Below are 72,089 nucleotides of genomic sequence, written 5' to 3'. Positions count from 1 at the left end.
GGACAAGAGTTCTAGATTGGGAGAAGACTTCAGTTTGGGTAAAGATAAGACTCTTAGAGAGTTTATCCTTATCCCACTGGGAGTCCCAGATTAGCAGCAATCCTAAGTCCATAGAAGTCAGACTCCTATTGGGACTAGGATTGTATTGGCTATAAAAAAGAGGCACCCCCATGAGTCTAAGGTATGCTTTTGATACTCAAGCTTGTGAGTTTAGTACTTGATTTATCTTTGAGAGATATATTGACTTGATCGTCGGAGTGCCCCCGGGTGGTCGAAACCACCGCGGGATTCTTATATTTCTGTTGCAGGTCAATCAGGTGCCATCTATTCTGCCGGTGCTCTCCAGCTGGTTACTAAGCGGGCAGTGTGGTCGGAAAATCACCCACACATATATAATGATTTTTTAATGAAAAGTTCACATTAATACAAATTAAAATTTTAACATGAAAAAATGTCATTTTTTTTAATTGAGGAGAATAAAGAGATACTAGTAAATAGGTCAAAAGAATATAGTGTAATTATCTAAACATATGACAAAAAAGTGGGGGCGTCTAATAATCTTCTCTTTTATATTTTTAGTTCTATCTAATTTTTTTTTTTAACACACACTGTAAATTGTAAACATTAAATCTGAGTCGATTTTAATTTTAATTTTTTTAGTGCTTAACTGCTATACAAAGTTTAAACGTTTCAAGCATTTTCAATAGAATGGTAATTTCACATCATCAATGGTACCAAAAATTATTAGGTATTTTTGGAAGATCACGTATTTATATTCTTTTACTAATCATTATTCATCATGTCCTTTCATATTTCTTAATCACTCAATATAAAATTATAATCTCTATTTTCTTCACCAATCATAATATTCAAGAGTATCACATAATTGTACTCCAAAAGTACCAAATAACTTCTCGAGTGATACATAAAATCATCAACCAATGATAAATCTATATGAGAGGAGTGAACCCTCCTTGACACTGTACCACATAGACATAATAATAATAATAATAATAATAATAATAATAATAAACAACTATGGATGTAATACTATGTCATTAATATCACTGTTATATTAAAAAAAAAAAATTCCTCACAAAGTCTTAGTGCACAATGCAACACGACATCTTCCATTTTTTTTAAAAAAAGTTATTTTATTGCAAAACCTCATACTCTATTTCTCTCTTTCTACTTTTCTTTTCTTTTTCTTTTTTTTTTCGTGCAAAATTGCTTCTTTTTTTTATTTCTTTTTTAGGATACGCCCCTTCTTAACTACACCAAAATAGTTTATTACTATCACTACAAAATGCATAATTTTTTTTTTATAATTTTATGACAGAAGTAAGCATATATAGTAACCTTTCTTTTATATTTGACTAGATAAAACTTTGCACGATTTTAGACAAATGACCAAAATTTAATTTAGAAATTAAATTTTAATCAGAGCGTTTGGTTTGAGTTTTCTAAATTAAGTTTTTTGAAAATTGAGTTTTTTATTGTTTGTGTTTTTTTGTCTTTAGTGAATATTTTTTAAATTCTAAGTATTTTTTTTACTTTTTTAAATGCATCTTACTTAGATGTGTCTAAAAAATAAAATATTTGTGAAACAATATTTTAAAAAATTAATAAATACACAAAAATATGAAAAATGTACTAAATTTTTGTATTTTTTGTATTTTTGGTATTTAGTGAAATTTTTAAAGATTTTTTCACAAAAATTTTAATTTTTAAGTAGATTTATGTTAGGTGTATCTAAAAATAAAAATAAAAATTGCTTAAAATATTTTAAAAAATTCAGTAAAAACAAAAAAATACAGAAAACAAGAAAGTAGAATTTTCTAAAAAGTGTTTATAGAAAACTCAAACCAAGCAAAGTGAATAATTTTTTCTTTCAAATTTAGAAATTTAAAAAAAAAAAAAAAAAAAAGGTTTAGCCTTCGTTTGGCATATCACAAAATGAAGTTTTTTGACTAAAATAGCCACAAAAAGATAAAATAGATTTTTTAGTCTAATAAGACAAAATGTCACATCCAAACCATAATCATTTTATTTTTTCTCTTACAAAATTCAAATATATATATATATATATATATCCCAAGCGAGACCTTTTAACCCCAGGTTAAAATAGCCAAAAAATTAAAAAGTTAAAAAATCAATTCACATCCCAAACGAAATCAAATAAACAAAGATAAAAAAAAAATAAAAAAAAAATTTGTGCATAGGACGAGTTTTCTTGGAAAGACTTTTTTATACGCAAATGTTGTTATGGTGCAGATTTTAGTTGTAGAAGGAATTTAGCGTGGTGATAGTGGTGTACTTGGAAAGATAAGTTCAAGTTTTGGAAGTTAATGCGATGTAACCCAAAACATAAAAGAAGTAAAATTTTTTAATTTTTTTTTTAATTTTAAATAAGAATAAAATATGTATATAATGAAAAATATTAGTCATTTTGGTAAAAATTGGTTTATTAATTGACAATTATTTGATAGGGTAAGATAAATTTAAATTCGCCGTAAAGTATAAAGGTGGGTTAAAATTTTCTAAAATAGTAAGAGTCATTATTTGATCAACTTATTTTTAACCTTTTTTTTTTTTTTTTTTTTTATGCTAAACACACATCCACTGGTATTTTTTCATAATAACAATACATATTTATGGATATTAATCAAATTGTTTCAACAGCGGTAAAAAATTAATAAATATATATATAAAAGTACGACATAAATATCAAGGTCGAGTTCAACCATAGATCATATTCTATCCAATAATGTTATAAATTCAGATTTAATTATTGAAAAATTAGTCAAAATTATCGTTTTGTTGTTTAAATTTATTCTACACATAGACTACACATAAACTCCATATTACATAAATTTAATCTTAACCACATTCTCATTCGGGATAAATTCAAGATAGTTAAAGTGAGGTTCATAGACTTACACTACAAAAAATTAAAGTTTTAGGGACTAAAATTTAGAGACAAAATTATTTTTTGGGAATCAAATATTTTTGTTGCGAAAAGTATTGTTATTATATTTTTAGTAACAAAAATTGAACATTAGTGATAAATTATTATTCGTTTGGGACCAATTTTTTTGTCTCGAAAAATAAACCATTTTTAGACTAAATTATTTTGTTCCTAAAAATCTATTTATTAGTGACATTTTCAAAACTTTGTCGCTAAAAGTTTTATTTTTTACTTTTTAAGATGACTTTTTAACGACTATCCTCACGACGATATAAATCGGTCCCTAAATGTCTTTTGTAACAAAATTTTCACTTTTAAAAACTAAAAAATTTAGTCTCTAAAACTTTTATATGTTGTAGTGTTATTCTATTCTAGCTCTAGCCCTAAAGCAAATCAAGAAAATTGATTTGTTAATTAGCTCTAGCCACTGGTTCTGGCGTTGTTCACCCTACTGGTTTAGCTGCTGGAGGAGGTGTTATTCGAGACTGGATGGGTTGTTGGGTTGCAGGTTTTGTTCATAACATAGGTGTAGCCTCGGCTATGGAGGCAGAATTTTGGGCACTGAGAGACGGATTGAAGCTGGCCATGGACTTAGGCTTATCTGGAATTTGTGTTGAAACAGATGCCAAAGCAATAATCAACCTTGTTTTTCAAGAACCTCCTTCAGATCATCACTTTGGTAACCTCATTCTTGATTGCAGGTACCTCATGAGGGAGCTTCGGATCGTGATGGTTGATCATATCTATCAAGAAGCCAACAAGTGTGCGGATATCCAAGCAAATCAAGGCAGTCTTGCCATTAACAGATTTCATGTTTTTAATTCTGCCCCTTCTTTTGTTTTGAAGCAATTGTATGACGATGCTAGAGGGGTTTCATACCCCAGACACTTGTTATCTGTTTAATTTATATTAGTTCTCTGTTTTACCAAAAAAAAAAAAAAAACAATTATATTTTCCCTTATGCATGAGCTAGTTTGAGGCTGTTAAAATCGAGTTTGACACTAAGCTTAGCTTAAAAGTCTGAGTTTGGGTCAGCTTTTATTCGAACGATTTTTGCCCAAGTTTGGTTATTAGAAAAGAGATGGTGGTTTCTCCAGTCTATAGATTGGTTCATACTATTGAGCCTTTGGGTCCTACCATGGGTCTTATTTCAATCATTGGAACCGTTCAATATATATACATTGAGTATTTCATCCTTTAAAAAAAATCATATTGATCGGATATCGATAGCCCTTTGATCGAAACATATTTATGTCAACAATTTACTTTTAAATATTGACAAAAATTTGTTTTGATCAAGGGGCTATTTATATCTGATCAATGTGATTTTTTGTTGGATGAAGTACTCAATGAGCTTTACAGATTCAACAGTTTGGATGATCAAAACAGGACCCGTGGTGACACTACAAGAAATTACACTTTTGGCGACCAAATTTGGCTACTAAAATTAATTTAGTCACCAAAAGTCAGCCCTTTGGCGACTAAAATTTAAATTGGTCGGCAATGTTTCATCTTTTAGCTACTAAATTTTTTTGGTAGCCGTATATTACTTATTGGCGACTAAAACACAATTAGTAGCTAAAAAATGACCCAATCAGTGACTAAAAAGCAGTTGCTAAAAATAGCCCAATAGGTGACTAAAATACAATTAGTAGCTAAAAAGTGACCCAATCAGCGACTAAAAAACAGTTAGTCGTTAAAAATAGCCCAATAGGCGACTAAAATACAATTAGTAGCTAAAAAGTGACCCAATCAGCGACTAAAAAACAATTAGTCGCTAAAAATAGCACAATAGGTGACTAAAATACAATTAGTAGCTAAAAAGTTACTCAATAGGCGACCAAAAATGACTTAGTCGCTAAAAAATTACCCTATAGGCGACTAAAAAAAAATTGGTCCCTAATGTATAATCTTTAGCTACTAAAAATAATTTAGTCGGTATTAATATACTTTTAGCGACTAAATTTTAGTCGGCGATTATAATTGAAAAATTTTAAAATTGGACTTCAAATTTCAGAGGGAAAATTAATTGGCTACTAAAGTCGTTAGTCAGAAAAACATCTTTATTAATTGGCGACTACAAAAATTGGTCGGGAAAGAAAATAAATTACGTTTAAAAAATACACTTCCACACGCTCAGACTCTCATACGTTTGTCTGTCTCTCACTCTATGACTCTCTCTCTCTCTCTTTCCCACTGTCTCGCGCCTCTACCCTCCTCCAACTCTCTCTCTCACCTTTGTCTCCATCGTCATCGGGTACGGGAGCATCACTGCCATCGCACACAAGCACCACCGTCAATCCACCATTGGAGCATTGCCCCAGGTATGTCCTCTCTCTATCTTTCAGTCTCTCTTTCCCTAATTTCAGCTGCTAGGGTTTTCTTTTTCCATTTGCAGCTCTGTTCTGATAGCAGCTCTGTTCTTGACACTGGCGAGCTTGGACGCCCCTTTCATCGTCGCCCACAAGAAGGCCACTCTCACTAGACTCAAGTCCGGTGTCGAACGTGTCTTCGCTTCCATCGACATCTACGACCAAGGATCTGCGTATGCGATTCCACCATTTTCTTTCTCTTTAGTCTTCTTTGATCTCTCTGAAATTATCTCTAGACTCATCATAAATGTAATTTACCCTTTTTCATATTATTATGGTTTCAATGGTAGTACTTGACTTCATATTAATATTAGTCCCATGATGATGGCTATTGTTTAGGTGATTGGTAAGCATGAAAACAGTGGCCCTTTTGTTTGAGTTTGAGAGGAGGAGGGTCTTTAGAGTCGCAATACATGGAACCATTTCAATCTCTCTCTCTGCCGCTACCCAATTCCATTCTTCAAGTTTCAACTTCTCCACCTCCCCCCTCATAATCATTATTCATCTGAGAATGAGACTTCAGTTTCGACCCACGAAGGAAGAAGAGAAGAAGAAGAAGAAGAACCAAAGAGTTTGTGTTGGAGGATTGAGAAGCTCCCAAGAACAGAACCTGTTGGGTCTGCCTTCTAGAGTTGGATGGGTGACGAATTTCCCATTCACAGAGGCCATGTCTTTCACACCATTAACCGCTTAAGGAAGCTCTATTTCAACAAACGCGCTCTCAAGGTCTCATTTTTCTCTTCCTTTATATATGGCGCATATATTTATGGTGGGCAGTGTTTATTTTAGCTTGTTAGGCAATGCAATGGTGTTGGCTCTTTTTATGTTAAAAGAGTGCAAAGAATCTATGCTCACTATCTGTTTGTTTATATGCTACAATGAATTGTTCTAGTTGCATAATAAGGTGAAATGCCGACAATGTTCAACTTGCATATTGTAGACGTCCCCGAATGTCCCGGGAGGATGAATCCCGTTCTGTTCATTTGGGCTCGCTACAGCTCGGACTCAAATTGTCGCGGTTCTAAATCTTGAACCAAAGAGTCCAAATCCGGCAAATCGTTTTTGAAAATAGATTTTTTTGTAAAGAAGTATCAAACATGGACTGCTTTGCCAGATACAGAGTCGCCACCTAAATTTTTTATTTTGGAGAATTTAGGAAACCCTGACTCGTTGCCTAAGGCCACGTGTCCGTCATCACCAAAGTTGCTTCGGCTCAGGAACTTGGGTACGATTGGGGAAGGTCAGCTATGAGCACCCCCGCTCGCCCGATCAAAGATCGGCCTCTACTAAACATGATATCTTGTTTTTGAAAACACATGCGTTCTTATTCCGATTATTAGCCTAGAATTACTATGTTGTGCACACAGCAAACAAGAATAAACTAGACCGTCTAATTTGGAACAAAGCATTGCATATCCGTTTATTTGGAAAATGATTTGAGATTTGCTACTCGCAAGTAGGCTAAAACACGAATTTCAATGAATTGTTCCAATTCAAGCAATCCAACATTCACCCATAGGCATTCAAGCAGTTATATCACATAAGCAAGTAGCCTCATTGTAAGCATGCTGTCATATTAACATTCACACTCATGCGAGATGCTAAAGCATAAACACTTACAATGTACTCTGAGCCAAAACAAGAAACTAGTTAGTAATCATGCATGATCCTAGTTCATGTTAAAATGGCTAATGCAACACATACAGAATGCAACTAGAATAGGCTCGGCTAATTTAAGAATGATATGTGAAATGCGACAACTCGATACACGTATTCAAGTTGGAATGGAAATACTATGAAGTTAGCATGATGCGCCGAGCCCGGTGCATGCAATACAGATGAATGGATGCAAAACATGCGAGCATAAGGATGCTAATTTAAACATGCCCTAATCTAACCACTGAAAGCAGATAAATAAAAGGGAGAAAGACGTGGGGTTGGAAGACATACACATACCCACACACATTTATTACACAATTGCCCTCGCTCGAAGTGTCCGAATAAATATTACACAACAAAATGAATACTACTAAATTAATTATTACAGAACTTCTAATTGATTAACGAATTAAATGCAGAAGGAAGGTGGCCGCAGCCTTGCCTCGGAATGCGTCGATAATGCTTGCTTGACTCGCCTTGCCTGGAAACCCGTACCATGCCACTGTTGCCTCTGTTTACATTGCCTTGCTCCTCTGAAAATTATGAAAGTTTCTAGAACTACTTTGAGCTTCCTTCTGAGTGCTGTGGAGTGCCACCGGCCAGAACAAAAAGCCACCGGCCATGGGAATGGGTATATCGGCCAAAGCTTGTGTCATCGGCTGGACACTGATGGCCAGTCGGCACTAAAGATGGCCAGTCAGCCATTTATTCCTGCAGAATCCTACAGTTGATAGCAGCAGAGGGCAAGCAGTGTATGGCATGGAATTTTCAAGCAAATGTGTGCATGGCCACTCTCCCAATCATGTTATGGACTCAAGGGAGTGCGGCCCTCGATCCTCGGGCCATCAATTGCGCATTTCGATGCATGATGGCCTAAGAGGCCAAGTTTGCCATTCAATGTAAAATGAATGCATAAAAGAGATTAATGCCTCGTGCCCTATCATGTTGAGGTCAAGGGCATTGGCGATCGAGGAGTGAGGCGAGTTACATCAATTCAAGTACGAACGCATCCCATTCCTCAGATTTGGTTTGACAACCCAAACCAAACCTAATGCAATGCATGTATGTCATATATAATGCAAAATGATGCAACTTAATGCAATGCAATATGAGCATGCTAGCCTAATACAATGCAATACTACCAAGACATGCAAGTTAATCTAATGTCACATTAGTATGCCAAGTATGCAACAAGGTCATGTGATGCCATTAGCTAAACAATATGCAAAAATGCAAACAAGATATAATGCAAGCATGCAACTAATGTAATGCAACATACATCATGCCAAGTATGCAATTATGTACAAGGGTGGTTTTAAACTGAAATGGGAGGCCTCAGCCATGCCCCAAAATAGTGGCCAAAGATGGTGCAAAAGAGCACCAATTATGCATGCAAGCATGCACACAACAAGGTTCATCATCTAAGCATGGAAGGGGACAACTCTAGGCGTACTTGAAGGCGATATACATGGACGTTAAACACTCATGTTAAACTCTGAAAAGCACGCGAAGAATGATGCCAAAACATGCTAGGGAATGGGTGCGAAATAGAAGGCATTCAAGGCCACAAAAGAAAGCATCGCTCAACACCTATCCCAAACAAACATGGTATGGACTATGAAACCAAAAACAGAGTTTCTATGCATCAAAATACACCCCAAAACCCACTGATATGGTAGCCCCAAATGCCTAAACATGGTAGCATACACAATGACTCATTTCTAGGTATAAAAGAACAATCCTTCAAGGCATGAAAGGGATGATGAATGCAAGCATACAAGCATGGATTAGGGACTGAAACAGCATAGGAAGTGATTCCAAATCACTGAAATAACCCGACTAAAACATGCTCATGACTCACACCCTCAAGGCTCACAAGCCAAAATACAAAGGGGCTACCCTAAACATGGAAAATATGACCAAAACAGTTCCCAACAGACCTCAAGCATTGTAAGACATGGCTAAGAACTTCACGAAGTTAGGCCAAAACATGAGAGCATGGTAGACTAAATACATGATGCACTTCTAGGCAAAAGAGAGGAATACAAAGCAAGTATATTAAGCATGGAAGGGGGCACTAATCCGACCAGAAACAAAGGCATAATATGACCCAATAACACCCAAAAACCTCTGAAATGAAGCTAAGAACAACTAATCATACATGCTACCCTTATAGGCCAAAAATGCAAACAAAAGAGAGACCAGGGGAGAGGGGTGTCCCTCCCCTATGCAAGACTTCGAAACCCCTTCTTCACCACTGAAAATCCACTGGATTTCAGTGGTGAGAAGGCCAATACACAAAAGTCCCCAAAGCTTATCAAAGAGAGTACAAAAAGGGCCAAACAAGGCCTAAGAGGGGGAGGTCGACCCCTAACACCAAAATGACCCCAATGAAAGATCTTAAGCATGCAAATACAAGAATTTTTTCAGTTATACACAAAGCTTAAATCAGTATGCAAGATAGGTTAAAGACTAGTGCAAGATTGGGAAATATAAAGTAAATAGTGTTACCCTTGAAGAACACTTCAAGAACAGCAAGCTCAGCCCTCTTCTTCTGATCAAAACCGACCCAAAGCTCCAAGAACAAACCCTCAAGACCTCCAAAGTCGAAGTATGGTGTAATAGTAGGTGACTTAGTACAAAACTAAGAACTAAATACACTTTTAGGCCCTCAAACACACACAAATGAAGAGAGAGAGGGAGATATAGAGAGAGAAGATGTATATATCAGAATATATATTGTTTTACGTCTAATTTTGTTGAACCTCTTCAAAGGAGAGGGGAGGTCTCCTTATATAGACAAGGTAATGGCTCCAAGCTTCTTAGAGAAGCTAAAATAAAAGAGTCAAGGGGGTCAAGCTTCCAAGGGAAGCTAACCCAAAGGTCCAAGCTTCTTGAGGAAGCTAAGACAAAGGGTCAAGCTTCCTCAAGAAGCTAGACCAAAAGAGGTCAAGCTTCCATGAGAAGCTTGAGTAAAAGGGTGCAAAGGTTCAAAACAGCCACGCACGTGTATGGAGGGGAGGGTCCATGCACTCCAGCTGGCACAGCTGGCTTGCACCATGCCTGAAAAAGGCAAAAAGAAGGTACCGGCTAGAAAAGGAGACAATCGGCCAAATAAATGGTTGGCCGGTTACTATAAATGGTCGGCCTGCTATTTTGCTGGCCAGCCGGCTAAATTGGTGGCCGGTACATGGCTACCAAGGCCAAAAAGTGGTCGGTGGATGTCCAGATTGAAGCCCCCGAAGTTCGCTTTCCAATGGCACAAACCTTGCATTAAAATTCCTCCTGTGCAAAACGTTATGCCTATTTTGGTGAAGCCGCGCCAATTCGATCCAACCGGATTGATCCCCTACTTCAACCAACCATATCTCCCCCACCCGGACTTGGCTTTTGGAGATTCTTGAGTGAAAAATGAAGCCCCGGAAGTAATATTTCCAATGGTGGTGGCCTTATCGCTAAAATCCAAGTATACAGATGAATAAGCCCGATTCAGCAAGGGCTGCTCGACTCCCTTCTACCCAGATTCATGTCGAACTTCTCCCAAAGTAGTTTTCTTCTCTCCTTTCCTCTTTTCTTCAACTCCAAACCCCTAAACAAAGTGTTTTTGAAAGATTTTTCAAAGATTTCATCTCTCTTTCATTCATCTCCACTTTGTCCTTGCTCGGTTTACCGAAAAGCGCAACATTTAATGAAAAGCGAGCGTCGGAACATCGTAGGAACTTTATTTTCAAAACATTTTGAAAGAGAGGGTTTCAAGTCTAAAATATTTTGATCAAGATTGTTTTGGTCCAAAAGGGGGTATGATGTTGGGACTGGACTCTCCTTTTGCCGAAGAAATTGAACATTTGCCCTGCACACCTTTCTCCACCATGTAAACCATCAGTCGCGTCCAAGTCTTAAGGGCGGTCAAAAATTGGGTGTCTACAGTTGTCTCTCTTTGACAAAACTCGAAAGTCAAAAAGTGACGGGAGTGAATGTCAAAGCCCAGAGACGACCCATTTTTTAGAAGGCTGAAGACTTGGACAAACAAACAAAGTACAGACAAATAAATGGTTGCACCCGCAGGCTGCCTACGTATTCCTCTACAAGGAATCAAACCAGCGTAGTTCAGGGGCAGGATGCAAAATGATATACAGAAAGATTTTGATAATTGGACTTATACGCTACGCGAAGCCGGTTTGATAATTGGGGATTTATGCCATGCAATGCAATGTAAAAATGCAATGTAATAGCTAGAAAGCGAAGGTACCTTACAAGGGGCATTTGGCAATGACCTACCTCATGCTGTCGGGGACCTTCCACTTCTTCTTGGTTAAACTGCAGGTACTACTTTTCTCCCTGGCTGTGGCCGCAGCTTTTCCTATTCTTCAACAGGGTGACAGACTAGGTTGGATCAGTATTCAGAATTGAGGTGCATACAGATGCTATCTCAATCTATGGGGCTGCCATACAGATTTCAAGCTGAGGATATACCCCTGGGTATTTAAACCAGACTTTAGTCTCGAAAATCCTGAACCTTTGTGTTCTAGGCATGAGCCATTCGAACTCTAGTTTCTACCGTCTCAGTTGGTCTCCTAGGAACTCACCGCAAACACAGGCAGGTGGCTATACCAAACCACTGGAAGTCGTTCGGACACGACAAACACCAAAGGAATTGCACCTTTAGAGGATTTAAGGTCTCCTAGACCAGAGAGTGCACAAGAAAGTGCGAGTGAAGAGTGAATGCACAAAATAGTGCTAAGAAGATGCACGAAACGGTGCGATGTAATGCACTAACAAGTACAGGTTAGGTGGGCAAAAAAGTGCGATAAAATGCATGCAAAATACAAGTAAGGTGCACAAAACAGTGCGATGCAATGCTCTGACAAGTACTACAAGCATTTTCTATGCAAGATGAGAGAGAGCGTGTAATGAAATGCACAAGATAGTATGATGCGCAAGAAAGCGTGAGTATAAACTGCAGAAAACAGTGCGATGCGCAAGAGAGCACGAGTGATAAACTGCACAAAATAGTGCGATGCGCAAAGAGCGCGAGTAATAAACTGCACAAAATAGTGGGATGCGCAAGAAAGCGCGAGTGATTTGAAATGCACGAGATAGTGCGATACGCTAAACAGCGCGAGTGATTTGAAATGCACGAGACAGTGCGATACGCTAAACAGTGCGAGTGATTTGAAATGCACGAGACAGTGCCATACGCTAAACAACGCGAGTGATTTGAAATGCACGAGATAGTGCGATACGCTAAACAGCGCGAGTGATTTGAAATGCACAAGACAGTGCAATACGCTAAACAGCGCGAGTGATTAAACTGCACTCTCTAGTGCGATGCGCAAGAGAGCGCGAGTGAAACACAACCACAAGATGCACAAGAGAGTGCAAATAAGATACAAAGTGTGGGTGCACAAGACAGTGCGAGTGAATGCATGTTCTATGCAAATGAGATGCATTTTCTATGCAAGTATGGAAGAGTGCATTTTCTATGGAAAAGATACGAGCATTTTCTATGCAAGTATGGGGGCACTTTCTATGCACGAAGCAAGCATACTCTATGCAACTTTTGAAAGCACGTTCCATGCAATATTGAAAGCATATTCTATGCATGAGACAAACAAAGCATATTCTATGCAAAAATTGAAAACAAGCATATTCTATGCATGAATCATAACAATGCGCGGCACGCATGTAACAGAAGTGTATATGAAAATGCACATTTTATGCAATATAGGGGCATCAAACATGTACCCCGGTGCTTCCAATTTACCTTTTAGAGGACTTTGTAGCACACTCAGCTCAAAAGGGTACACCCTGTCTATATTGGCGAAAGATAACATCTGCAGTTGCTTTAATTGCTATTCTGACTTGAAGCAGGCTTAAGCTTGGAGTAGAGGCACACTCATTCTTTGGAGCACTGACAAGGTCTGAAGAGGTACATCCGGAGTACAATCTCGGAATTTGCCGAAGTTGAAACACACTAAGATGCTCCAAATTTTCCCTTTCTTTCTTTTGCTTTGCAGTCTGAAACCCACATAGCTTCAGATAGGTCCTTGTTTTACTGTTCACACTTATCGGGGGTGGACCCTGCGGTTTTATGAAAAAACAAATACTGTTTTGCACAAATGTGGAGAATGGCACAGCACTCTGAGCACAAGATGATTTTTTTTTTTTTTTTGAAATTGAGAAACGAGTTCTCGACCAAGTATTGAGCCTATAACTGAATACAGCGAAAAACACTCAATAAAGGAAAACAAAAAGGTAAACAACCTAAACACATCGAGACAAACAAAACAAAAGACATGACACACAGACGTGTTACAAAGACGAGAGACCTCTCGGTGCGCGAGTGGCCAGTTTCTTCGGGTATTATTTCCCACCCTTTCTCATTTGTGATTCTCACATCACTCAGCTCTCAGGCTCTGTTTTTCTAAAAAAGCCCTTTTTCTCACTTTTCTCTCAACGCACCTCTCTCTATTCTTTAATCTCTCATTTTAAATCCATCCCCTGGGTGGTTGATGGATAAATAGAAAGTTGTGGGCTCTTGTCCCTGGTATTCTACCAGATTCTTATTCTTGTTCACAATAGTGAGTTTCTCCCACAGAGGGGTTGCACTAAGACTGGGTGTGTAGCAAATCTGCAGCTGACATCGGTTGATGATGCTTTGCTGGGGAGTTTGGACGTAATTAGATCTGTCCAGATGAGGGAGTGGAATATCTTCATCCATTCCAATCCGTGCTTCGCACTTGGCTTGATACCTCGCTGCTTGGAAGATGAGAGAGCTTTTCGGCCTTTTGTTGTTAGCTTCAGTTGTGCCCTCTTTTGGCAGGTAGAGTGCCCTTTTTGGCAAGTATGTTGACAATGAGAGAAAGACAAAATACCTAACTCAACTGTGCCCCTAGTTCATCATTTTGACCATTTTTTGTTTTGGTTTTAAAACAATTTTGACCAACATGAAAGTTAGATAAACATGCTTGTTCAACTTTTTGATTTTGAAAATCATGCAAGTCAGGCTGTGAGCACTAAAAATTTTCCTTTTTGGGGTCCAAGAAATGGTCCAGTTTTAGAAAAATGGAATAATTTTCGAGGGAATTAGTAAACCTCAGTAAAAATTCTCAAAAACAATTTTTACAAACGGCCACTGCTCAACGAGCACAGAACCTACTCTTGAGATGCACGACCTCGGACCCATAAACAATGGAAAATTGCCCCTTGTTTGAACGGCATTGCATGGCAACTGAAAGTTGCCCCTAGTCTGAATAGCACCGCAGCACCTTGTATGGCAACGGAAAGTTGCCCCTTGTCTGAATGGCACCACAGCGTATTGTAGTCAGTCCTCAGAGTGATGATCACAACCGAACTCTTGGATACAGAGAAGGCAAAGATGATCAAAACCATTACATGGACACAATATATTCGGAAGTGTTTGTGGCTGGTCTTCAAAATGAAGTTGCCTACGTATCCCAAACATGGGAATCAAGCCTTACGTAGTTCGGGGTTAAGGTACACTCGGGTATTGACCTCTCCTTTTGCGCTCTAACTTTTGCCAAGGCCGCCCTTCTGGGTTTTTAACCTTACAAGCTCTGTTTTTCTTCTCTTCAATTCTTTTTGTTCTTTTCTTTTCTTTTTCATCTTTTCTTTTCATTTTTTTCATTTTTTCTTCTTTTCTTTTTGCATTTTCTTTTTTTTTTCTTTTTCTTGCTCTAACTTTTGCCTGGGTCGTCCTTCCGGGTTTTCGGCCCAGCGAGCCTCTCAAGGGTAAAAGTGTAGCTTTGTCCATGTTGAATGGTTTGAGATCTTGACGTCATCTAAATCCAGGAGAATGGCTGCTACTCACTGATGATGTAAAAGTCCATCCAATGGAGGGTGAATTTGCCCCTAGTGTTGTGGATAGGAACTCGATTATCCTTCAGCAATGTCTTCTTCTTTCCTTCCTTCTGGGGTTTGGCATTCTTGCCGATCTTCATTGATTTGTGGAATGATCCATCTTCGGCTCTTCGAGCACAATCTGGCATCTTTTGCCCCTAGTTCGAGGGGTGCTTCTGATCTAGCTTTGCAAGCTTCTTTTGATGACATCTGATCTTCTTGATCCAACTTCCCTACCCCTAATCCATGGGCTACTTCAAATCAGGCCACACAGGCCTCACATTGTGGTTGATCATTGAACCTTCTGAATCCAAGTTCAAATTTTGAAAGTGATAGGGGTCGAGTCTCGAGGTTGAGAGCGATCCTAGGCTGCACAATCTTAAGAGCGATTCCACACAGGTCTTCGCAGTACTGCGCAAAACATTTTTTTTGAAATCTTTTAAGAAAGCGACTAGTCGCTCGCACTGAAGACAATGTGGGACCAATCTGGATCAAGCCGAGATGGCTCCCTCCCCACTCTGCCCCATTGCTAGCACCGCAATCTCTACATGGGCAGCTGCCTCAACAAGCACACTATATCTTTTATGCCAAGACCCCGCTATCCTTACACGGATGTCGTCATGCAGCTTACTCTCAAACTCGAAACAACGTAAGTCCTCCGTCTCCACCAATTCTGGAGCAAACCTCGACAGGTTAGCAAACCATCTTTCGAACCGCACCAAAGGTGTAGTACCTTGGCGTAACTCCACAAACTATTTCCGCAACTCTTCCCGAGCGGAAGGAGGGAAATCACAACTTCCTCACCTAGGCATCCTAGTAAAAGTAACAGAGACACGTTAGCACACTCATACATGTGCCGAAGCTAAACACTCACGTCCTAATACATGGACAACTGTAATTCACTCCACGTAAGCACATAAACACATAAGCATTTACGAATTTCATTTCCGGATAATGATAGTCCCGTGGCGTTGCTAGAGTTCTAGTTAGAAACAACATTGATCAAGTGCCTTTCCAACAGGGCTCCCAGAAACCCAAGGATCCCATCAACGTCCAAGAAACTACATTCCATACCCAAATAATCACATAAATATGTTATCACATAAATACATAACATTACATCCAGGTCTCTAACAAGCGAGACAAACCCATTGTGATACTAATCACTTCCCACGTACCCAAAGTATTCGAACCCGGTACGCTCTGATACCAAGTTGTAACGCCCTCAAAAAAATAACATTAAACCCATCCATATAGAGACATGCATTGATACATAAAAGATCCACATTCATCTATTCATCAGAGTATTTCATTACAAAAGTATTACATGTTTGCAACAAAAGCAAATGCCCTACGGGCTTACAGCTTTCCAAGTTAACACTTGGTTACAAAAGAGAGTGCTAACTTAATTACACATTAAGTCCTTGGCTTGAATCTATATGTAATACAATCAAGGAAAAATAAGGCAACAAAAGTATGTCTGCCGCTAGCCTCCCAAGCTATGTCCTCAGAGGTGGCATGCTACCTGTACCTGAAAATGATGTTCCCATATAGGGTGAGCCACAGCCCAGTAGAAATGTACTAAACCGACTATGAACAATGCCTAAAAGATTAGCAACTGATAGATGGTCAATACTTACACTTCCATTTACATCTTATTACAATTCCATGACAGTCAAATCTATGTTACAGTTCACTTTCCATTTCTTATTCAACTTTGAGTTTGAAAACAAGGCTCAGTACTCTGGCCAAAACATTTGATGAGATTATAGTTCATCACTAGAGCACCTTCGAAATTTAAGGTGGATACACATTTTGGTGTTGTACCAATAACACATAGACCACTTCCATACTTCACAAACGATGATGATATACATTTTAATGCTATATCAAATCAAACAAACATTTCAATAGATAAGCATATGAGCCATATCACACTACAACAGATAAGCATATGAGCTATATCAATACTTCAACAGATAAGCATATGAGCTATATCAACATTCCAATAGATAAGCATATGAGCCGTATCATCATTCCAATAGGAGAGCATACGAGCTGCATCCCTAGGTCCATCCCCTATCTTCCCTTAACCATTAGCCGGTTTAGAGGTACATCCCCCATCTTCCCCTAAACCGTGGAGTACATCCCCCATCTCCTCCCATACACAAGCAATGCATATAAACACAGAATCATATACGTAATCAATCAATGCATAAAGTTAATGTATTCTATCAACCGTCTACACATAATGCATATAAACACATTGGTCATATACACAATCAATCAATACATAAAGTTAATGTATTCTATCAACCGTCATACTCTATGACACATCCGATTGATTAGTTTTAGTTTGCCTAATCATCATGCATTGTCTACAACAATCAATTCTACCCTCCTCCGGTAGCCCAAAGCAATTATTTCTAAATAGGACATAAATGCACAAATGGATAATATATCAACATTTCAATTAGGTGAGCAATAAATGATTTAACTACACCCTTTAGTCCCATACATTCCCAATTTCAACATTTCCAATTCAATTCCTCATTTCCTTTAATCAATTATATACATTAATTAATTAAAGCAATTAGAGCAAATTACCTTAATTAACAAAACAACTCTAAGGTTCCATTTTCATCCACAATCCATCATCCAACTCATTTATTTTTTTTTTATATACCAAACTTGCATATAGGTTTATTTCAAACAAAACCCCAACTTTTGTAAAATTACACAAAAGGCCCAAACTTTCTCAAATCTACCCAACAACACCCAACATATCAAAATGCTAAAATTTAAAGACAAAATCCATAAGGAGGAGTAGGATATCCCTACCTCAAAAGATGACACTCAATGGAGAAGACGAAGAAACTTAACGTGCTCCAAAACTCAATATTTTCGGATCAAAAGATAGCCCTTGACGATCAACCCAACTTTTAAAAAGATCAAAGGTAAGGAGAACACCCTAGCTAGATCAAACCCTAGAGAGAAAGGAGATTCTAGAGAGAGGAGCTCTCAAAAATGGGTTTTTTGAAAAAGTAGGAGAGAGAAAGAAAAGTGAAAAGTGATTTAAAATCACCCAGCGGATAACTCATATACGCACGACCCGCTCGAGCTGAGAATAGAACGCTCGAGCGTCAAGCACAAATATCTGGTACCGCTCGAGCGTAAGGATGACCGCTCGAGCGCCAAGAAACAAAAGCAAAACACATCCGCTCGAGCGTGAAGAACCAGTCCGCTCGAGCGCAGATTTTCATCTCCCAGAACTTTTCAGAAAAAGAACTACCCGCTCGAGCGCCAACAATCCTGCTCGAGCGCAACTCGCTCGAGGGCACGAAACCCGCTCGAGCGTAAAAAACACACCTGCAGAAGTTTTGCAAGGCCACGAAATACTGGAAGTGTGTAAACCCCGCTCGAGCTCAAGAGGACCCGCTCGAGCGGACAACAAAAAACCAAACTCCGCTCGAGCGCAAAAAGACCCGCTCAAGCGTAACGCCAAAAATTCTGGGCAACAACGCTAGAGACCAAAACTCAATCTACCTGTTCGAAACATGCCCAACATAACCCAAAACTCTAACACAAAAAGTAAGGGATAGACATGAGGGTAAGACAACAACAAATCTATGGAACCGAGTCCGGATTACAGTTAAACAACAACAGGGAATACCGGGATCGCTATAGTTTGAGATGATTGGGGTCCGGGTGCATCCATCATGCATAAGTCCATGCTGACTAGAATGAACACCTCCGGTTTGGGTAAATGGGTTGGGGTGATGTATACGCTAGGGTCGTAAGGGACGGCCAGTATGTGGATTAGGTTGAGATGTGGATGAGGTACTTGGTCATTAGGGGCTGAAGGTGAAGCTATCGTCCGGTTGTCGATGAGATTTTGGACCTCATGACGAAGGCGGTGGCAACGGTCGGTGCCATGACCGCGCTGCTGATGGTACATACAGTACTTGGAGGGGTTATGTCTGGCTGGGAGTGGGTCAGGCAGAGGTTGAGAATCGAGGGGTTTGAGATACCCTCTTTCCATCAAGACTTTTAGTGCGCTAGTCAGACTCATATAGAGGGAGGTGAAAGTTCTACCTTGAGCTCGGGCTGGGCCAGTGGTTTGTAGGCTTGGATTGGCAAAAAGGTCGGCTGTGGCAACTGTATTGATTTCGGTGGGTTTGGGAACAGCGCTACTACCAACATTGGTACTCTCTGAAATCACCCTCCTTGTCAGCTCACTTGTTCTGGAAATGATCCCACTGTTGAACGCATTCTCGATCTGAACCCCCAGTTCATGCAAACTTTTGAAAGTGAATAGCGGAGCGAATATCAAATTTTGCAACATATCATGCTCGAGGTTTCGCACCATCATCTGCACTTGATCCCTCTCAGAAGGGCGACGATATGTCATCTGTGCTGCGTTTGCTCTCCATCTCGCAACAAATTTCACAAAAGGCTCTGTTGGGTTCTGGCAGGTTGTTTTAAGCTCATGGGTGGTCATTTCAACTTGGGTGTTGTACGAATACTGATCGACAAAGGCCTCAGCCAGTTCTTCCCAGTTTTACTTCACTTTATCTTCCAACTTAGCGTACCAAATGGCTGCTACACCCGATAGGGTTCTTCCATACAGAGAGAGTTTCTGTGGCTTAGTCAGACCCATCGGCTTCAGGACATCCAAGAAAAGTCGGATATGTACCATTAGATCTCCATACCCGTCGAAACGGTCAATATATGGCATTTTGAATCTGTCTGGGAGTCGTACGGCAGCCTCGGTGTGCCCATCCTCAATATTGGGAATGAAGTTAAGGCCCTGTGCCTTTTTGAATTGCTTCTCAAGGTTCGCAATTTTCACTGCAGTCAGATCGAGCTCATTAGCATCAAGGGAATAAAGCCTCTCATTAGGCTGCACCAGGGGTCTGAAAACTCGGGCTTGAGCCAACCCTTCTCGAGGATCTGGACCCTGCAAATCTTCAGCTGGCAGAAGTGGGTCAAAGTTCGGCTGGGGTCTGGAAGCTGGACGTGAGGTAGATGCCCCAGGTGGGCGTTGCGTTTCAGCACTAGTCTCATCCCGCATGGTAGTTTCCTGATTTAACGCTGCTATCACGGCCACAAATTCTTCCGAACCCTGTGCCATCACGGGTCTGCTGATGATGTGACTGGTGACTATCGGATCAGATGAACCAATGAGCCCTGTCTGGCCCTTCTTTGCCTTACCACTGGCGACGGAAAACTGGTAGCCCTTGAACTAAATCTCTGACCTGACAAAGTCTATCAGCACAAGTCCAATGAATCTGGGGGATCTCAGAGCCTTCTGCAGCTATGGTTCTAGGATTACCCTAGCAAAAGAGAAAACAGACAGCATCTCAGCCCAATTTCGCCAAAACAGATTTGACTCATTACTGAATTCTGCCCCAAATTCTGCCTGTAAACCGATACCCTCAGGTAAAACTGATCCCTCCCAAAATACTGATGCTAATGCCCACAAGCCTGATACCCAAACTTGCAAACTGATACATGCATTCCCTGTAGAGGCCAACTCTAAAGCACATAACAAATAAGTGAGAGCCAAAACACCCCTATGTTGGGGTAAGGTTTCCCTGTCCTATTTTGTCAAGAGCTAGGGTTTCGCTATGCACACAGCGGTTTCAAACAACCTATGATCGGGTAAGCAACCTGTCCTAGCTAGGAATGGTCACTATGGATTCCGAATATGCACTAGGTCGAATGGTCAAAAGGGTGCCCCGGTGACAACCGGGGTTTGTGTTCCCATCATGGCTGAGCCCGTAACCGGTCAGCCTTATGGCACGCTTCTTGAAGCGAGCCTCCGACAAACCGTTCAGGAATAGCAGACGGCAAACACTGTGACTTAGGCGCACCAATGCACATGCAATGCAAAGAAACACATTAGTGTAATCAAAACAGGATATCATGAGTTCGAGTTAAGCTCTCTAACTCCCCAGCAGAGTCGCCAGAAACTGTAGACGTCCCCGAACGTCCCGGGAGGATGAATCCCGTTCTGTTCATTTGGACTCGCTACAACTCGGACTCAAATTGTCATGGTTCTAAATCTTGAACCAAAGAATCCAAATCCGGCAAATCGTTTTTGAAAACAGATTTTTTTGTAAAGAAGTGCCAAACATGGACTGCTTTGCCAGATATAGAGTCGCCACACAAATATTTTATTTTGGTGAATTTAGGAAACCCTAACTCGTTGCCTAAGGCCACGTGTCCGTCATCACCAAAGTTGCCTCGGCTCGGGAACTTGGGTACGATTGGGAAAGGTCAGGTATGAGCAACCCCGCTCGCCCGATCAAAGATCGGCCTCTACTAAACATGATATCTTGTTTTTGAAAACACATGCGTTCTTATTCCGATTATTAGCCTAGAATTACTATGTTATGCACACAGCAAACAAGTATAGACTACACCGTCTAATTTGGAACAAAGCATTGCATAATCGTTTATTTGGAAAATGATTTGAGATTTGCTACTCGCAAGTAGGCTAAAACACGGATTTCAACGAATTGTTCCAATTCAAGCAATCCAACCTTCACCCACGCGCATTCAAGCAGTTATATCACATAAGCAAGTAGCCTCATTGTAAGCATGATGTCATATTAACATTCACACTCATGCGAGATGCCAAAGCATAAACACTTACAATGTACTTCGAGCCAAAACAAGAAACTAGTTAGTAATCATGCATGATCCTAGTTCATGTTAAAATGGCTAATGCAACACATACAGAATGCAACTAGAATAGGCTCGACTAATCTAAGAATGACATGTGAAATGAGACAACTCGATACACGTATTCAAGTTGGAATGGAAATACTATGCAGTTAACATGATGCGCCGAGCCCGGTGCATGCAATACAGATGAATGGATGCAAAACATGCGAGCATAAGGATGCTAATTTAAACATGCCCTAATCTAACCACTGAAAGCAGATAAATAAAAGGGAGAAAGACGTGGGGTTGGAAGACATACACACACCCACACACACTTATTACACAATTGCCCTCGCTCGGAGGGTCCGAATAAATATTACATAACAAAATGAATACTACTAAATTAATTATTACAGAACTTCTAATTGATTAACGAATTAAATGCAGAAGGAAGGTGGCCGCAGCCCTACCTCGGAATGCGTGGATAATGCATGCTTGACTCGCCTTGCTCGGAAACCCGTACCATGCCACTGTTGCCTCTGTTTACACTGCCATGCTCCTCTGAAAATTATGAAAGTTTCCAGAACTGCTTTGAGCTTCCTTCTGAGTGATGTGGAGTGCCACCGGCCAGAACAAAAGGCCACCGGCCATGGGAATGGGTATATCGGCCAAAGCTTGTGTCATCGGCTGGACACTGATGGCCGGTCGGCACTAAAGATGGCCGGTAGGCCATTTATTCCTGCAGAATCCTGCAGTTGACAGCAGCAGAGGGCAAGCAGTGTATGGTATGGAATTTTCAAGCAAATGTGTGCATGGCCACTCTCCCAATCATGTTATGGACTCAAGGGAGTGTGGCCCGATCAATTGCGCATTTCGATGCATGATGGCCTAAGAGGCCAAGTTTGCCATTCAATGTAAAATGAATGCATAAAAGAGATGAATGCCTCGTGCCCTATCATGTTGAGGTCAAGGGCATTAGCGACCGAGGAGTGAGGTGCGTTACGTCACTTCAAGCACGAACGCATCCCATTCCTCAGATTTGGTTTGACACCCCAAACCAAACCTAATGCAATGCATGTATGTCATATATAATGCAAAATGATGCAACTTAATGCAATGCAATATGAGCATGCTAGCCTAATACAATGCAATACTACCAAGACATGCAAGCTAATCTAATGTCACATTAGTATGCCAAGTATGCAACAAGGTCATGTGATGCCATTAGTTAAACAATATGCAAAAATACAAACAAGATATAATGCAAGCATGCAACTAATGTAATGCAACATACATCATGCCAAGTATGCAATTATTTACAAGGGTGGTCTTAAACTGAAATGGGAGGTCTCAGCCATGCCCCAAAACAGTGGCCAAAGATGGTGCAAAAAGAGCACCAATTATGCATGCAAGCATGCACACAACAAGGTTCATCATCTAAGCATGGAAGGGGACAACTCTAGGCGTACTTGAAGGCGATATACATGGACGTTAAACACTCATGTTAAACTCTGAAAAGTATGCGAAAAATGATGCCAAAACATGCTAGGGAATGGGTGCGAAATAGAAGGCATTCAAGGCCACAAAAGAGAGCATCGCTCAACACCTATCCCAAGCAAACATGGTATGGACTATGCAACCAAAAACAGAGTTTCTATGCATCAAAATAAACCCCAAAACCCACTAATATGGTAGCCTCAAATGCCTAAACATGGTAGCATACACAATGACTCATTTCTAGGCATAAAAGAACAATCTTTCAAGGCATGAAAGGAATGATGAATGCAAGCATACAAGCATGGATTAGGGACTGAAACAGCATAAGAAGTGATTCTAAATCACTGAAATAACCCGACTAAAGCATGCTCATGACTCACACCCTCAAGGCTCACAAGCCAAAATACAAAGGGGCTACCCTAAACACGGCAAATATGACCAAAACAGTTCCCAACAGACCTCAAGCATGGTAAGACATGGCTAAGAACTTCACAAAGTTAGGCCAAAACATGAGAGCATGGTAGACTAAATACATGATGCACTTCTAGGCAAAAGAGAGGAATACAAAGCAAGTATATTAAGCATGGAAGGGGGCACTAATCCGACCAAAAGCAGAGGCATAATATGACCCAATAACACCCAAAAATCTCTGAAATGAAGCCAAGAACAACTAATCATACATGCTACCCTTATGGGCCAAAAATGCAAACAAAAGAGAGACCAGGGGAGAGGGGTGTCCCTCCCCTATGCAAGACTTCAAAACCCCTTCTTCACCACTGAAAATCCACTAGATTTCAGTGGTGAGAAGGCCAATACACAAAAGTCCCCAAAGCTTATCAAAGAGAGCACAAAAAGGGCCAAACAAGGCCTAAGAGGGGGAGATTGACCCCCAACACCAAAATGACCCAAATGAAAGATCATAAGCATGAAAATACAAGACTTTTTTCAGTTATATACAAAGCTTAAATCAGTATGCAAGATAGGTTAAAGACTAGTGCAAGATTGGGAAATATAAAGTAAATAGTGTTACCCTTGAAGAACACTTCAAGAACAGCAAGCTCAGCCCTCTTCTTCTGATCAAAACCAACCCAAAGCTCCAAGAACAAACCCTCAAGACCTCCAAAGTCGAAGTATGGTATAATAGTGGGTGACTTAGTACAAAACTAAGAACTAAATACACTTTTAGGCCCTCAAACACACACAAATGAAGAGAGAGAGGGAGACATAGAGAGAGAAGATGTATATATCAGAATATATATTGTTTTAGGTCTGATTTTGTTGAACCTCTTCAAAGGAGAGGGGAGGTCTCCTTATATAGACAAGGTAATGGCTCCAAGCTTCTTAGAGAAACTAAAATAAAAGGGTCAAGGGGGTCAAGCTTCCAAGGGAAGCTAACCCAAAGGTCCAAGCTTCTTGAGGAAGCTAAGACAAAGGGTCAAGCTTCCTCAAGAAGCTAGACCAAAAGAGGTCAAGCTTCCATGAGAAGCTTGAGTAAAAGGGTGCAAAGGTTCAAAACAGCCACACACGTGTATGAGGGGGAGGGTCCGTGCAATCCAGCTGGCACAGCTGGCTTGCACCATGCCTGAAAAAGGCAAAAAGGAGGTACCGACCAGAAAAGGAGACAATCGGCCAAATAAATGGTCGGCCGGCTACTATAAATGGTCAGCCTGCTATTTTGCTGGCCGGCCGGCTAAATTGGTGGCTGGTACATGGTTTTCAAGGTCAAAAAGTGGTCAATGGATGTCTAGATTGAAGCCCCAGAAGTTAGCTTTCCAATGGCGCAAACCTTGCATTAAAATTCCGCCTGTGCAAAAAGTTATGCCTATTTTTGTGAAGCCGCGCAGATTCGACCCAACCGGATTGATCCCCTACTTCAACCAACCATATCTCCCCCACCCAGACTTGGCTTTAGGAGATTATTGAGTGCAAAATGAAGCCCCGGAAGTAAAATTTCCAATGGTTGTGGCCTCATAGCTAAAATCCAAGTATACAGATGAATAAGCCCGATTCAACAAGGGCTGCTCGACTCTCTTCTACCCGGATTCATGCCAAACTTCTCCCAAACTAGTTTTCTTCTCTCCTTTCCTCTTTTCTTCAAATCCAAACCCCTAAACAAAGTGTTTTTGAAAGATTTTTTAACGATTTCATCTCTCTTTCATTCATCTCCACTTTGTCCTTGCTCGGTTTACCGAAAAGTGCAACATTTAATGAAAAGCGAGCGTCGGAACATCGTAGGAACTTTATTTTCAAAATATTTTGAAAGAGAGGGTTTCAAGTCTGAAATCTTTTGATCAAGATTGTTTTGGTCCAAAAGGGGGTATGAAGTTGGGACTGGGCTCTCCTCTTGCCGAAGAAATTGAACATTTGCCCTGCACACCTTTCTCCACCATGTAAACCATTAGTCGCATCCAAGTCTTAAGGGCGGTCAAAAATGGGGTGTCTACACATATATGAACCTTACATCTACTGTGGGCAGTGTTAAGTTTAGCTGTTAAGGCAATTGTGTTGGTTCTTTAGCTAAATATGTGTCCAAGGCATATAAGCTCATTATTTGTTTGTATATATGCTTCAAAGAATTGTGACCGTTGCATACTAAGGTGAAATTCAGGGTATGTTCAACTTTATTTAGTCAACACTTGATTTCAATTACTCAATTTTGTTAATCTTTACCCATTATGTTGTTGTGAAATGTATCAACAAACTGCATTGCCACTGTAATCGATTTTGTGTGCCTTCTCCAATAGTTTATTAAGGGAAAACTTGAACATCTTGTTTGCCTTCTGGGGTTATCTTGTGGACTGCCCAAGTTTCTGTACAACTTAGACTCATCATATTCATCATTGTTTTATTTACCGCGAGTGAATTTGTGATGATCTTATATGAGATTAATTATGTGAACTAGAACTTCAATTTTGAATTTGTGAACTATAGCAGATTGCCCTTTAAATCTGATTGGCTAAGAGAAATTGTAGGTAAATGGGAATTAAAAAGATATAAAATATCCCTTATTGAATAATTCAACCATATTTTGATGCATGTTTTATTCAACTCAGCTTAAACTCGACTTGAGAGGTCGATAAGTTACTGGCTGAACTGGAGGGTCATGCGTTGTATCATTTGGGTGTTGTTGTCATTGATTATTACATCCCTTCTTATTTCAAAATACGAAGGACCACGCAAATCGAGACACAGAAATAGAGAATCCCAGGAAGAGCCGGCAGGACTACTGTACGAGGATGAGGTTTGGAAACCGTGTCTAAAAGGAATACATCCTGCTTGGTTGCTGGCATTCTGAGTTGTTGCGCTCTTCGTTCTTTTGTCTCTATTGATTGCAAATGCGACTGTTGATGGTGGTGAAATATTTTACTTCTATACTCAGTAAGTAGTCCCTTTTTATTGGTTTTTATCTCATTCATTACAAAGTCTTGCATATAGTTGAAGGGGAGATTGAAATTGATTGATTGGTTTAACATGATTGTCAAAAGTATAGACATATCTTACTTTTATCAAACTCTCTCTTATACATTTAACCAATAGCATTTCTTGTAAAGGGTATTTTTATTTTAGCATCATTGGAAATGAAATCAACATGTAGATTTTCACATAACAGAGATGGCAGCTTTTGCTAATTAAAGAATTTTATAGAACAATTTTGATATACTACAAAATTGTGCTTTGGATTCACTATGAGTTTGCTTCGGCGAATTAAAGAAAAGAAAAGAAAAAAAAAGGTTAAAAGGAGATTTCTCTCTTTTTCTCTCTCTTTTCTTTTTCTTTATTGAGACAAAGTCAAAAGAATACTTGAGTAGAATGATAGCATAAAATAGGTTAAATATTAGAATATGCATCACATCAAGGTAGTTTTTATTTATTTATTTTTAATGCCAGTATTAAGTTTATTACATGTGGTTCAATTTCATCATTGTTTATCATAGGATTTAATTGGTGAAATCGGATATTGGACAGGTGGACTTTTTCACTGATAACCATTTATTTTGGGGTATGTTATACATCCTTCTATGTGATTCTCTCCCCCCCCCCCCCTCCCCTAAATTTATACGACACATATCACTCTAGATTTATGCTTGAATCGATTTCTTTTTATATGTCATTGCTCATGGACTTCACTTGCATAACTGCACTTGCAGCTTGGATCATTGCTTTCCATGTGCGAATGCTACCAATATCATAATAAAGTTGGTGGCGATAGAACCGAGGATTTTTATGTCGAGCAAGGCATTAATTCAAATGAATCCAATGGGGAAAAGCACTTGGAATCCAATCAAGAACATCGAGTTCGCCAAACTGCAGGATTTTGGGGTTTTATCTTTCAAATAGTTTTCTAGGTAAACCCCTAAAAGCCAGTAATTGCAATTGAAGAGTTGTGAATCACGATTTAATATCCCTTCTTAATCCTTTAGCCTTTTTGTTGCCCAAGGATACTGTTCGGTATTAATGAAGCTTGTATCATAGTTTTTTCCTATTTCAGAATGAAAATATTGATTTACTGAGATTATAATGTGTTAAAAAGAAAAGATGCATCAGCTAGTGATTTAATTCAGAATTGCATGAAATGGAAAAATATGGTTCATCTAGATAATCCCAAGTGGTTGGATAAGGTTCCGTTGAGCTCAGTATTGAAAAAGAAAAATAATAAATTGATTAATTAAGCACAAAATAAGAAACATAATAGCCTTGTTGCACATAGTTATTGACCTTTTATTTTTCTCTTCAATAGATGAATGCAGGTGTGGTGGTGCTCACGGACTGCGTCTTTTGGTTCATAATTGTACCGTTTCTAGCAATCAAAGATTACGATCTGTATTTTGTAAGTAATAAAATCCACACCTAGTCAAACTGTGCAGCTATAACTATACCACAGATTGTATCAAAGCAACATTTTTGCATAATTTAGCATAGGGTTATGTAGTCTCATAGATGCAGGGTATTTTCTGTTTCAATAACATAAAACTTTTAATATCATTAGATATATATATATATATATATATAACTACATGAAATCAACCTCTTATGTGTCAATTTCTAAATCATTTAGCTTCCTAGAGTAAAACCCATATGGTGCAAAGTTGATATCATGCAAATCCATAAGATTCATCATCAAAACTTTTGTTTGTCTTCTAAATAGTTTGCTTAATCTTTGACGTGGCAGTTGATTATAAATTTGCATACCATCAATGCTGTTTTTCTGCTCGGTGACACTACTTTGAATTGCTTGGTATGTTGCAGTTCTTTTATCTTGATTTCAATTCCTATTTTGCTTCACAATTTAATCTTTTAGACTTGTCTTTCTCTTCCAGCGGTTCCCTTGGTTTCAAATTGCATACTTTTTCCTGTGGACTGCTGTTTATGTACATTCTAAAATGGATTGTCCATGCCTGCGTTTCGCTTTGGTAAACTCGTCTCCCTTTTAACACTCTTTTCTTTTTATTACAAAAATCTCACTTCTAATTTCCTATAACTGTAACTATTTGCAACAGGTGGCCATACCCTTTTCAAGATCTTGATTTGTCATCTACATTTGCTCCACTATGGTATGTAATTAATCTTAACAAATCACTCCTTTGATTTATTAAGAAAAAAGTCCTTTAAATTTTATGCTAATGGTTCATGCCATCAATCTCTTTGGCAATGATTTGTTGCAAATAGCAGCGAAATTTACTTATGTTCAACTTGAGAGATATTAGCATTTTTGAAATTAAAATATTATCATCTATATATAAATACATATATACATAAATACATTGTATATGCCCTAATACTACCTTCGAAATTTTTATATTTTTGAAATTTTTTATATTATCATCTATATATTTTTGAAATTTTTTTCGATCAAATCCAGGAAAGAATTCTCATCTATATGTGGTAGAACATGAAATGTCCATGTCGTGGGCAACTATTTTGGTACTACCATCTTAAACTATAGTTTGTTTAACTCTTTCCTTATTAGTTTATGTACGGTTATATTTTGGGAAAATTGTTTACTGCTTTTGTTGACTGTGGCCCCTTTAATTGCCATAAACATAACTTTTGACATTTTTTTTTTATTTGTAGATGGTTTTAGACATACAAATGTGGATATGATTTTTTTTGACAAGTACGGAAGGGCATTGTTTTTATACGTCTACCCGTATATATAGTGGTTTGTACAAATTACTTTTTTAGTGTGGTAAATATAAACTAATTTGGCATGGTAGAAATTAGCATATATGCTAATTTAGGTTGTGGTACATATGTCCTTTTTGTTAATTAATTTGGTTAGTCCTGTATTATGTATGAAATGAAATTATTGACGTTGGATTAAACTTGGTTCGTATGGAATTTGTGTTATATATAGAATTAGACGTTCAGTATTAATGTTTTGGATGGTTGGAGCTAAAATGTGTGCACATTGTTGAATGCTTGAATGGTTGATAATATATTTAGCGTTGATGGATTATATTGGTTATACAGGATACAGGTTGTACTAAAATTGGATACAGGTTGTTTAGAATTTTTTTTTTAAAAAAAAAAAAACAAAAACAAAAAGTATTTGGCCACCAAATATTTTGGTAGCCAAATACGTAATCAAATGTTTTGGCGACTAATAATTTAGTAGCAAAAACATAACTAAAAAAATTTTTGTGACTAAATAGTTAGTAGCTAAAACAATTGAGAATGAGAGAAATAAACTATTGGCCACTAAATTCTTTAGTCACAGAAAAAAAAAGGATATCATTTGGCGGCTAAAACATTTGGTGGCAAAAAGTAATGTATTCTATTGGTGACCAAAATATTTAGTCTCTAATAGTTGGTTAAAATTTTTATGTAGAACTTTTAGTGACTAAAAAATTAGTGGCCGAAATGTCACGTTTGCCGACTAAGTACGGATTCGTAGCCAAATGTTAACATTCGGTGACTAATTCTTTCGTAGCAAAAAGTAATACATTCCCCGACCACACGAATGTTAGTAGCCAAAAGTCACATTCGACGACTACTGATTTTAGTGGCGAAAAGCTAACATTTGCCAACCAAAAGAAGTTTAGTAGGCAAATGTTACACTTTCGGCGACCAAATAAAGTTTAGTCACCAATACTATCGACAGGGTATAGGCCACGAACTTGGCGACAAAACCTTTTAGTCGCTAAATCGTTTTAGCGACCAAATTTTTTACTTTTGGCGACCAATATTTTGGTAGCCAAAAGTGACATTTCTTGTAGTGAGTGTCACGGATCCAACAATACAATCTAATCTACAAAGTGGACAGGAGAGAAACTCATCTCATTACAAAAAAAAAAAATAATAATAATAATAATTGATTTGTGATCAATGAGTTACCGTTATAGTTATTTATTTATTTGAATATTTTTTTAAATCAAAATAAGAAATATGTTTTTTTATTATTATTTATTAATATTTTAAAATTTAGTTAAGAAATTTATATATTTATTATTAAAATATGACTAATATCTATGATGTCAATATTAATGTATATTTACATCTGAAAAACTATTCAAAATTTTGTAAAACTATTAAGGTATAATTTTATTTTTTCCTATTTTGATGAATTGCACGCCAACCGCTAGTTCAATATAAAATAGAAGCTCTTTGCCCAATTTTGTAATTAAACATATTAGAACAATATTACTCAAGTGATAATTGGGGTTATATTTTATTTTAATTTGATAATTTGTATCAGATTGTTTGATATAGTTTTTGCTTATAATTTATTAGGTAAAAATAGTTTAATAAATAAACTAAAAAAAATGATTATTTAGAAATTAAGAAATGAGTACTTTTAACTTTTGTTTTCTTATTATTAGCTTTTTGCTTAAAAAAAAAATCACCAAATGGAGCCATTGTGGTGCAACTAGTTCACAAAAAAAAAAAAAAAAAAAATCATAATATCTCTAAAGTTTTGTTTGTTATTGTTATTTTTTCCCTTATGTAAGACCATTTCCAACCCTTACTCAGATACTTCATCAAATTTAAATTTGATAAAAAACACATACTTTTTAGACATTAACCGTGTCATCAAACTCATATCAAATGAAGACAAAATCAAAATTTTTATTAAATCAAGAGAGCATTTAACTTTTTATCAAATTTCATAGATGACTGTTGATAGATAACTGGATGGATGACCGGATTGAGAAAAAATTGATAAAAATTTATTATAGGTCAGATGACCGGTCATATTCAATGAAATGATTGGAGCGCATCATATTAAATCAAATTTTTACTTAAAATTTTACACAAATTTAATGAATACACAAATTTAATGAAATGTTAGAAATACTCTAAACAGTTAAAATATAAAGCAAACTGTTTGGGGATGAGTCATAGAACAACTTCTCACCGTGGAAAATGGGCAAGAAAATTAGAATAATGGGCCATGGCATTGGACCAATCCAACATATTTGCCGACATGCGTATACGTGTTTGATAAGTTTGTCGACGCGGTTCTTTTATATGAATTTGGAAAAATTATCCCAAAAAAAAAAATCTCAAGATTTGACTTTTATAATAAAATAAAAATTTTAATTTTCTTAATTATAATTTTTAATTTATTTTTAATCTAAATCATCTGTCTATTTGCATTAAGTAAAATTGATAGAAAAATAATATTTTAGTCATTAAAATCAATATAAATGTACATAAAATGTCTAAAATATGTTTTTTGTTGACTTTAATAACTAAAATATTGATTTTTTTACCATTTTAGTTAAAAGAAATAGACTGATTTTTAGATTGAAAATAAATTAAAATATTAGAATTGTCAATTATTCAAAAGGTTTATTTTATTAAATTCTGACATTTTGTTGTTGTAGTAATTTTCCCTTTTATATATTTATTTATTTATTATTGTTATTTTTATTATTTTCCTATGCGCTAGTGTAGTGTAGGTTTTGTTTACCTGATATGTGACAAAAATTATTTAAATATGTTCAAAATTTGATTATTACAGAACTGTGGAAGGTAAGGGTGTGCGTTGATTAATTGGTGTTGATTTTTGAAGTAATTCACAAATCAAATCATTTTTGATGGATTGATAATTTTTCAATCCATGTTATTAGCATCTAAGCCCACTTCACGGTCGGAATCGCATGTAAAGGTAGTTGAGCTTTTATTTATTTCGGTGTAAATATTTTTTTTTTTACCATTTTATATTGACAGAAAATCTCAATCAAAATCAAAAAATAAAATTCGCAAAGCATCCTCACACTCAAACACCTTGAAAATGAATATTTTTTTGTAAATAAAATGGTGAAGAAATAAGAAAGGGGCATATGAAGCACTTAATCACCTTTTTTTTTTTTTTCTTTTTTTTTTTTTTCATCAAACATGTAGAGCCAAGTTAGTGAAAGTGATCAAAATTAAAAATGCCATTTGGTTGAAAACTTGCTCAATCATTGAAGGAATGAAGACCATCAAACCTAATATATAACTCATTGCTTGTTGTTCCCTCTTTTAGTTGGGGCCTCGCCAATCTTGTCTTTTTTTTGGTATGTATATGAAGACCATCAAACCTAATATATAACTCATAAAAAGTCAAAAAGTACACTTATTTTATATTGGAATATGTTCTTCACGCGATAATACAATTCCCACCAAGCTCCCCATGTGATATTCACTTTCATTTCATCAATAAATTTTTCTTTTTTAAAAAAAAAATGTTAATTACTTAAAAGTCATATTTACAAAATGTTATGAGTTTAGTCCATATCTAAAATTTGTGTACCAATAAGTCTTATTTAGTAAAATTAAGAATATTATCAGTTTTTTTTAAAATTTTTAAAACTAAAAACATTATCAATTTTATATAGTAATATTCCAGATAATTGTTTCACTAACTGATGAAAAAAATAGAGCATGAGAGATTAAACGTTTTTTGCCTTCTACGTTTGATTCAATTATCTAATAAAATTGAGAAGATTATCAATTTTTTTCAGTTTTAAAACTGAGAATATTATCGGTTTTTTCATTTTTAATTTTTTTTTTCATATCAATGTTCCATCATCATGCTCCTTTCTAGACACAAAATTTTCAGTTTTGCATAAAAAAATAATTTAGTTTTTTCAATTTTTTCAAAAAAAAATATGAATCAGTGTGTTTGGTTTCAGTTTTCTGAAAACTGAATTTTTTATTTTTCGTATTTTTTTTGTTTTTAGTGAATATTTTTAAAATTTTAAGCATTTTCTTTTAATTTTTTAGATGCATCTTACTTAGATGTAGTTTTTTTTCTTTGGAAAAAAAAAAAAATTGCAAGTTGATATTTTAAAGTTTTGAAAATCAAAATAAATGTCAAAACATCATGTTCCTTTATAGATTATCATAAATCATAAACAATCATTATTTGAAGGACAATTTTGATTATTAAAAATTTAATGGGATTTGAAGGTCTAAAGAGTCATAGTTAAGACTTAATGGAGTATAAGTTCATAAATTACGATTTGTGTGTAAATGCCCAAAAAAAAAAAAAAAAAAAAAAAAAAAAGTATTCAATGGATCATGAAAATTTCAAAGAAACTGGGAAATTTGATATTGAAGAAGGAGAAACTACAACCCAAAAACCATACATTTCATTCCAAAAAATAAGTAATTTTCTGTCAAAATTGAAAAATTGGGATAAAATCATGAAATTTAATATAATCATAATTTTTTGTACAAATTCAAGAAATTGAGAAATTTCTTGGTTTTAAAAACTTGGGAAATTTTGTACATATATAAGTGCGAAATTTCATACCTAAAAACAAGAAATTTCAAATAAAAACTTATAATTTTAATCTCATAAACTGAGAAACCTCAATTTTTGCATAAACCATGAAATTTCATCCAATTTATATTTTGCATAAAATTAAAAAGTGGATAAATTTGCAAGTGTTTTTGAATTTGATAAATTTCTCAATTTCCACAAACTAATAAATTTCACACAAAATTAAAAAAATTCATACAAAAAAAAAAAGGGAAATTTTAATCCCAAAGTAGTAGTTATTTGATGATATAAATTTTGGGATGAACTGTGAAATTTCATCCAATTGACTATTTTGCATAAAACTCAAGAAGCTGAAATTTTCTCTATGATTTTAGAAACATGGAAATTTTATACAACCTTTTAAAGAAAATTGGTATATAAAAATGAGAAATTCTTACCTAAAAATTGTAAATCTCATCATAGTAACCGAGAAATTTCATCTCAAAAATGAAAATTTGGAATTAAATGGTGAAACTTTATTCAAATTTTGGAATTTTTGGAAACTAAAAATTTCTCAGTTAAAATTTGATAAATTTCACTTCTAAGAAGGTAAGAAAATTTGCATTTTAAAATTTCTCAGTTCAATTGAAAATTAAAACAAAGAAAAAAATACTAATAAATCTCAAATAGTGATCTTATGAATTGTTTGGTTCTCTTCTTTTATTCTTCTGGATCCAAAGGTCCCATTTTAGTGTGATTTACATAAATAGCTAAAATGTGGGTTTTCTCATAATATTGAAATTACTAAACATAACACTTCAAAAAAGCTCCTTAATGTACTTTTTTCAAACCTAACACTTTAATGTAATACTCAAAAAACGTAACACTCTAACGTAACATACTAAAAAATTCTTTAATGTATTTTTTACAAACGTAATACTTCAATCAATGTAACACACAAAAACTTCTTAGTTGTATTTTTTCCAAACTTAACACTCTAATATAATACATTAAAAATTCTTTAGTGTAATTTTTTCAAGGGCAAATTACATATACCCTCCTCGAGGTTTAACAAAATTACAGATACCCTCTGAGGTTTGAGAAATTACAGATACCCCCTTGAAGGTACTATTTGCATAACCAATTAAGGGGCAACTTGTTATGAAAATATAAACCTCAGGGGGGTATCTGTAATTTAGCTAAACCTCGAGGGAGGTATATGTAATTTGCCCTTTTTTCAAACATAACAACGTAACATTTCAAAAAAAACTCCTTAATGTACTTTTTTTTTTCCAAACGTAACACTCTAAGGTAACTAAAAAACTCCTTATTGTACTTTTTCTAAACGTAACACTCTAAGGTAACTAAAAAACTCCTTAGTATACTTTTCTCAAACGTAACATTTCAAAAAAAAAAAACTCCTTAGTGTATTTTTTTTAAACGTAACACTTCAATTAATGTAACACAAAAAAACTTCTCAGTGTATTTTTTTGAAACGTAACTCTTTAATATAACACTAAAAAATCACACTAGATAGAAAACTATATTAATAGAAATGTAGAATTTCACACTCAACCACCAACATTTCAACCACCAATCCTTCCAAAAAAAAATCTTCCACACCTTACCTTTTCATTCACATCCCAAAAATGAATTAAAAAATTACAAAAATAAATCATAAAAAAACATTCACTTAAACTTAAATGATCCAAATTAAATTAAAAAAAAAACTAATTGATTCATAAAAAAAAAAACTCTTAAATTTAAATGAATCAACATTTCTCAGATAAAATTTATAGATAAATTTTCCATGACATTATTAGGCATTCAATTTGGACGGTGGGTAGGGCAACCACGTAAACTTCACGTGACACGACTGCTATATTCGCACTTCTCCATTTTACATGACATTGTGGTTGTTTTGAGAATTGTCTATTTTAATTTATTTTTAAATTTTTTATAAAATGATGTATAAAAATATAAAATAAATAGTTGATTTTTTATAATAAATTTTTATTTTTTATGATTATTGTAATGGGTTGTCAAAATAAGTTGATATAGATCTATGTGTTGTGTGAGACACATGATAATGAAAAGCCTGTAAAAATATATTAAAATTTTTGTTATTTGGATAAAATTGGCAAATTTTTAATCTTACAATTAATAATGCAATATATATATATATATATATATGTGTGTGTGTATTTGAGATTATATGTTTTCATATATGTTGAAAGCAAACATGTGGAAGAGAAAATTATTTATCTCACTAATCCGTTGAATTACTAACACTAATTTCATGTATTATTATGCTCATATACTATTTATCATGCAAATCAAATAGACTCTATGTGTTCCAAAAAAACGTGTGCAACGTTGTAATGAATTATGTGGATATATTTATTTTAAATTTACAGGGGTATTTTTTTTATAAAAAAAAAAAAATTCCTCAATTTTTGTGGTTTGTTTTTTGGATTCTCAAACTTTTTGCAATGAAAGTTAAGAGCAACTCCAATCATACTTTTTATTTTTTTACTAGTTAACCTATAAAAAAATGTATATCATTTATTTTATTTAATTCTTTTTTAATCTATGCACTCTAATGTTATTCTTTATTTTACCTATTTATAAACACAAACAGTTTAAAGAGTCTCCCAAGACTTTTCAAATATAGCTAGACTTGAATTTTTTTTTGTTAGTATAATAATTGTAATAACTAGCCTATTAGAAGAACTAAAATATGATGATTCTAACTATAATAACTAAAAAGTTTCATTTATGTTGTGTTTGGTAGGGAGATTTGGGGAGGGATTTGGAAAAGAAAAGGGAAAAGGTGTGTGAAACTAGGTGAAATATAGGTATATTTTATTCACATTTCACCTAACTTTTCCCTTTTCCTTTCCAAATCCCTCCTCAAATCCTCCAACCAAACACAGCGTTAAGAAATTCCTTAGAGATGCTCTAGATTTCATGAACCTTTCATAGAACTTGCTTAATTTAGAATGGTCAAAAATTACCCCTGTGAAGAATTTGTTGCGTGTTCTAATTGTTTTTTGTGTGTTTACATTGCCAAGGCGTCTCTCTTTTTTTAATTAACAATGCTATTAATTCAAAATTTTATTTAGAAAAAAAAAAAAAACCAGCAATTTATAATTATTATGGATATAGTTGATATTTCATTGACATTAAATTTACACTAAACATTCATTTTCGAGGGATACATTTTCATATACATTGCATTTTTATTTTAGTTATAAGGTGAAAATTAAAGTTTTTAAACATATCATTTTCAAATAATTTTTCCCCTTACTGAGATAAACATTACTAATTTGTTTTTCTATTAAAGTTTTTAAACATATCATTTTCAAATGATATTATGCTTAATTCATTTATGTTTTAGTCGATCTTAAGTAGAATTTTATTTATTATAATTTTAGAAAATTACTTTTTGATAACAATATGAACAACCTATGTATTTAGGAAATAATATAGACTTTTTATATAACTTAATAAATGCATCAATTGAATTTTTTTTTTTTGACAAATTGATAATTAAGTACGTCAAGCCAACTAGTAATTATATACAAAAACATACCGAGCACTCTCAAGTCTTTTGACTCCGAAACTTACAGATGTCCTAACATTTTCGCAGCTAATATAACAATTGTTCATCCAATGTATTTATACGAATCATTACAATGTGGAGGCTCTCTTGATGCAGGACTTGTGCTGCAGGATCATCAAATGGTTAAGTCGCCACTAAATATTATTTTGTAATTTATTTAAGTTTGGTATATATAATTTAAAAGACTCTCTCAGGGACAAAACCAATATTTCATTACCGGATACGCTAAAAGAAAAAAAAAAAAATTCACCATATATACAAAACCGTTTATATGTACAATATGATATCTATAAATTATATATACAGAAAAAAAAAATTAAAAACCATAGATGCAATCTCTAATAGGATGAAGAAGTTTTGTTGGTATAAAATAGAAAGAGAATGCAAAATAGCAGAAGAATAAGATATGTATTTGTTATTTTGGTGGGCAATTTTATATACCAAACTTAAATAAATTACTAAATATTATTTTGTAATTTATTTAAGTTTGGTATATATAATTTAAAAGTCTCCCTCAGGGACAGAACCAAGATTTCATTACCGGATACACTAAAAGAAAAATAATTTTTTTCCACCATATATACAAAACGTGTATATTTACAATATGATATATAAATTATGTATATAGAAAAAAAAAATTAAAACTATAGATGCAATCTCTAATAGGATCAAAAAGTTTTTTCGATGCAAAATAGAAAGAGAATGCAAGATGGGAGAAGAATAAAATATGTATTTTTTATTCTGGTGGGCCATTTTATGTATAAAATGCAAGATGCAATCTTCTTCTTTTTATTTTTTTTAAAAAAAATCAAAAAATCCAAAAAATATAAGGGCCCATAATTGATACTTTGGATTCGCAATAAAAAATATATATGCCCAAATATGTGGAAATATCGTAGATACATTTTATCAATAAAATTTTTATCTTTTGTTGATAAAAATAATAAAATAAAAACGAACAAACAAACAAACGCATAATAGGCCCATCATTATAAGTACAGTGTTCATTGTTCGTTGTTCGTTCATTCATTCTCTCTCTCTCCCCCTCATTTGTTGTTGATAGATCATACACATTAGTATTTTCTCCATTTTTTTCCTACTCAAATCCCCTAATTTGATACTTCCGTTTTTTTAACTTGTATCAGATCTTCTATTTTCCATGAATGTAGTTATTTATTTATGTGTTCATTTGTCTACCCCAATAATTTATATGAATAAATGAAATAATCCTGTTTTGCCCACCCAAAGACCAAAAAACACAAAATATTGGTCTCATATGCATGCAGATTCAGTAAGGTTTCGTGGCTGACAAAGTTTCCTCATCTTGGTGATTTCCATTCAGGCTAAAAAACTTTATTGCAGGTGATTTTAGTGTACCCAAAATCCCCCAATATTTTTAGTTTTAGTTTTTTTTTTTTTTTTTTTTTTTTTTTTGAAATTCATCATGATTTCATGCATTATTCATGGTCTTTTTTTTTATAATCTTTGTTTGTACCTTGTAGGTATGATTTCAAATTCAAATGGCCAATCACCATTTTCTGTTGATGGCAGTCCAGTTCGGCAAACCCAACCATCTGCACCGCCACAACAACCATCTGTTGACACAAACACAGACCCAAGAACTGGTGACACTCAAAGCCAGCATCCTTCAACATCTCACGAGTGTCAGACTCGGACTCAGACTCAGACTCAGACTCAAGCTCGAGCTAAGACTCGATCTTGGTTTGAGATTCTGGCAGAGAAGACTAGTGGTGGCGACAACTTACTTAAGCTATCGAAGACGCTCCTAGTCACAAATTTCAGTGCAGCCATAGCTATGGTGATTTTCAGATCAGAGGGATCGCCGTTGCAGTTTGCTTTGAATTCAAAGCCACCACATGCAAAATCATTTGGTATTCTTGTTGCTTGTATTGCAATTGGCTTCACTTGTAATATGAATGTGATCTTATTGCAAAACGAATCGCCAATCGCTGCAAGCTTAGGGGGGTATGCTGGCGCGTTGTCGTCCGTCATTGGGTTCTTGACCATGATACAAATGATTCTACCTCATACCCTGTTGTGGATTGTTTGGCCTGCTGGTGTTTCTATTGTCCTATCGTTTCTCTATCTCCTTACAAAGAACAGGTAACTTTTTATTTATTTATTTATTTATTGTTAATTGTTTGATAATACTGTTTTTTTTTTCCTTCTTCAAAGCAAAAACCAGACCGATCCACCAATCAAATCAGTGAAAAAGCTTTTCATTTTTACTTGGCTACAAATCAAATCAGTGGGGGAAAAAAAATTCGACAGGACTGAAATTACCCAGTCGGAAAGAAAGGAGCAAGTGTGGCTTTCAAGCTTGTCTCTTTTTCTTTCGTCAATTTTTTTTTTTTTTTTTTTTTTCATTTTTAAAATTTTTAAATGTTCCTAAGAAATAAATATTTGTCAAAATTTTGAAAAAAATTAACTAAAAACGAAAAATAAAATATAAAGAAAACACTACAAGAATAGGAACTATGTTATATATCTAAACTATTCTAATAAGTCGGGATAAATCTACAGTGTGGATCTCTAAAAGGATATATACCGTCCAAAAGTTATGATATGAAAAGTAAATTTATAACGTGCATTTTAAAGTTATAAATGAAAAGTTATGACACTTTTGTTTAATATTTATATTTGTTTTCATTTTTTTGGGTCGGATTGTAGACTATTGTTCTTTCATTATATATATATATATATATATTTATTTATTTATGTTGATATGTTGATGTGGGACTTCAACTCTTTGTTAGGTTTACTCTATTTTTTTTTTTTTTTCCGAATATAAGAATTGTTCATCCAATGTATGTATATGAAATATGAAATAAGTTTTTAATTGATTACTTTTGCATCATTATTTTATTGCATAGATGATTTATTACCTATAGAAGAGACAAAAATTTTAATAATCATAATATTTCAAAAATTTGAAATATAATGTTATAATTGTAATTACAATAATTTATTTATCAATTATATTAGTGTGATAAAAGAATTTAATTTAATATTTCAATGTAAAAAGTAAAAAGACAATTTTAATTTTAATTATTTTTTGTATAGATCAAACAATTTAATTGAATCAATACTTAAATTTCAATACATACCAAACAGCTTTTTAGATTAAAAAAATTCAATATTCAGTTTTTAATTTTCAATTTTATCAAACAGCACCTTACTTAGGTACTTATTTTAAGTTTTTGAATTGTGAATTGTGAAGGGTTGATACAGAAGATGAGAACGTTATGTTCTATTGGGGGGGAGAGAGTGTGTCTGATCACGAAGGTGCGTCTTACAAGGGCAATGTGAAGGAGTTCTGTAACGTGAAAAAGGGGACAACATTGCTCGAGTTGGAGGCGATGATCAAGCCCAAGGTGGCCCCGAATGGAGAAAACGTGCAACTGAAGTTCAAAGGTAGGATCCCATATCGGCAGTCCCCCGAAGTGAAGTATGAGTTGGTACCAATCGACAACGATAAGACTTTGAATTTGGTCTTGAATGAACCGAAAAGATCATCGTCAAAATATCTATTGCAATTTTATGTGTACTGTAAGGAGTGAACTCAAGAATATTTTCCAACCATACAAATTATTTGTATAGATAAATCCACACATGTTAAATACAATATGAGACTTTGCCTAAAAAGATACATATAACACATGAGTGGATTTATCTTTACAAATAATTTATATTAATTGTTTGTTTTTTCTTCTATTGGTTGGAACAAAATGCAAAAACTTCAAATATTCACTAATATTATTTTTGTTCTACTTCTTTTATGAGTCAATTGAATATATATATTTTTATTATATTTGAGTAACAAGTCCTCTAATATAGAACACCTAAAAAAGCAACTTTTTCTTTTAATGTTTTTATTTTTAGTATTTTTTAAAATTATGCCAAAATATTGTAGTTCTCCTATCTTGTGTAAACTAAAAAATAAGTTTTTTTGAAAAATTCCAACAAAAATTGAAAAAGCCAAAATAAACAAACAAACAAAAAAGTTACTATTTTTTTGCTTATTTTTGTCTTTTTAGGACTTATTTTGGATTGTTTCAAATTTTTTTTATTTTTCGGTTCGTCTCGTTGAGTTAAATCTAAAAGCTTAAAAATTTTTGAAAATTAAAAATATATATATATATACCAAAGACAAAAATAAGCCCAAAAAAAAGACACCAAATAATCAAACCCCAAACATAAATGAAATAATCCGATAGTTCATTTTATATGATATCAAATGATTCTTACTATTACGAAGCCAGTGATCACAAACTCTCTTAATCATGAAAAGTTATTTAGTAGGACATTGTTAGGTGATATTTAAAGAGTCTTGTGATTGATAGAAAAGATAGAGTCCATGATTGTGTGTTGAGTCACAAAGGAACACCAATGGACATAACATTTGGTGGTTAGTAAGAGTATTGTCACATATATAATACCCCTGGATCACCTAATAAATTTTCCTTCATAACCAATGCTTTCTGCAATGACGAAAAGTTATCACGAATTGTAAGAAACTTCCAAAATTTTTAAAAACTTCTTATATTATACTAATATTGAATAATATGATTTCAAAATTAGAATATTCCATAGAAGATGGAGGACGGAGGACGGGGAGGTTGGATACCAGTGGTCAAGCAAAGAGGTAGACCAATGCACCCTAACTCGCGGCTTGAAAATTGAAGAGCATCTTTGTTTACATTATTTGTGGATAACTTGCCTGAATCTATGGCACCTAGAAAGTTGCATGATCTGTTCAACAAGTTTGATGTGGTGAAGGATGTATTCATACCACAAAAGAGGAGGAAATTAACAAACACCAGATTTGGGTTCGTGCGCTATGATTGTTCTATTGCAGCTGATGTAGCAGAACAAAAAGGCAATGGTTTGTGGGTAGATGACAAATCTTTGTCAGTCAAAATTGCAGAGTATGGTAAAGGAATGATGGATAGGCATAGATAAAAATCCCTACCAACAAGACATTTTGAACCCAGGAAGGCCTCTATTATGGCACCCAAATAGATTTGGCATCAACGCACTGATGGTCGGTCGTTTACAGAGGTCATTAAGGGAGTTGATCCCAGATGTCCACCTTTGACAACATCGAAGTAGATGAACTTGGAAATGGTTGGCTATACGAAAGAATGATTATGAGACTCAAAGTAGATTACTCTATTCAGTAGGTGAAAAATGAACTCATAAAAAGAGGGTGAAGAATGTGTTGGTCAGAGAGGGAGGTGGGCGAGATGTTATCATCTCATTCAGCTTAAAGAAAGAGTTGTTGAGCAAAATGACTTTGCTTAAGGCTTGGTTCCATGACTGGTGTGAATATATCACAGAATGGAGAACATGTATATATCTTTAGCAGGAGAGATGTGTTTGGATCAGCTACTCTGGGTTGTCTCTTAATCTATGGAACTCAGATACCTTCCGCAAGATAGAAAGACTTTGGGGACAGATGGTTCTCTTAGATGGCGATGTCTATACGCCTAAATCATTCCGATGTGGTCGGGTCAAGATAGTTACAAGTGTTATGGAACCGATTAGTACAAGCCCAAACCTGGAGTGCAATGGAAGAGTTCATCCAATAAGAGTCTTTGAGGAGCAGATCACAGAAGAGGTTAGCAGTAATTGCAAATGAATGGATTCTAATGCGACAGACAAAGATGTTTGCTCCAACATCAATGGGGTACTCCCTCTTCCTGTAGAAACTAACTTGGTGAACGAAGATGCTGACAAGGCAGTTGATGTGGCATCAGCATCTAATGTGGCTTTAGGGGATTTGGCATCTCGGATAAAGGTCAGAGCTAAGCTGGCCGACGAAGGCAGTTGGAGTCATGCTTCAGTAGTGGAAAAGATCAAGGATTGCACAGGAATTTCAAATGAAGAAGGCACAGGTATGGTCGAGTCCTCATTGCCAGCGAAAAGCCTGCACCAAAGATAGTGCAATCATGATGCTCAGAAAGGTGTGGAAGCTCAGCTTGTGGGAAATATGCAACAAAGAGTAGAGGGCACTCATGAAACTCAAATAAGTGTAGTAACACCTATAGTACACAGTCAAATTCTCACCCCAGGTTTTATTAAAAGCCTAAGCCAACCTCTTAAGGAAAGGCCTGGTATCTGCTTGGAGGTAGCTTTGGGCCATGACCCATTTGGGCTACAACCTATTGGGCCCTCTAGTGTTGGACCTAAACCTCCATCTGTAAGGCCAACTTGTGGAACATTAGAGGTGGGCTCTCAGTTAAAAACAAGCGTCGGTATCATCCCAGCAATTTCAGGCTCCATTACTCATCGTTTAAAGAAAGGCAAGAGGAAATGAATCAAAAGTGAAGGATTCAAGCATTCCCTGCTAGCTAGTAGGCTTACTGGATTTGTTGAAGACTTGGGAAGAAGGGTGCAACTTCAAGCAAGGGAATCACTAAAGGCTCCAGGTTAGGATCCACAACTGTACCTATATCAAACCATAGTCCAAAACTACAGCAACCCTCTTTTGGTAATGGGTTTTTTCAAGAGGCTCAATCAATACTACAACTGGGCAAATATTGGGTTTAGACTTCAAGGGTCAGGAAACTGAGGTTATAAGGGAATTAGCACACATGGAAAAGAAGGATAAAGAGAGATTGGAAAGAGGGAAAGGTATTATGGAATAACCTATTCGAACTGGGAGAGACCAGGGTCATATATGTTCATATATATATAGACTCTAAGTTGGAATATTGGAGGGTTAGGAAGGCATGAAAAGAGAAACAAGATCAAGAAATTGTTGCTAGAAAGAAAGATTGGCAGGCTCTATTCCAAGAAACAAAAAAAAATCAAGCCTAACCAGTTTGGTGGTGAAAAGTGTCTGGCCTAGGGATAGGCTTAAGTTCATGAATGTAGATGTTGAAGGGTTGGCAGGTGGTCTACTCTGTATCTGGGACCCTGGCATCTTGGAGCTTACAGAGTCCTGTTGTAACATAAATTTTATTCTCCTATCAGGTAAGCTTTACAACTCCTTTGAATGTGTAATTGTTAATATTCATGCTCCAAATGACATCATAAGGAGAAGGAACTTTTGGAAGAATGTTAAATCTAAAAGCTTGTTTCCCCAAGCCTTGGTGTCTTGGAGGTGATTTCAATGAGATCAGGAATATAAAGGAAATAGTAGATGTATCACTCAAGGATAGGGGCATGAAGGAGTTCAATAATTTCATAGATAGATGTGAGGTTGTAGATCTGCCAATGTTAGGCAGAAACTACACCTGGTGCAATGTCTTTGATGGAAATAAGTGAAGCGAAATAGATAGGTTTCTTCTTAGCCCTAAATGGCTGGAAAAATTTAAATTCAATCAGTGGGGTCTCCCTAGAATTGCATCTGATCACTGCCCTATTGTGCTCATGGAGGATACTAGGGATTAGGAGGCCTAAACCCTTTAAGTTCTTGAATGCTTGGATGTTGCATTTGAATTTTACAACTTTTGTGGAGCAAACTTAGAGGGATTCACAATTCTCAGGGTCAGCTGGTTTCATTCTACAGTGAAAATTGCATAAGCTCAAGTTGGCCTTAAAAAAATGGAGTAGAGATGTATATGGTAATGTTTCAACTAAATTACAAGACACTAAATATGAGCTTCATCAGTATGATCTAAAAGCTGAATCTAGACCTTTGAGGAAGAACTAAAGCAACAAAGAGAGAAAAGAAATGAAATGTGGATGTTGAGCAGGAAGTTGGAGTGGGAATGGCTTCAAAAGTCTAGGCAAGATTGGAATTTGAAAAGAGATAGGAACACAAAGTGTAAGACTTAGGGAATAAGCAGAGTTCACTGAAGAAGAAATCTGGGCAGCAGTAATAAATTTCAATGGGAAAAAAGCTCCTAGGCCAGATGGATTCAACCTGATGTTTTTTCAAAAATATTGTAAGGTGCTTAAGGAAGAAGTGCTTAACTTTATGAAGGATTTCCATATCAATGGCAGATTAGTAACAAGATTGAACAATACCATCATCACTCTGATTCCAAAGAAGGAGAAAGTTGTTACTTTAAATGATTTTAGACTTATAAGCCTACTTGGTTTTATGTACAAAATACTCTCTAAAGTCCTTGCATCCAGACTTCAAAAAGTCATGCCCATGGTTATTGGTGACTCACAATCAGCTTTCCTGGGAGGTAGAAATATTCTGGATGGAGTGTTGGTTACAAATGAAGTTGTAGATGGCTGGCTTAAATCTAAGAAAACAGGGTTGCTGTTCAAGCTAGACTTTAAAAAGGCTTTTGACTCTATCAATTGGGACTTCCTTTTCTCAATATTAGCAAACTTTGGGTTTGGATCCAAATGGATTTCATGGATTAAGGAATGTGTCTCTACTGCAAGAATTTTAATACTTGTTAATGGTTCACCAACTAAGGAGTTTAATCCTCAAAAAGGCCTTAGGCAAGGTGATCCCTTATTCCCATTCCTCTTTAACTTGGTTGTAGAAGCACTAAACATTCTTCTTCAGAGAGCTAGGGAGTTAAGTCCGCTAAAAGGGGTTATCATTGGGAACAATCAAGTTCAACTCTCCCATCTCCAATTTGCAGATGACTCTCTTCTGTTCTATGAAGTTGAGGTATCAGAAGTTCTTAGTTTGAAAAGGATTCTCAGGTGTTTTGAAGTAGCATTGGGTCTCAAAATCAACTATCATAAGAGTGTGGTTTGTGGGGTTGGTATCTTTGACACTGTTCTTGAGGAGTTTGCATCCCTACTACATTGTAAGACTCAAAGTTTACCACTTAAGTACCTAGGATTGCCTATGGGTGCTAATCCAAGAAGAAAGAGGATATGAAAGCCAGTTATTGAAATATTCAAACTGAGGCTTGCTGGTTGGAAAATGAGGTTTCTCTCTTTTGTAGGGAGATTGACCTTGGTGAAAGCAGTGTTGTCATGCCTGCCAGTGTATTACTTGTCTCTGTTTAGGTTACCTGAAGGAATAGCTAAGGAGATAGACAAAATTCAAGCTTTATTTTTATGGGGAGGCCCAGATTTAAAGAGGAAAATCCATCTTGTGAAATGGTTAGAGGTAACAAAGAGCATAAAACAAGGTGGGTTAGGCATCAAAAGAATTAGGGATGTGAATGTTTGCTTACTACTCTAGTGGTGGTGGAGGTTTGCTTCTAACCATGATTCCTTATGGAAGAGGGTCATTTGTAGTAAATACAAATTTCAAAGAGGGGCATGGCTTCCAAACCTCAGCACAAGTAACATCTTCTCTAAAATCTGGGGTGGCATTATGGCAGCAGCTGATCAGCAAGAGTGTCTCTTACTGTACTATGTTAGTAACTTACAATTAAAAGTTAGGAATGGCTGTAGAATCAAGTTTTGGTATGATCACTGGTGTGGAGCTCTTTTCCTCAAAGATGATGAGTTCCCTAGGCTCTTTCAATTGTCCAATGATAATGAGGGATCACTTAAGAATTTTGTGGCTATCTCAGCTGACAATTGGTTGCTCACCTTTAGGAGGTCTCTTTTTGAATTGGAAAAAGAGGAGATTCTCAGACTACTTGACATCTTAGCAATATCACCTTCTCTGAATCTGGGTGTAAAAGACAATGCAGTTTGGTTAGCATCAAAACCTAGGCAAGATACACCTGCAGAAAAAAGAGAGAGGAGAATTTGGCGTGCCATACCACTGGTCACTCTTTGGTCCGTCTGAAAGCTCAGAAATGAGTGTCTCTTTCAAGCCTCCCAACGAAAGATACAGATGTTGCAGGAACTCATAATCACAAGGCCTGCAATTTAGTCAAAGTCTTCCAAAGAATTCCACTTGTCCATTAATGATCTCCTCTTTAACATTTCAGGTGTGAGGCACTATCTTCATTCATGAGGTGCATTTGTTGTAAGGTATTGATAATGTTCATGGCAGCAGTGGTTTACATAGGTCTCATGCTCACATTACCCTCTAGGCAGCAGATTTTTGCACATTACGCTTGGTGAATTGATCTGATTTGTTAGTCTTGGTTTGATCTGGTGAATTGATCTGATTTGTTAGTCTTGGTTTGAATTGATCTGTTAGTCTGCTATGCTGATGACTGAGAATATATTGAAGTATTGATATTGTTCATGGCAGCAGTGGTTTGCACAGGTCTCATGCTCAAATTACCCTCTAGGCAGCAGAGTTTTGCGCATTGTGCTTGGTGAATTGATATGATCTGTTAGTCTTGGTTTGATCTGGTAAATTGATCTAATATGTTAGTCTTGGTTGAATTGATCTGTTAGTCTGCTATGCTGATGACTAAGAATATGCTGATCAACACTAAGGTCTGTTTTGCCTTATTCTGCTCAGCTGGGGCTGCATTATGGTTGCTTCTTGTCAGTATTGTTTATTTTGCTTGCTTGTTGGTTTCTCATCAACTGGAGCTCTGAGCTTGTGTTAGCTCCAAGCTCCTCTTTATTGATGTACTTACCATACTTTATGTTTCATCAACAAAGATTACTTTTGCCATTCAAAAAAAATTAGAATATTCCACACCCTATAATCATAGTATTGGGCATCACCAAATTATAAATTTTTGCACGTATAACAAAAATTTAAAAATAATTTTCAAATTAAGTTTTATCTAATATTGATCCCTTATGTTTATTATCTATGTTATTTGTTATATTTGTTTATTGTTTAGAATTATTTATATTATTACATTTGTCTTTATTTGTTGCCATTCTTATTTTCTAACCACATGTCATTTATGATTTTTTTTTTCTATGAATTATACTGTAATTTGCTTACACCCCTTATTTTACATTCATTCTTGTTTCTTTATTTTTTGAAAATAAGAATATTGTTACATTTGACATGACACTCTTAAAAATGAGCTTAGAAAATTATTGAAACATCTTTTTATTCACAAATTGATTCCTCTTGTGCTAATTTTTACTTGTTTTAACTATGCATAGTAACACACATTTTCAACTATGAAATTACTTAAGACTAAACTGTATAATAGGATTAAAGATGATTGGATCACATTTATTGAAAAAGATATATATTGAGGTTTTGATGTTGATAAGATCATAGATATATATAGTAGATTGAGACATATAATAAGTTAAACAAAAAATTGTTCATTTATATACTTTTACTTGATTATGTTGGCAAAGAATGTTTAATTAATAGTAATATAATTTAAATTTTTTTATTGTTGATAAAAATTAATATTATTTTTACTTTTTTTATTATTTACTTTTTGTTTGCACTCTAGAGTGAATCTTGAATCCATCCCAAATTAAATGTCCAATACTTCGGCCACAAAAAGAATTTGTCATTAAATGTGCGACGATTTAGTGACTATAAAAAAGTTGGAGCTCAAAAGCTGGTGGAAATGGGATGAAAATGATCAAATGAGTGAGGAGTGAATTTTCTTAAAATGAAGCTTGTTACTTGGAATGTCTGAGGGATGGTTAGCAGAAAGTAATATCATCAAAAACATTTTAAGCCAAGGAAGTTGGTTTCTATAAATGGTCGACATTGTTGATTTCTCAGAATTGAAGATCGAAGTCTTCGTTATCTTCTTCAGAAAACTTACACAAATCTGAATCATTGACAACCATTGCAAGAACATCTCAACATGAAGAGGAATTGACAAATGCAAAAAGGAGATCTTGAGATGCTTTGAGAATGGATTTCGGGTTTAAAGATCAACTTTCAAGAAAGTCGGTTATGCAGAGTTAGATTATCAGAGTTATTCATGAAAGAGGCAATTCAAGGAACCATCTCTTATATCTTGGAACAATTTTGGGAGAAGACTTAAAAATTGGGCTACCTATTGTTGAGAAAGGTGGAATTACTTCAATTAAATCAAAATTATTGGACTTGCTTATATATTACATGCCTTGATTCAGAATTCCTACAAGTATGACAAAGGCTCTTGAGAAAATTTGAAAAATGTTTTTTGAAGGGTGACAATGAAGATGAAGGAAATTACATCATTTTAAAATGGAGCTCTGTGACTGCAAAAAAAAAAAAAAAAAAAAAAAAATTTGGTGGAGGTTTGGAGTGGAAAGAAATTATTTGTGGAAAAGCATAGGATTACCCAGATGGCTGTTTGGTTTCATAACTATTTAGTTCAGTGAAAATTGTCAAAGGTATGGAAAACCAATTCCCTCTTTAGATTGCCTCATTTTCAAAATTTTGGAATGTCTTGTTGGGAGGGTTATCAATTAAGGTTGGCTGTGGTTCTTTGACAAAGCTTTGGAATGATGTTTGGGTAGATGGAAAAACTCATAAGGAGGTATTACTAAGGTTCTTCTACCTTGTGGATCTACAGATCAAAATCATGGTGAGTGATTTTTCTAAAAATGATCATGCAGTGATTTTTTTTTTTTTTTTTTGGATGGCTAGATTTAATTCTACAGAAGTTGGGGGTACAATAATCATTTCAGCTTTCAGCTCCCAAACCTCAACCTTACCTAAAAGAAAAAAAATCATCATTCTAGAGGAGCCGGACTCAATCATGGAATCTTTGGCCTATTAGGAGCTACTAAGTAACTTGGAAGGTACCTCAACCATTCTTCTGGTTATTTGGTGAATTCTTTCTTTCGCTCTTTGCTGCTCCAGAATTGTGCAGATTGCTGCTTTGCAGAGGAATGCTCGTTGGTTTTTTTGGTTTCCTTTGTTGGTCTCTCACCAACTAGGAGGTTGGAGCTTAATTTAGTTCCAAGCTCCTCTTTATTGATGTAATTTATCATACTTTGTATGTGTTTTCATCAATAAAGTCTTTTCTTTGCCGATCAAAAAAAGTAACTTGGAAGGAATTTACTATCAAGTCCTTATGAGGGAAAGGTCAATGGAGGCAGAGTTATGAGTATGAGTCTCATTTGGAAGAACATTAGTCTAAATCTGGTGTGGATAGGACTACAAACAAGTTGAGTTGATACTAAGTGGTAGGCTATTTAAGTTTGACTTGAAAACTTAATTAGCTTCCAAACATGCAACTTATTTACATAACAACTTTTAAAATGTGTTGAAACTTGACTTGTTTGCATTACGAGTCAGTCTAGAATGAGATTTTAACAAGTCGAACTCGAGAAAATTAAATGGTCAGCTCTTGTTTCCTCAGAAGGTCTTGTGCTATACTGGTTTGAAAAATTGAAAGTTGGAGAAAATTATTTGGGAGGCAATCTTCTATGCAACATTATGGACTTTAGAGAAAAGTAGGAATGACAAAGCATTTATATGGTAGGATTTGGGTAAAAGGCTTAGAATTATTCAGTGAACGTAAAATGGTTACTGTCCTTTTCAAGATGTGTCAAAAATATGCCCTTCAAAATTTAAAAAGTCTATCTAAAGCTTAATAAATAAATAAATAAATAAATAAAAATCCTCTTTATCCAATGACGCCATGAATAATAAAAATTAAAAAAAAATCATATAAAAAGCCAACAAAATAAAATCACTTTTACAGAAGCCTTGTTTAGATTGAAATTTTGATTTTTGGTTTGTTTTTCATAATGTACAGTTTGTTTCAATTTTGAAAATTTTTATATCGATATAATTTGAACCAACCAAAATATTATTTTTAAATTCTTTAAACATTAGAAGATAAGTTACTGCTATAATACTATTTTCGTGATAAAAACTGGAGAATAAAACATTTATAAAGCAAGTTTCATATTGTTTCTTTATTTATTCTCAATATGAAATTGTACAAGTTTTATAATACATCTTAAAATTTCATGTAAGTCCCTCATTTACACCAAACCTACAAACCGAATTTTTTGATCAACCAAAAAAACTTTATTGATGAAAACATACGAAGTATGACGAAATACATCAATAAAGAGGAGAGTGCAAAAAGCATCACAGTGAACCATCAAGATCCCAATGAGGTTGGCAGCAAGATGAACACCAAATCATCTGCTAGTACAGGCTCTAAGCTCCATGTTGGTGAGAAGCCAACATACAGAGCAAAACAAAAGAGGAAGCAAGAAACAAGAAACAAGAGACAAACACCATCTCAGCCAATGACAAAACAGCTATTAGCATTAGGAATTCCACCAGCAAATAGCAACAACAGCCTCTCAATAGCCTCTCAACCCAGCAAATAGCAACAGTATGTTGGCTTGATCAAAATCAGTATGGGAATGACCAAAAATAACAGCAGCAGAATGTTATTTATTAACAGCAGAGCAGCAACAGAGCTCATCAGCACAGCAGCAGCAGAGCTCATCACCTTCAAAGTAGAGCAGCTACAGAGCTCATCTCATTCAAAGACACAACCTAATCTTGATTAGCTCAATAATTTCCAAGAGATTGGACCAGGCACTATTAGCCAGAAACAAAATACAAACACCATCTCAGCCAATGACAAAACAACTATTAGCACTAGGAATTTCACCCAGCAAATAGCAACAACAACCTCTCAACAGCCTCTCAACCCAGCAAACAACAACAGTATGTTAGCTTGATCAAAATCGGTATGGGAATGACTAAAAATAGCAGCAACAAGATGTTATTTATTAACAGTAGAGCTCATCAGCAGAGCAGCAGCAGAGCTCATCACCTTCAAAGAGACATCCTAATTTGTTTCAGGTTAGAAACAAAATCATGGATGGAATATGAGTAACCACAAGTGTAACAACCCTGGTCCCTGATTAACGTTAACCCATGATTAGTTATGCCTAACAAATAATTAAGAAGAAACCTTGAGTTAATTACATGGGCATTGCATCATTTTATGTTTATACCTGTTTAACGTAGAAAGATTTGTTCATGTTTTAGTTTGGTTTGCGAATTGAATGCCTTATTAGCATCCAATATAGAAATTGACTTGATTTATGTATTAATTAGAATTTTTAGAATCTTATTGTAGGTCCAATTGAAATTCGATTCGGAACGGTTTAAACAGATTAATTTGATGCCCATGTGATTAGCCTTAATTATCTATCAATGGACAAGCCTATATGAGGCACCTATAGCCTCCACTCATCTTTTCTTTCCTTCATTCAACACACTCTTGAGCCTATGCACACGCAAAAACGTGAGAGAGTGAGAGAAGGGAGATTGGAGTCAATTTGAAGCCAAGCTAGCAAGAATTAGAGGAATTGAAGAAAACTTAAGAAGTTACAACTTCAACACTTATGAACTCAAGCCTCTAGATAAGAATTTTATCCTTAAACCTTGAAATCTAGACTATAATGCATGAACTCAAGAAAATTATGTTGATTTATACAAGATTTGAGTTAGAACTTGGGAATAGTGAGTCAATCTATGCATGCATGTCCATATCATGAAGTTTTGAGGCTCCTTTCATGAAAATCTCACATGCATGTTCATATCTTGGTTGTAATCTAAGAATTTACCATGTTTTTGAGTTGAATATTTCATTTGATCATGTGTTTGGAAAGGTTGAGTTCAAAGGAAATCATGTATGTCTTGTTCAAGAATCATTCATGAATTTTAAGTTGGATTTTGCACAATTGACAAGCTTTTGAGCCATGATTCCTTGAAATAAACCTTCCTTCTTGTTGTTTTAAAAGTTTTCATGTATTTCTTCAAGTTTTTGGCCCAAAATGTTGAGTTTTGAAGTGTTTTGGTTTGAGTTTGAAGCTTGGAGATCAAATCTGGAAATTCCACAATTTGAATCCACACTCGAGCGTAGGAGTTCACGCTCGAGCGAGAACTCTGAATACGTGCACTTCCGCTCGAGCGACCTGATGCCTGCTCGAGCGTGAAATGCATGTACCCAGAAGCTCATATGTTTTGCAGGGTCTGAGTCTCATGCTCGAGCAGGGATCGAGTGTCCGTCAAGCGTGAAAATCAAGCAACCAATACTTTTTCAAAATTTACAGTCCGCTCAAGCATGGACCCTGTTTTCAGCAAGTTTTGAAAAATATTTTTAAGTACATTTTTGCATCCTCATTCTATCCTAGGCATTTCTAGGCCATAACTAAGACACCATAATGAGGATAATAAAGTAAAAGAACACCAAGACGTGAAAGAATTAATTTAACATTTCTGGGTGTGTAATTCAATAAATGTACATTCTGTAACTGTGTAGGTCACGCGCCACAAGGAAGCTGACATTGCCTACTCTATTTATCTACTTGCAGCACCTGTTATTTGTGAGTAATAACTCTATAGAGGTATGTTTAATTATAAGTATTCTTTGACTAATATGATACGATCTGTTTTCAGACATGCTATTTCATGAATTATGAATGAATGTCCATTTTTTTAAAATGTATTTGTGGCATCCTTAGTTCACGTGGCCCTTGCCCGAGGGTAACAATACCATGGCCAATATGCACGTGGCCCTCGCCCAAGGGTAACAATACTGTGGCTTATATTCACGTGGCCCTTGCCCGGGGGTAACAATACCGAGACCTATATTCATGTGGCCCTCACCTGGGGGTAACAATACCATGGCTACTTGCGCGTAAGATGTGGACCTTTATGGTCATCGGCATCGACTATACATGTGGGTCTCCAGACCAAGTTGATATGATGGCTAATGGGTGTACCACGTACAATCTTATGCAAAATCTGAATACGAATATGAGCATGTATTTGAATCCAATTCTGATTTGAAATCTGAATATGCATAAGACTCTGTTTCTGAAAAAATATATTTTTGATATATACTCTGATTTCTAACTCTGTGATGGGCATCGTTCATTAAAACCCTTTACCCTGTTATTATTCACTAGGCCTCTACTCACTATTTATTTGTATGTATGTAGGTGAACAGGCGCGTGACCAGGCCTAAGTTACTGCCTGGCGAGTTTTGGTGTCAGCCAGCCATCATGCCTCCCATGGAGGTTTCCTTTTGTGATCTACTCAAGCTTCGTGTCCGTGGGACTTTTGTAATTTCTAAATGCTTATGTCTGGTCTGAACACGTTTGGAATTTTTGTATAAGTGGCTTGGATGACGTAAGACTAATGTACTTTCAATGCCACATATGTATGTATATATAAGTCTGTTAAAAAAATTTCATGTTCCATGTATGTCCACACGGCTTTATGGACTATGTATATTTAGTATATTTGCTTTCGCAGCCCCTGTTTATATATTATTCTGTTTAGAGGCCTTTGGTAATCCAAGGATTACTGGCCGGTTACGATGCCAAACCCATAGGGACGGGTTTGGGTCATGACAGAGTGGTATCAGAGCACGAGTTATACCGTACACACGAGTCCATATGAGCTATAGGATATTCTAGTCAGAAATAGGGGCATCTCATCAACATGTATGCAAGTGGATTCATTAAAAATGAAAACTGGAACTGATCATGAACACATGACATTAAAATAAATGTTTCGAACATTATGATAAGGACTATTGCCCATGTTAATTGCTTTTCTGTTTCTCTATAGCAACATGGAGAATGCAAGGGGAAATGATGTAAGTGAATCTTCAGAGGCTCACATGGAACAGATGCTTACGGCATTAACTGAAGCTATGATGCAACAACAAAGACAACAACCTTTACCTCTTCCACCTCTGCCAGTGCTAACCAAACCGGACAATAGTGACATCATCAATTTGACTCAGAAATTTATGAAAATGAAACCACCAACCTTCTTGGGTGGTATTGAACCATTGAAGGCAGAAACCTGGTTATTAGAAATAGAAAAGTTATTTGAAGTGTTTCCTTGCTCTGCAACTCAAAAAGTCCTTTTGGCTACTTACACCCTAAAGGATGAAGCCCGGAGATGGTGGCTGTTGGTTCGAAATAACAATGGGGACATAACATGGGCACAATTCAATGAGATATTCTACAACAAGTACTTTCCCCAATGCTTCAGGGACCAAAAAGTTTCTGAATTTCAAGAACTCAAACAAGGCAGAATATCTGTGGCCGAATATGAAGCTAAGTTTACTGAATTAGCTCGTTTTACTCCGCACATGGTAAACACTCGTTCTCATTTCAGAGAAATCCTCCCTCTTTCATACGCTCTTCTCTCTCCTCCTCTCCTCTTTCGACGACACCGCCACTCACCGACTACCAACCACCTCTCCTCGCCTCTTGCTGTCATCGCTCCTCTCGACCACCGATCACCGACTCTTTTCTCTCGCCCTCCTGTTTCGCCTCTCTCCTCTTGCGAGGACATTGTAACCATTTAGAGGTAAACTACAACTTACAAATTTGCAATCCATGATATTTTTGTGGGTTTCTCTCCTCTTGGATTTGGGTTACAGTATTTTTGGTTCTTGCTTGAGTTTGGTGATGGATTTGATATGTTCTTTTTGGGAAATGGGTTTCAGAATTTTAGTGTTTGTTTTTGAATTATTTTTCATATGGGTTATAGACTTGAGGGTTATAGGGAGGAACATTGATTGAAAGAGAATTGAGGGTTATAGGGAGGAACATTGATTATTATGTATGTTTGATGAGTTTTGTGGTGTGAAAGATTGAATCTTGGGGTCCAAAATAAGCACCCAAAAGCTGGCTGTAACGGATCGAGACCTGGCTAAGGAAGCCAAGAAGCGGATTGTTTATCTGATCATATGCATAGTTGGGTTGTCTTATCTCATGTTCTGTAAGTTCTAGGTTTTTTTGTTTCACTGAATTTTGTTGCAGATTCATCATACTTTTTATTGATTAATGGTGAAGATTTATCTTTTTTAATTGGTTCAATTGGGTTATTTATTATGGATTTTGAATTTGATTGTTGTGTTCATTTGGTTGATGGTAATTTATTTCAGAATTTTAGTGTTCTTTTTGAATTATTTTTCATATGGGTTATAGAATTGAGGGTTATAGGGAGGAACATTGATTGGAAGAGAATTGAGGGTTATAGGGAGGAACATTGATTATTATGTATGTTTGATGAGTTTTGTGGTGTGAAAGATTGAATCTTGGGGTTCGAAATGAGCACCCAAAAGCCGGCTGTGATGGTTCGGGACTTGGCTGAGGAAGCCAAGAAGCAGATTGTTTATCTGATCATATGCGTGGTTGGGTTGTCTTATCTCATGTCCTGTAAGTTTTGGGTTTTTTTGTTTCACTGAATTTTGTTACAGATTCATCATACTTTTTATTGATTAATGGTGAAGATTCATCTTTTTTAATTGGTTCAATTGGGTTATTTATTCAATTTTTTGAATTTGATTTTTGTGTTCATTTGGTTGATGGAAATTTATTCATCATGTCTGTTTTGAAATGTTACAGTACTAGATGTGTTTGAAATGTTTGAAATTCTATATGGGTTTTGTCTGCTAGAGAATTAAGAAAATGTTTGAAATTCTAGATGTGTTTCTGGTGAAGTGTTTGACTTGAGTTGTTACTGCTATTGATTTCTACATCTTTGGTGAAGGTGGGTTTTGTTATTGACTTGAGTTTTGTTTACTAGATGGGTTTTGTTATTGCTATTGCTATTGACTTGAGTTTGGTGAAGGTTTTGTCTGCAATTGATTTCTACATCTTAGAAATTCTATTGATTTCTATTTCTACATTAGGGATAGATAGCATTAAAAATTTTACATCACCCTCACACATATGTACGTACGTACATACATTCATCTATAAATACAAATATAAGAATATGGTGGAGAATTGGAGAGAGAGAGAGAGAGAGAGAGAGAGAGAGAGAACCATAGAGGTTTTATATGTAAAGTGGGTTTTTGAATTGGGTTGGTTTGTATGGTAAGAGCAGTTGAGTGTATTTGAAGTTTCATAAACTTTTGATTAATCAAAGCAGAGTACTTCCTTGATAATCAAATTTTAAGAACCCAAAGATTTCTGAGCATTTTAGATGGATCTTTCCCTGATTAGTGGTTAATTATACCCATTATGACATGGATGAGTTTTGTAAATTGGTGCTAATATTTAGTGTTTTGGGCCAATATTTATGATTGTGTTTCTGGTGAAGTGTTTGACTTAGTTGTTATTGCTATTGATTTCTACATCTTTGGTGAATGTGGGTTTTGTTATTGACTTGAGTTTGGTTTACTAGATGGTTTTACAGTACTAGATGGGTTTTATTATTGCTATTGCTGTTGACAAGAGTTTGGTGAAGGTTTTGTCTGCTATTGATTTCTACATCTTAGAAATTCTATTGATTTCTATTTCTATATCTGGGATAGATAGCATTGAAAATTTTACATCACCCCCATACATATGTACATACGGTTACCTCCCTTCTCTCTCTCAAGCCAATATCTGTAGAAAGGAATCTCTATCTCTATCCAATAACAATGAAGGTATATTAACTCTATTTATAATTCTTAGTTTAAAAAAAAGACCCATGCCTATGCCCATTATATTTAATTTAATTTTACAAGAAAATGGGTTTTCCCCATATTTATCAGAACAATTGTGCTCTAAGTTGTGGTCAATTGTTTATTTTTTTGCCTCACAGTTTATTTTTTCGATATTTACTTGTTTGCTGTCATTTGAATAACCATGTATTTACTTGATGTGAATTTGCTTTCATCATCAGTTGATAAAGACAAGCTCCCAAGGAAGATTTTGAAGCTCAATCCTACTACCTATGAGTCTCAAAAGTACCTCTCGTCTCTCATTTTGGAATTCCCTGTTTCTTTGTTTTTTTTTTTCCCTGGTTTATTTTCACTCACATGCACTAACACAAAAACAAACTTTTGGTAATTTTGTAGTGAGTTGTTTTTTCTTTCAGTTTATTTTTTCGTTTACTTTTTTAATGTAAATTTCATGATATTTATTGATTGTTTTGCTCATTATTCTTTTTTTTGTTTGTTTTTTGTTTTTTGTTTTTTGTTTTTTGTTTTTTGTTTTTTGTTTTTTTTTAAACTCAAGTCATAGAGGAGTAACATCTATAAAGTAAGCACACTGTATCGTATGTTTCATTATCTTTATCTACCATATGTTATTTAATACTTTGTTTTTTTTTTTATTATTTACATTGTGTAATGAGTACATCTAACCATAAAAGGGTGGAGGAATTCTGTTTCTCCCTTGTTTATGCTTCCATTCACCTAGCTATGTTTACTGGGTCCGTGAGAATATCTTTGTTAAAATTTTGTTAGATAGTGGATAATGACATATGTAAGGTTATGATTTTGGTTACTAATTCTTTGTTATCTGGTTGTTGTTCGCTTAAGGGATTTTACTAATTCCTTTTTTGTTTTTTTTCCTCAAGGTTGGTGTTGATGGTACTTGAGGTCTACAAATGGCACTGTTTTGTGATTTGGTTTACTCATCTAAATTTGATTGTTTTATTTTTAGTTTAATAGTGATCACTAAAAATTTATGTTTGTTTCATCCAAAATGGTCCTTGAACAATTTGTGATCAATATAACTTTTGATTTGAATTCTTTATTGTATTTTCACAGGTTATCTTGAACCAATCAAAAGTTTCATGTAGTGTTCTTTCTATGGTTTTTTGATATACTATTTAGGGCTATATTTGTTTGGGAATCCTACATAATTTCTCTTAAAAGTTTTACGAAAAATAATCTAGCCTTTGTTGGTTGATTGATTGATCCTAAACATTTTTGGTTGTTTGATCACAACTTTGAGACACTTTTCATAAAACATTTTTATGCTCGTTAACATTTTTGCAACGCATACATTGTAATATAAGAATTTTATTAGATAGTGCCTTCAGGCACAGGCAATCTCTAGTATATCTACATTTTATCTAATGTCACACACCTTTTCTCTTTCTTTCTCCAAAGCTCTTCCCAAATTCTCCAACCAAACACAGCGTAAGCAAAACATTGGCCCTGTTTATTGTTTTTGTTTTTATGATGTTTTCTCTCTCTCTCTCTCTCTCTCTCTCTCTCTCTCTCTCCTCTCTTTTTTTTGGTTTTAGTTAGACACTCTTAAAATTAAAAAAAAAAAAGCATAAATTTAGAGTAGCTGAAAAAACACAAATAGTTTCCATTGACTTTTAAAAAATTTAAGAACATAAATAAATAAACAAATAATCAATAAATACACATTATATCTTAACTCACATGAATTTATATAAATTCGCAAAAGTAAAACAAAAAATGTACCCACTAAAGTCATATGAGTTGGTATTTAACGTGTATGTACTACTTACAGTGGCAAATTCATAAAGTCTTTAAAATTGTTGAAAAAAGAAATAAATTAAAAATATAAATAATATTTTGAGATATTTGAAATAGTGAAAATTGATAAATAATTAGAGATGGAGGGAGTAATACTTAAGAGGCACGAGGAAAATTGTTTTGATCATATTTGTATGTAAAATATCATGTAACTGTTAACATGTCATTTTTTGTTATAAATTGAATGGGCATTTGAAACTTGGGCTGAATTTGGGAAAATTAAGATAGTTCAAGAACGAAATTAAAAGGGCAAATAACACTATTTGTCTGTTTAAGGAAAATGTCACTTTACAGTTTGGTGAAGGTGGTGAAGCCCTTGATGAGGGTGATAGGGTTGGTGGAGACGATGAATAAGAGAGATAGATAGAGAGATCGGTGATAACAGTGGCGGCGACGATGGTTGGGTGGTGAAAAGGAGTTAAAAATGGACGGGTAAGGATACGGAGGGGTTGGGAAGGGTCACCAAAGTTGGAATAAGTGAGGAGAGCACCAGACAGAATGGTGGTGTTAGGGTTTTGGGTTTGGGAGGTTAGGAAAAAGTATAAAATGGATTTTTTATGTTTAAACAAAATTATAATAATAAAACAGTGTGGCTTCTCTCATGTTAGGAATCTAACTTGATAGATAGAGCATTTGGGCTTAGTAGGCTCATTGTAAGCCCAATTTCGGTGATCCAAATCGTTCATTTTTTAGAACTCATTGAGAAATATCCATATAAAAAATCAAAATAATGGGATTTCGGTAGTTATATGTTTGAATCACATTTATCATTAAAAAATTGATAGTTATTCTTAAAAATTATATTTGCCATCTATTCTTTTAAGATAAATGTAATTCAAACATATAATTATCGAAATCCAATCATCTTAATTTTTTATATGAATATTCTTCTTACCGAGTACCAAAAAGTGAACGGTTTAGATCACAAAGATTAGGCTCACTAAGCTCAAATACTCTCTCAAATTGGATTGTGAACATGAGAGAAACCAAACCCATAATAAAAAGAGTTAATTACATTAAAACTTCTTCGACTATTAGCGAAAATCACTTTATCCCATTTATGCACACATATATGTTGACCTCCTTAATTATAAAAAATGTATAAATATACTCCTTTTAGAGTTGATTTGCAGGGAATCTACTGAGGGCAAAAATGATACATTTTTATAATTGAAAATGTCAAAATATACCAATTCATAGATAAAAAATAAAAAAAAATAATCATTCCGTCCCAAAACATTGGTCACTTATTCCATTTTTTATTGTCCCAAAATATTAGTTCCTTTTCAAAAATCAACGAGTTAAAAATAATATGAATTTCTTATTTTGCCCTTATTTTAAAAGGTCTTGTTAACATATGTCATAAGGACATGTGTTAAGAAAATAATAAATAACTTCAACAACTTCCACTTGTATGGAGAAGGTGAAACAAAAGTGGAAATAAATTTAATATTTTTGGAAAACTAATTGTTTTTCTTTAGTGCATCTCCAATGGTTTGCCATTGGAGCTGCCAAAGCTATAATATAGCAGCTTAAAGGAAAAAGGGTTCTCCAATGGTGAGATATAGCAGCTGTTAAAAATGGCAAATGCCAAAGCTGTTGCCACGTTTGACAACTTTGGCAAATGGCAAATCTGCCAGCTCACCCAAGACCAACTGATTTTCTTCCTTCCGTCATTTCCTCCCTTCCTTTCTCATCATTTTCTAGAAAAACTCAAACAAAAACAGATAATTTTTTTCATTTTGTGAAATTCACGAAATTTCTTTAAACAAAACTCAAGAGCATAGGATGCTTGTAATAGATTATAGATACTGACAATCTACTGTAACTCTAAAAAAAAATCAAATCATGGCCAATATTGCTCTCTACATCTAATCTAAACATCAGAAACCTAGTTTAGCCATTGCATTGCAATAATTTCATGAAACAAAAACAGTACATCTGCTAAATTGATATTTGAAGAATAAAAAAATGGGCTGCAACAGGAAATAGTACCTTTTGTATAGCATGATCAAGATCTTCGAGCGTGCTGAATTCTCTCTCAAAGCGTAGCCACAAATGGCATATGTCCTGAATGATTCTGTTGTTTATTGAAGCCGTATCATGTGTTGTGTATCTACTAAACAGATGCCCAACTAGGAGCCTTCACTCTATGACTCTAGAAGAGGCTTGGAGTTCACATAAGCCAAGTGTCAACCATCTCAGAATATTTGGGTGCATTGCATACACCAAGATTCCAGAAGCAAGAAGAACCAAGCTCGATGATAAGGGAGAAAAATGTATCCTTGTCGGATATGGAGACAAAACAATGGGATACAAGTTGTATAATCCTATTACCAGAAAGGTGATCATGAGTAGAGATGTGATATTTGAAGAAGAAGAAACTTGGAACTGGAATCAAGATGAAGTTGTTAAAGATGTAGAACTCACTCTTGAAGATGAAACATCAAAAGCTCCGATTGAAATCACAGGAGAAGTCCCAGATGAGCCACAAACTCCTATACGTGGAACCCCTGTATCACATATAAGAGATACTCCATCATCATCATCTCACAGAATTGGCATGCCATCATCATCATCAAATGATAGTTTTTTAAGAAGACATAGTGGAATAAAGAGCTTAAGAGACATATATAAAGCCACAGAAGCCATAGAAGAAGAAGATCTGAATTTGTTCTACCTACTTGCAGATACTGATCCACTTACTTTCTCAGAAGCTATCCAAGAAGATAAATGAAAGAAAGCAATGGATGAAGAAATTCATGCCATTGAGAAAAATGACACATGGAAGCTTACCAGTCTACTGGAGGGCCACAAACCCATTGGAGTAAAATGGGTATACAAGACAAAGAAAAATGCGCAAGGCGAAATGCAATGCTACAAGGAAAGATTAGAGGCAAAAGGCTACAAACAGAGAGCTAGAATTGATTATGGAGAGGTGTTTGCTCCAATTACCCAGTTGGAGAGTATCAAGCTAATGATTTCTTTGGCTGCCCAACACAAGTGGCAGATCTATCAACTTGATGTGAAATCTGCATTTCTTAATGGTTTTCTTGAAGAAGAAATCTATATTGAACAACCTTCGGGGTATGTTCAAAATGGGCATGAAGACAAAGTGTACAAATTGAATAAATCACTTTATGGATTGAAGCAAGCTCCGCGTGCATGGAATACTAGAATTGATCAATATTTTCATGATAATGGTTTTGAAAAATGCCCATATGAGCACACACTATATTTGAAGAAGGAAGCTGGTGGAAGAATGTTGCTTGATTGTCTTTATGTTGATGATTTAATTTTCACCAAAAACAATCTAGCCATGTTCAAAGAATTTAAAAGAAGCATGGTCCAAGAATTTGAAATGACAGATATTGGATTGATGGCTCATTTTCTAGGCATTGAAGTGGCACAAAGAAAAGATAGAATTTTTATTTCCCAAAGTGGTTATGCCAAGGAAATTCTCAAGAGATATGGAATGTAGAATTGCAATCCAGTGAACACTCTTGTAGGCAGTGGAGTGGAGCTCAAAAAAGGTACAAAGGCGGGTGATGTGGATCCAACTTATTTCAAGAGCTTAGTTGGAAGTCTTCGCTATCTTACTTGCACTAGGCCAGACATACTCTATGTATGGAAACTCCAGATCAGTCACACCTTTATGCAGCAAAGAGGATTCTTTGCTACATCAAAGGTACAATCGATGATGGTTTATTCTATAAACCGACTGATAATTTCAGTCTTGTCGGCTATTCAGATAGTGACTGGGGAGTGACTTAGATGAACGAAAGAGTACTACTGGGTTTGCTTTCTTTATGGCAAATACAGTGTTCGCTTAGTCATCCAAGAAGCAAGCTATTGTGACACTGTCAAGTTGCGAAGCTGAGTATGTTGCAGCCAACTCAACAGTGTGCCATGCAATTTGGTTAAGATGAAGCATTTAGGATTTCCACAAGAAAATCCTACTGAGATCTATGTTGATAATCGTTCAGCAATTACATTAGCAAAGAACCCAGTTTATCATGAAATAAGTAAGCAAATTGACACCCACTATCATTTCATCCGAGAGCTTGTGAAAAATAAAGAGGTGGAATTATTTCCTTGCAAATCTCAAGATCAACTTGTAGATATTTTTCACGAAGCCATTGAAAAATGATATGTTCAACAGAATGAAGATGATGCTCAGGATGAAGCAGCATCGAGAATCAAGATTAATGGGGGATGTTGTGGAGTAATCTTGCTTCACCACCAACCTATAATGAAAGTCTTTCTTTTCCACCGGCCTAGCTAAGAGTAGAAGCATGGACGCTAAAATCAAGGTTTTCAACAATGGTTGCAACCATTTGAAATTTATAGCCTTAGATGCATTTGCATTTAATGGTTTCACATTACTAGTTTTATCTATATATAGCTATTGTATTTTAAGAATTCAGTGTGTGGAGAGGAGAAGAAAAAAGTGTAAGAGTTAGAGAGACAAAGAGAGTTTTTCTCCTTGTTCAGCAATTTTCTCAGTAAAGTCTGTTTGTTTGTCTCCAAATTTATCTCTCTGGATTTTATTTCAAGCTACCATAAGTAGTTTGAAGTCTTTCTTCTACTAACACCTTTTTGGCTCACTTTTTCATATCTCTTTCTCTCTAAACATTCTAAAAACCCTAAGTTGAGATCCTCTCTCTCTAAAACTCACATTCTCTCTAAAAATGCACCTAGATCCATTGATATATTCACCCATGTCCCTTTGATAAAAAGGTAGAACACTCCGAGAGCTTTCTTTTGATTAGAGCAAAGTTGGGTTTCGGCGTTGTTGAAGTTTCTCATTTCTTCCCTTGTCTTCTAAGCTTGAGGTAGGGATTTTTTTGCACTTTCTTATGATTTTTAACTTAGTTATTTGCTTTTCTAAAACAAATTGAAATTGCGGAACCTAGGGTTTTGGTTTAAAAATCAAAGAAGAAGTTTTCAAATGAATTCTTGAAAATGGTTGTGGGATTGGAAATGAGGTTGCGTTATGATAAAATGGTTGGTTTTGGTACTTGGAATTGATTTTGGAAGAAAATTGTGTTTTGCCCTAAATATGTCAAATGTTAATTTTGTATAAATAAATGGAATTAATGTTGGAAATATAAAATTGGGTTATTGATGAGGATGGTGGAGTTGGGTATGTATTACCACTCACATCTTGGAATTTAGAAAGTTTATCTTTATGAAAATTATTTATCTGTTTAGAGATATTTGTTTTGGACTATCAGTAGAGGATAGCTATGATTGTTGTAGAAATTGATGAGTATTAGGTGAATTGAAACTAATTTCTCATCCATTTGCATTGACCATTATTGCATATTTAAAACATTGAAAATGTTATTGTTTTAAGAAAACAGGGTAAATACTTGGTGAATCTGGGTAGGGGGTGTGGTTACGATATTAAGTTGGCCTGTGTGTCCTTGGTGAAAAACCAAAAAATCGTGCGGATAGGTGTCGAGCCTTCCAGTTAATACCGGTAAAAATGATAAATTGGTAGTATTTGTATAGTCTACTTGTAGACACGTACCGAGAGATTCACAGAGTCGTATTCATTGTTCTGTTTTCTGTTGTAAAGAGAATGATTTCATAATTGTGATATAAACCTGGCATCGCATGATTTTTGGAAAAAGATATAAAATATTTTGGCACGAGCATTACATATGCATAACACCTTATGTCTTTGTTTAGATTCATAAACTATGTTAGAATATTTCTACTGGGCTTTGGCTCACCCTATGTGGGAAAACTATTTTAGGTGCTGATGATATGCCTCCACCAAGACAATAGCTTGGGAGGACTTGGAGCAAGAGCTTCATTTTGTTCATTTGTTGTATTTATTTTTGTACAAGCCTAGGGATTTATTTGTATTGAGTTTAAACTGACTTTTGTTGTAACCAAATATTGTCTTTGAAAGTTGTAAGCCTTTAGGGCATTTCTTAATTGTTTAACTTGTATTTCATATCTTTAACATGTAACATATGCTATAGATTTAACATGTAACATATCTTTATTAATGTATAACTGCATGTGTTATCTTTTATACTATGAGATCATATGAAATAGAAGGGACATTGTATTCAAAATGGTGTGATTATTTATTAATATTGTGGATGGTTTTATTGTAATTATTCTGGGGTGTTATAGGGCTAAGCCAACCCAGATCACCCCCAAGGCCTAGCTCGCACTAAGTACCTCCACAAAGGGCCGATTTGCCCATCATTGAGGGTCGATCGACCCTATGTGCTCAGGTGGCCTATTTTCGGCCCATTGCATTTTGAGTCTATTTTAGAATTTCACTATTTTTTCACCATCCCACATTGAAATTAGGGTTATATAGTCATCTTTCAAGCCTACTACATAAGCACAACCTTTACTACAGAAAAAAGGGATTGAAAATATTGAGAGATACAATGAGCAAGACAAAAATCAAAATTTTCCTCGCTTTCTCTTAATTTCTTCTTAGTTCTAAGTTTTGTTCATTTGCCTTGAAAATTCTTGGTGATTCTACATTAAGAGGGACTTCAAAGAAGAAATCCGCGAGTTCAAGGTTTAGAATTGAAAAGTTGTCCCAGCAATCCGACAATGGTATTTTGCTTTCAAGGTTAGATCCATTGCTTATATAGGACTACTTTCAAGGTTAAACACATTTATAGCAATGTTTCTACTAGTCACCAAAAGTACAATTTAAGTCACTGAAGGAATCAGTGATGAAAGAAAATTCGTCACAACTTCATCGCCGAAAGGGTGTCACAGAAAGAATCGGCAATGAAATAAATTATGGTCACCATATCTAGAAATCAATGACCACATATAATAGTCACCAAAAATAAAATAAAAATTTGTCACTGTAAATTGACATTTTGTCTTTGAAAATAGTGTTAAGCGGAAGAAAAATTGAGTTTTAGCAACACATAAACTCGTCGCCAAAAATAACATTTAGCGAAAAAGTAATTCATTGTTGAATGATAAATGTTTTTGCGATGAATCAATTTTTTGGTTGCTAAAAGTACCAGATAGCGACTAACTACATTTCGTCACACCAAACTACTGACACTTACTTTTAATGATAGAAACTAAATTGGTCACCAAAAGTAAATTAACCGCAACTAAAAAAACCGGTCACCAAAAATCAACTGAGCAATTTTTAAATTTTCCTATTTAGTACATCTATAAACTTGTGCAAAGCATCCAAAACATCAATTTAATCCAAAATTAATAGCATATCAAACATCCAAGCAATATTACATCGAGCACAATCCAAAACATCCAGCCTAAATGCAAATCTCTTACATATAAAATCTGAAACATCCAAGCCACAAATCCATTACAGAAACCTATATCAAAATGTAACCAAATACACAAAATGAAATCCTCTGATACTCTCCGAACTATGTTCCACATTGGAGTGTTTCTATACAATATTAAAATGTCAGTAAGATTTTACAAAAAAACTTAGTCTTAAACTGTGACGCCTATTGGAGTATTTCTACTCTAAAAAGTTTGTTTATACTCGAATGGGGTACTCATGCCTATTTTTGGGTCATTCATTGATTAATTAATTATGATCTCAAACGAGGCATTTTTATTAATAAGTCTTAAGTTTTACAAATCTGCTTCTAATTTTCAAACCGAAAGTCCAATCGGCATGTTGTTTGTTCCTAAAACTTTATTTAGACTTGAGCAAAGTACCTGTGTTGATTTTCGGTGAGTCTGGTGGTCATATTACAATTTCACCACCAAAGTGCTCATTTAAGCCTTAAGTTTGGCAAATTTGCTTCCAATTTTTAATCGGAAGTCCAATCCGTGTGTCATATATAAGTTATTATTTGAAGTATGAAATGAACACTATGGGGGTGTTTGGGAACCTTTGAGTTAGGCTATTTTAGTCTCAAATGACAAAAAAACTTTTTAGCCTCACCTAACCTATTGATTTAAAAAATAATAACAATAAAAAATAATAATTGAAAAGCAATAGCTATCCAGTAGCACAGCAGCCTACACTGTCACCAACAATGTAGGCTTCAGACAGTTAAATGACGATTTTACCCCTATTGATCAATTTTGGAAAAAATAAGGTTATGGGCAAATTTGTTATTTTAACTTTAAACATCATTTCAAACACATTTTTCAATACAATAATCAACCTAAAATTTTAATCCAACTTCCCAAATACAAAAACTAAAATAGCCAAAAAGCCTTAAATAAAAGCTACTTCCCAAACACCCACTATATTAAAAATGAAAACTATAGTTTTTTGGTAGATTACAAAACTTCTGTTAAAAGATAAATCAAATACGCTTTATTTTCTAATGCTAACTGTGTCCCAAATGACTTGATCATACTAATGATCCATTAGTCTGGTAAATAAACATGGATAAATTATAAATACATCATCTGAGATTTGCTTAAAATACAGATTGTCTTATGTGGTTTAAAAAATTACAACTACTCCCTTATTAGAATTTCTTATTTAACAGAATTAATTAAAAAAATAAAATTCATAATTACTCTCCTATACAATAATAAAATTACCTAAATTATCAATTGAAACATATTTCTAATATCATTAAAAACAGTTAATTGACTTGATGATTTATTAATAAAAATGGCGATTTGTTATGAAATTATAAACCTCAGGGGGTGGAATGTAATTTCCAAAACCATAGGAGGCGATTTATATTTTAATCAAACTTCAAGAGATGTATTTGTAATTTACCCAATAAACAAAAATGCCTACAAAAAATGTTTTATCCATAACCAACAAAATAGATTGAGACATAGTTCTGGTATACATATATTTTTACAATGCGTCATGTTTGAAATTTTAGTTTTAACGGGTTGTTTGGGGTGTCCTAAATAAGTGCACTTTTTATTTTTTTTAGACTAAAAAGTAGAGGAAAAAAATATGGATGTTTAGGTTAATTTTTTGACTTTTTACAAAAAAATGTGTATTAAAATATTGTATAAAATTGTAAAATTATGAAATTACCCTCGCTAACACAAGCAGCAGTACTGACAGTGCACTTTCTGTCTCTTTTCAAAAAAAAAATTTTTTAATGGCATGTGTGGCTACAAGTGTGCCACGTTTTCCATTGACTTGGAAATGTGGCTGCACAGTTTTGTGCAGCGCTGCCCCCCCCCCCCTTTTTTCTTTTTTTTTTTCAATTGACAAATTTTCCGCCAAAAAAGAGGTAAATAGTATGAATTTTTTTTGTTTTTTCAATGACTTTTTGACTTTTTGAATTTGTTTGATGATGCCAAACCAGTCCTAAATTTATGAGTAACCTTTAATAATATATAAAATTACTACTTAAAATGAGGATTCTCATAAATCATTTAACAAATAAAGAACATTTTCATAAAGTTTTAGATAAATCACACAAACTACCATTTAAATAAATCATAGATACATTTCATCCCGCAATGCTAGCCATGGATTGAGTGCTTGGCCGAGCTATCCAACACAACAAATATAGCCATGACTTTACTATTTTTCTTTAAATTTTACCAATTGTATTATGACACATGTTTTAGTTATTTAATTAAACACATCATTAATAACATGATAAAAAATAGAAATAAAAAAAAATTATAAAAAAAAAAACCATTGTGTAGTTGTGATGAAATTAGCTAAAATTTGCTTACCATGTTTTTGTGCATTCTAAAATTAATTTTTTATCTATTTAATTTTAGAAGTTTTTATTTATTTATTTATGACTGTACATAATACAGATATTATGTTAATTCAAATAAATGTAAAGAGATATTATGAAGTGTATTTAGATTCTTCATATTTATGATATGTTATTTGAGTTCAAATTTTGTCAAAAGTCATGTAAAAAGATAAGCTTTGTGCTCATATCCATTAATTTAACTGGTCATGATTGATTAAAATCAAGTTTATAACAATGATATCGAACTGTCAAAGCAGTTAAGAGGACAATAATTTGGGTGAGAGAGAGTGATGGGTACAAAGTCTTTACGAAAGAAACTTCCTGGAAAGAAAGTTTGTTACAAAAATAGGGGCTCATTTTCCAGCTAAAAATTGGCTAAGAGGGCAATGATTTAGCTAAATGTTTGAATTAAAACTTTTCAAATGACAATAATTAAGATGAGGAAGGAGTGGTTGGTGTCAAGTTTTCATAACAACTTTAGCAATAGGAGACATTTTTCAAAAGTACATAAATAAATATACTTTTTATTTTACCTAATTACTTAGTTAGTATATATATATATATATATTTAACAAAACCACTACAAGAATTTACACATTTGGCGACCACTTTTGCCGACCAAAAAAATTTTAGTCGCAAAAAAATGACATTTGGCGACTAAATATTAATTAGTCGCGAATGATCATTGTTTTTGGCGACCAAATATTATTGGTCGCAGAAGGTTATATTTTGGCGACCAAAAAATGAGTTGGTCGCAGAAAGTGGTATACTTTTCCCGACTAACTACAAATTTGGTCGCGGAAGGTCACATATTTTTTGGCGACCAAATTTTTGGTCGCCAAAAATTTATTTTCAGCAACCAAAAAAAATTAGTCGCCAAATTTGTATTTTTAGCGACCAATATTTTAGTCGCCGTTGATTGAGATTTGGCGACTAAAAAAGTTTGTCGGCGAAGGTACTTTTTCTGCGACTAATTTGGTTTTTTGGTCGCCAAAAGTTTGGGAGGGAAGTTTGAACAACCAGGAGGGGGGAAATGAAATTTTTTGGCGACCAAAAAAATTTGGTCGCCAATCAAAAAACGACGTCGTTTTGTACCTGCAAAACAGAAAAAAAAAATAAATAAATAAAGGCAAATCCAGTGAGTAGCCTTTGGCCGATTTGAACCCTTCTTCCTTTGTGGAATCTATGGAAGGGTTGACGAGTGATATTATCGCGATGAATGAAAGAGAGAAAGAGGTTGCATCGTTGGGGTTAGCTTCGGTGGAGGTTGCACAGGGGGATCCGTTTCGGCGAGTTACTCAGTCGAAGCCCTTTGAGGAGTGAAGAGAGGAGCTTAATCGTATGAAGGCTTCCATGTCTGGTGTGGATCGGGAGTTTCTGATCCGTGTGATCTTACCCAAGAGGAAACTTCAACCCTAACCGCTTCTGCCCTAAATCTTCTCTGTTATACTCTAACAGCTTCTACCCTAACAACTTAATCGTATGGAGTTGGTGGTGGTATGGCAGATTCGAAGGTTTACACACCTATTGGAGGTCGATCTGGGTTAGGTGGTCGTGGAGGAAGGGGAGGCAGAGGCCAAAATCCTGTGGCCCTGAATCCTGAGTTGAGAGAGAGAGAGAGAGAGAGAGAGAGAGAGAGAGAGGGTTACAGAGAAGATGGGAGGAGAAGGGAGAGAAGGGGATTGGGAGTGCGGTGGATGCAGGAACCGCAACTATGCCTTTAGGTCCTTCTGCAACAGATGTAAGCAGCCCCGCCTTCTCGTCGACACCAAAACCCCCGCCGATTCTAAATGGCTCCCCCGTATCGGTGACTGGATCTGCACTGGTATACTCTCCTCCTCCTTTCTTATCACTTTGATTATGTGTATATATATGTATGTATATATCCTCGTAGTGGTGACTGGAATTGGTTATGGAGATCTAGTGACTAGGGTTGAAAATTTTGAGTCTTTTTGGGTATACAAATTTAAACTGACCGCATTGCCAATTGGGTTTTTCGGGTTTGCAAGTTTGTTTGCTAGTGTTTGTTTGGGGTTATAGGACTACATAATTGATACCCGACAATGGTAAAAAACTAATAATATGCTTGTGCATTTGTCAAAAATTAAGTCTTATCTCTATTCCCGGGTGTTTGGCTTTAAACACTGTTGGATTAGCTAATTTGGTTGCGGGTAATTCTTAACCCCTTTTTCACATTCTCTCTCTCTCTCTCTCTTTGTTGATTACATGGTCACTGTTATATTATATCAAAATTATACACTGGTGCCTGGGTATGGTGAGCAAGTTTTCATTCACTTCAATGGACAAGTGCAACTAAAGTGCTAGTTCAATTGAGTAGGATACATTGACAAGTGCGGAATATATGTAAATGGATGGAATTAGTAGATGCCATGATTAGATGGGGAATTGCTTTTATTTGTTTATGAGAAACTAAATGGGTGGTGAAAAAATTTAGGAAAAATGAAAAAATATTGGAAAAGAGAATTGCGGAAATGGAGTGTAGACAATTGTAGATAAAAAGTAAAAAATCTAAAAGAAGAAATGTTTGGTTAAAAAGAAAAGAAGAGAATATGAGTGAAATTAGTGTTAGGAGAAGAGACACTAAATATAATTAATGCCTATGCAGTTATGTTCCCCAAATAGGATTAGATGAATCTATGGAACGATAATTTTGGGAGGATTTGAATTGGTTAGTACATAGGATACCTAGCAAAGAGGGATTTTTTTTATAGCCGTTGATCTTAATTGCCACATAGGGAGAGGTAATAGGGGATGTGAGGCAGTGCATGTGGGTTATGGATTTGAAGAGAGCAATGATGAATCTATTGCTTTTAGGATTTGCAATGATATACTTCTTTCTTTACAAACATATACTTTTAAGAAGAGGGATAAACATTTAATAATTAATTGCATTTGAAAGTGGAGGGAAAATTAGTCAAATAGATTTCTTTTCTTACTAGGATACTTGATAAAAGAACATTTAATAATTAAAACTTATTAATTATTGAAGTTTATGAACTTATTAGGTAATTATT

At 35.1% G+C, this 72,089-nt stretch overlaps 2 protein-coding genes and 1 long non-coding RNA gene across 20 annotated transcripts in view; all 3 read left to right on the top strand.

Moving 5' to 3' along the window:
• The first annotated feature begins 28,198 nt into the window (after positions 1–28,198).
• Positions 28,199–29,427, top strand: LOC114260108 (uncharacterized). The gene is made up of 2 exons (XR_014336307.1): positions 28,199–28,580; positions 29,101–29,427. It is a non-coding gene; the product is annotated as an uncharacterized LOC114260108 (long non-coding RNA).
• An 8,849-nt stretch (positions 29,428–38,276) lies between these two features.
• Positions 38,277–41,140, top strand: LOC114280320 (uncharacterized). The gene is made up of 3 exons (XM_082879655.1): positions 38,277–38,708; positions 38,849–39,470; positions 40,588–41,140. The coding sequence occupies exons 2-3, from the start codon at positions 38,851–38,853 to the stop codon at positions 40,925–40,927; spliced, it is 960 nt and encodes a 319-aa protein (XP_082735781.1). The 5' UTR covers positions 38,277–38,708; positions 38,849–38,850; the 3' UTR covers positions 40,928–41,140.
• Positions 41,141–70,231: 29,091 nt separating this feature from the next.
• The window catches only part of LOC114302745 (kinesin-like protein KIN-4A), a 10,882-nt gene continuing 9,024 nt past the window's right edge, over positions 70,232–72,089 (top strand). For all 18 annotated transcript variants that reach the window (XM_082879648.1, XM_082879650.1, XM_082879647.1 and 15 more), the window contains exon 1: positions 70,232–70,879. The gene's annotated coding sequence lies outside the window, so the exon portion shown is untranslated. The remainder of the gene's footprint in view (positions 70,880–72,089) is intronic.

The sequence above is a fragment of the Camellia sinensis genome, chromosome 7, assembly GCF_055761805.1.
Source record: "Camellia sinensis isolate YWXY chromosome 7, ASM5576180v1, whole genome shotgun sequence".
NCBI lineage: Eukaryota > Viridiplantae > Streptophyta > Magnoliopsida > Ericales > Theaceae > Camellia > Camellia sinensis.
The sequence above is the reverse complement of the archived record's forward strand: the minus strand, read 5'-3'. Positions and strand labels throughout refer to the sequence as shown.

Excerpts from the sequence above, each read along its gene's own strand:
- LOC114280320 (XM_082879655.1), top strand. The coding sequence starts at position 38,851 with ATGATTTCAAATTCAAATGGCCAATCACCATTTTCTGTTGATGGCAGT. Across the intron at positions 39,471-40,587 it reads TATCTCCTTACAAAGAACAG|GGTTGATACAGAAGATGAGA; the intron begins GTAACTTTTTAT and ends TGAATTGTGAAG.